At 38.6% G+C, this 72,089-nt stretch overlaps 1 protein-coding gene across 1 annotated transcript; it reads right to left on the reverse strand.

The window, feature by feature from the left end:
- Positions 1-17,770: 17,770 nt before the first annotated feature.
- On the reverse strand, positions 17,771-35,224 carry MAP9 (microtubule associated protein 9). Its single transcript, XM_040064690.1, has 11 exons — positions 35,038-35,224; positions 34,044-34,149; positions 32,402-32,800; positions 29,754-29,950; positions 28,855-28,913; positions 28,239-28,404; positions 27,518-27,607; positions 26,691-26,852; positions 26,095-26,240; positions 25,238-25,370; positions 17,771-19,423 (listed from the first exon to the last, which is right to left on the reverse strand). The coding sequence occupies exons 1-11, from the start codon at positions 35,071-35,073 to the stop codon at positions 19,301-19,303; spliced, it is 1,617 nt and encodes a 538-aa protein (XP_039920624.1). The 5' UTR covers positions 35,074-35,224; the 3' UTR covers positions 17,771-19,300.
- Between the last annotated feature and the right edge of the window lie 36,865 nt (positions 35,225-72,089).

Raw genomic sequence — 72,089 nt, forward strand, 5'->3', positions numbered from 1 at the left:
TTACTTATGGACTGCAGAGATCTTGTCATGCTATTTGCATTTTTATTAGTGTGTTGTGTAATACAGGAATGAGGCAGAAATATATGTCATCTCTGACTTACTTTCCTAACTGTGGTTGAGTGTAAAACAACAAATCTGGACTGTTCCAAACTGTTCCAAACATCTGACAGTTCTGCTGAATCTCTGTTTGATGGAGCGACAGTCACTGTATGTCTCTAGCAATGAATGTAAAATTGGAATTTAAAATGTTATTCCAGACATCAAAAGACAACATTATGTCATCTTCTCCATCAAAGCTTTAAAAGCTCTGCTGGAGAAATTAAGGGATACATCCTATTTAATTTAATACCTCCTATGATCACACAGCTGTGTGATACGATACCACCAAAATAAGTTCTCAAGCAATGAAAACACTCCACCATGTTGGAACTCAGCAGCAATAAATGTTAATGATTCATCTTGCTACATACGTTGGATATTACAGCAACCTAGAGTGCAACTCTGCATAACGTCAGAAAAAGAGGACACGTGACAAAAATGCAATTTGTAGTTTCTAAACAGTTCTGATTAACTTTTTTTAAAAGGTGAAAAAGCTACAGTGGACAGTAACCTTGTGTTCTCTTTAATCCTAAAATTTCTCTCTCATAAGACCCCTCTAGATCTTTTGTTCAGGTCATGCTTCAGGCTGCAATAAACCTGATTGCTATTACAAATCTAGCAAATAATTTAGAGGCTGCCACAATCCATCCCCTTTCACCTTTCTCAGTCACATCAGGTACTAGCCACTAGTGCAAGTGGAATACAGGTCCTTAGACTCAATGTACTATGGAAGATCCTTTGTTTAGGATTATTCCTCAAAACAAATCTGAGCAACCAGATAATACAGCTGTATTCTTGTCACAGAACATATGCCTACCAACAGTTAGTGATGCCTCCCCTGCATCATCCTTCTGCATTCAGGAAGTGTGGTGCTAGATTTGTATTTAAAGGAAACAAAGGTGTCAGGCAAGTATAAAGAACTAGTGTAAACAAAAAATGGATTGATGGTTCAGTGCCAACTGATCCGTATGAAGGAGAATATTTTCCTTACATTAACGTAATTGTGTGTTTATAAGCTGTTAGGTATCAAGGCATAAGAAAGCTCTGTTTTCCTTCTTGAAAGAACGTGGTTATGTCTACTTATGTCAAATAGCATAATAAAGCCTTTTTAATCACTGTTTCTGGAGTTTAAAAGTTAAAATCACAGGTGGTTAAATTATGAAAATTCAGGCCATCTTGTGAACAGAAAGGCAAGGAAAAAAAAGAGTTTCAGAGGTCAGATACCTAACTCAGTGTTTTGGAAATATATTAATGGCAAAGGCAGACCAGAAAAAACATTGCCCTTTTACTTGATGAGGATGGTCGTCTCACAAACAGGGACACAGAGCAGAGATATAAAATTCTTTCTCTGCCTCAGTCATCAACACTGTTGACAGGCTCAGGGGCAGCTGCTCAAGCAGCAGGACCACGACTGCACGAATGCTAAACACCCAGTCAACCCTGAACTTGTGGGATTTGCTACTCCAGCTCGATCTCTGAGTTTATGGGGCCTGATTGGATTCATCCCAGGGTACTTACTCAAAGACCTGTCTGAGTCATTGCCATACCTCTCTCAATGATTTTTGAACAGTTTTGGGAATCTGGAAAGCTCCCTGCTGACTGGAAGCTGGCAAACATGGTCACAATTTTCGAGAAGGGCAAGAAAGTTGAGCCTGGTAACTGCAGGCCTGTCAGTCTCACTTCAGTGTCTTGTAAAATCATGGAGAAGATTGTTCTGTTCAATTCTGTTCAATTGTTATTGAAAAACACCTGGAAGACAACACAGTCACTGGTCAAAGTCAGCACACAGTGTGATCCTTGAGGCTGTCCTGTGCAAGGCCAAAAGGACATGATGATCCTTCTGGGTCCCTTCTGACTCAAGATATTCCATAATTCTATGATTCATCAGCTAAAGCTCTAACCAGAATGGGAGTGTTGCCTAAGTACCTAACGTTCTGCAGATCTCTGTATATATCTGGATAAATGAGGATAGACATTTCTCGGAACTGATATGAAATATATACAGATTTAGACCTGCTGATATTTTTATATCTTCCTGCAAACCTAGGGAATGTGTTGCTCTGCTGCTGAAAATAGATTTGCTTAAGTATACAAAACTGTTTTCTATTGAATGAAAGAAGATGTATCTATAATCTGGATATGCCATTATAATGGATTGTCTTAATATAGATTATGCATGTTATGCATAATGGATTATGCATAATATAGATCATAAGTAACTATTTATTACATATTATGTGTAATATAGAGTATACATATTCTGCTTTGTTACTGAAGGCTGAATGTAGAAGACTCATTTAATGTTTTACAGCCAATTAAGCAAGAAATCACTTGACAGCAGTGATTGAATGATCGCTCATTTAAATGATGCATATAATTTAAATCCTAATTCCTTGCAAATAAATGTTATCTTTCTAGATTTCTATTTAAAAACTTCAAAGAATTCAATTTTTTATTAATGGATAGTTCAATCTTTTTATATTTGTGACTGTGAAATATGACAAACATGGCATATGACTAATTGTTCACATTGCTACAGAAAACACACAGGAGTAATTATTTAAAACCACTTCTCCTGTTCACTCCAATCTATACCCCAGAAGCATTAAGTTTTATGTGAGCACAGAATTTTAGTAACTCATGTCCAACTGTAGCGTAGTTTAGTAACTAATGTCCAATGGCAGTACAGAAGAGAATTTGTCTGGATGGGAAAAGTTCAGTCTCAGGGCACAGTCAGGGGTTCAGCCCTTTACCAAAAAACACAGTAAAACCATCCAGCCATCACAATAAGCACCCCAATAAGCATCTGGAAACCACTCTGAAAGAGATGAGACTGAGGAAAACAAAACTGACCGTGCATATACCACTAAATGTTGCCAGTATGAAGAAATCAAGCCAGAAAGAATATGGGCACCTAGGAGTTAGTCACTATAACATCTGATGCTTGGGCTCACAATTAATGCAGTGGGATTTGCAAGCTCTTTAAGAAGCCTAGGTCAACACACTCAATGGCAAGCTGGTGTCTCACCATCCAGGGATTTTTATACAGACATCATGCTGAGAAAATTGTCATCTGGATACAAGGAAATCTATAGGTTATGGGAAATAAAGATTTTGCAGCCACTCCAGCACACTCTAATGTTCAACAACAGTGCTGGAATTTTGTGCCTGCTTGTTTAACAGTAAGTAAACAGAGCTGAGGTATGAGATGCTGATAGGAAAAACCTGGCCAGTATTCAGCCTACTCCCACTATACTCCTAACACCCAGAACTCTGATGGCACATTGCTGCCTATGGTTCCACAGAACTAGCAACTTCAGCATCGCCTCCTGGAGCTGCAACTGCCAGTTTTGAGCTCAGCATCCCACACTAACAGATTATTTTTTCTCTAGAGGCACTACACTTTAACAGAGGAATCAATATTGATGACTGTGGGCTTTTTTTTTTAATTCCCTCACTTATACATGTGAATTCTTTCTGGAGCTGCCTGCCTCTAGTACAGAATTTAACTACCCAAAGGAGCCAAAAGACTCATTAACTAGAAAGAAAGTTTTAGGCAGCATAACAGAAAAATGTTGATGCTTAGTAGTTAAGACACGTACTTGGGTAAGACCTGGTTTCTGTCTAGAATTTGTTTAAAGTCTTTTGGTATCTGGCTGAATGCAGCCTGTTTCAATTTCAACTGAATTTGTAATAAAAATGTAGTCCCATTATCAGTGCACTGAGCCATTTACTTACTCCCACACACAAGTCAGATGCATGGCAAATCAGTTTACAGAGATCATTTAATCACTCATGAGTGCACCTTGGGCAATATATCCTAATTCTCATAAATTATCTACAGTTTCTAATGTTTATTCAGAAGAGAAACATTTCAGAAGGTCAGAAAGGATCATTCATCAGAGGCTTAGAAATTGGTCCTCTGTCAGTTTCACATACAGTAAAGGAACACATAGTAATTTTCAGACTCGCATTGGGTTTTATTACTTTTCTGATAATGGGTTTTCTTTTTTTCTCCACAGAAAGAATAAATACTTATTTAAAGGATTTGTCATCTAGTACTTTCTTTCATATTTAATCTACTACCAACCATAATTTTATGGTACCAAATATAATTTTCTTATTGTCCTAGGACTATGAATAAGAATATTTTTTACCTATCCTGACACTCGGAATTTGATTGCTTTTGTATGGCTACATTTTATTGCAATGTACATAATGTGCCTCCCCCCTAAACATGAGAAAGAAAAATAAACCACATTAAATTTTGGATGCTCATGAAGCATCACACAATTACCCTGAATATAAAGAGATTCTAATTTTTAGCATTTTACTACAGAAAATTTAGAATGGTTCTATTTACAAGGATAGAGATGTTTCCATATGAAGGAGAAAAGTGAGGTAGAGCTCTTTGCCTTGCCTCTCCATCCAGGTATGCCACACAGGAAGGAAAGTCACACAGCGCGCTGAGGAGCAGCCCCACAACCTGGGGCCCATGGACAAAGCATCCAGTCACTCCAGTAAAATAGACTAGGAGCAGCACTGCAGCCACAGGGAAACTCTTGAGATCCTGCCCTTCTACAGCCTCCTCCTTCTCCTTTCACTTCCCTGCTACAGCTCTGCAAAGCCCCAGGGAGCACATGAAGCTCCCGGCCAGACACAGAAGAAAGAGGGGGAGAGGTAGGAGTTGTGGCTGCCCCAGCATGGTCTGCAGGAGAAAATTAGACTCTGCTACAGCTTACACCTTACACAGGGCAAGATCTGCCTAAAGGCCTCCTTTGTATAACTGGTAGGCATCAATTTTAATGTCATGACGCTTATTGTGTCTCCCTCTATAACTAAAAGATGTAATAATAATGATTGCAGTCCATTCAGCAGCCAAATTCAGAGCTGTGGTGTTCTAAAAAGCTGTCACAAAGACTCTTTGGCCTGGAACATTTCAAATCTTCCCATCTCCCAGGAAACGTTTATGACCTGCTTAACACACACTAGTGCAAATGCAAGTATTTCTAAAGTCAAAATTATAGATACAGATAGGGTATAACTTACCATATCTCTACTTTTCTACAAATAGGTTGAAAAATTTGCTGAGTTAAAAAAAAATTCTGAAACTCAAGATAAACATGAATGTGAGCCTCAACTACTCAGATTGCTGGCATTTCAGTGGCTGGTAACTGAAAAAAACAATACAAAACAAAACAAAAAACAAAACAAAAAAAAATCAACAAAAAACCCAAAACCCTTGGTGAAATATGAATTCCCAACAATAAAAAAGTATTTGGAAAAGAGAGAATGAAGATGAATTAAAAATTGAAACGGGAGCACCAAAACCAGGACAGAAACCATTGCGGCTCTTCCCAACCACAGCACTAACAAGTGTGAGAGGACAGCCTGAATATCTGCGTATCTCCATAATTCTGTGCCACGTGAAAGCCTGTGAAAGCTCTGAGAAGCTGCCTGCTCTATGGATTGCTTGTCAGAGCTGATCAGTACTGCTGAGTGCATATCTGCAGGTGCCAGGGATATCAAATGACCTGAACCTAACAGCAACGGGCTCTAATCTGCAGACAAATTTAAAGACCCCAACTCCCTGCCGATTTAAAAGGGGATTCAAGAATCTCTCCAGCTTTGGATATTCACTAGTAAGAAACACCAAGGCAGAGGAATTAGGGAATATTCCTTGCAGGAAGCACAAGCTCACTGTAACCTTCTATTATCAGAAGATCCTGGGCAGACCTTAACATCTTGCAGAAATAGACAGCTTTGTGGTACAATGGCATTTGCATTTGCACGAAACATACTTAAGCAGCTAGACACCAGCATCTCAGTTTCTGATTTATTCTTCTCTTCAAATCAATCAAATAATATAGATATTATTTTCAAGGGTAAAAGAATTTAAAGTTGCCCTTCAGAGCGAGCTTCCCCATTTTTTCATATTCTTACTCCTTTCTCTAGACTCACATTCTTTATAATTTCTACTACTGCAGCTTGAACAGCTTTCCATAAAATTAATGACTGTACTCCAGGACTTTAATCTTGTCTTTTTTTGATTAATTAGAAACAAATAGAACATGAACCACAAAGGAAATACTTTTCTTCTTCAGCTGACAGAAGGCAAGTTACTCTCAAACTCCCAAATATGAACCTGCTGGTTTATAAATAATTTCCAGTCAGTCAGTTCATCTAAGCCTCCTTAAAACAGAACTGAGGGGAAGAGTCATGTTTGGACAAAATTCCTGTTCTGGGTCATTTAATCATTAAATTGAGCCAGGAATACAATTATTTGGCTACACTGTATAGAAATACTTGGGCAATATCTTTTCTATCAGAAATCTGGAAACAATTACACCTCTTGCATATTTTTAATCACAGAATCACAGAATTTCTTGCATTGGAAGGGACCTTAAAGAAGATCATCTAGTTCCACCCCCCACACCCTCACCTGGGGCACCAACCACTAGATCAAGTTGCTCAGGGCCACATCCAACCTGATCTTGAACATTTCCAGGGATGGAGCATCCCTTGGCATTGCCTACAGTTCAGCCAGATTGGAAATACCTTTAATATTTTACTCGCACACTCCTGGTGCCTTTAATATCAAACAAGCAGCGTAACAGGTAGGAAGGTGTGAGGAACGTACCTTGGTGCCCTTGCAGGGCGACATCACGTATCCACCTGTGCTGCACTGAGAATTGAGACTTGCATTAATTTGGCCTCCTGCTGCTTTAACACAGAAAATGCAAGCACCAACAAGTTGTTGTGCTGCGATATTCAAAGAGGTAGATGTTATTTCGTGCTAAGCATCAGGACCAGTGACCTTACCAGCCTGAACTGTGCTCAGCAGGAGGGTGATGGGCAGGGAAGATGATAACAAAGTCAAGAACAACACGAACATAGCTGACTGAAGATGCTGGCAGAGACTGGCAGAAAATTTACTTGAACTGCTCGAAATGAAAAGCATGACTTAAATCAGCATCTTTCACATCAGAAAGGAATGTGCCAAGGTGCACTAAGCCTTAGTAATTTCCACCTGAAAACCATCCTGCTCAGTTTTTTGCTAGTGAATAACTCTGATAATATATAGGGCAAGAGGGAGAAAGGCACCTTGAAAAGTGCAGGTTCTCAGTTTGGATCCCCATGCCCACACATCATCATTTCTAATCTTGCTCCCATACCTTGTTTACATGCAGGAGCCACACAGCAGAAGATGCCCATAGAATTATGACTGATGTGATTCCACATTTAAAGACCAGTGTGCAGCTTCCAATTTGCTTTGAAGAGCTGAAGGAAAAAGGAGAGCAGAGATGCTTGTTTCCACAGGGCTCTGCTCAGGCCTCTTCACTGATGTAACCAGAACTTACTCCTCAGTCCATTTTAGAACTAAGGTCCAGAGCACATCTCCAGCAAAGATCTTGTGGCTTTCCATTTTCTCACAGGATACCCCTGTTTTGTAAGGTACCCAGTGGAGTGAAAAAAGAAAGAGGACCACTTCAAAAGAGGACACTGTCTCTTGGGCCATGTTTTACAAAATACTTTACACAGATGCACGTAACTTCCCGACTGAAAATTTTAACCTTTCTGATATTAAATATTTCTACTAAACAACACTTCAGTTAGTGAGAATCTATTTGCAAGTGTCAGTGCCAGTTTCTAGAGTGCCATGTTGTAATTTAACAGTGCCAAGTACTAGCTTGAATTTTAAAGCATGCTTTTGGCAGTTTGAACTGCATTTTGCACAAGACTATTTCACCACAGATGCTCTGAGCTTGCTGTTACAGAGTGGAATAGCCATGCTTTTGAGAACATTTAAACATCACAATCAAATCATGACTGCCTGATATCATCACAGTTTCTGTACCATGTCTAGCAAAAACGGATTATGGAATGTCATATGATTAGCAAAATAATCTTACAATAATACTGTTTCTGGAGAGCAGACATAAACATACAGAGCCACTATCTACAGCTCCTCCAGCAAGCATAAGCAAGCCAAATTTCCCCCAAGACTTTTTGTTCTTGAGTGGATAACTCCTTTTCTTAGCTATGTTTAGTCCCTTTTCTGTCACCTTTCAATTACAGTGATTTTTTATCTTAATTTTTTCTTCATGCTCTTGTTTAGGTGCCAAATTTCAGCTTTTCTTTTACTTGCTCTGTATTTTCATTTAATTAAATCTTCCTTTGTTGCTACATATTTGTTTTTAACTTTTATGTTTTCATGGCAACTACTCCCTCTGGCAAGGTTTACTGCAAGAGTAACTGCACCATCTTTCTTTCCCAGCACTTGCAAGGTATTTACCATGGATTGTCTGTCCCTTCCCCATCTGTGTGCTTCCTTTTTTGAAATATAGGAATTACACTGAAATTGCATTGAATAGATAATAAATGATAACAACAGTAATAATAATCATTATATTTATTCAGGGGCAATCTGAGTCTCATTTCCTTTCTGCAATAATATATAAACAACTTGGAAACCTATGTAGAAATACAAGGCTGTTGCTAATTACAATGGCCAAATACACAGCCTTAATGCTGGCAAAAGAATCTAGAAGAAAAGAATACAGACGGGAGGGGATAGAAAGGACTTGTGACTGCCACTCCACTCTTTCATGGATGCTGCCTATCCCACTCCTTAGCAGCCTCTCCTGTCAGCCTCCATTCTCATTCCCTGTGTGCAGCACCGGCATCACACACACTTCCCTGGGCATTGTCCATTCAGATTTCCTCCTCTCCCACTGCCTTCCACATCAGGCAACATCTCAGACACAACCCAGGAGTGATCAGGATCTGCACCACAAAACTCCAAGCATGAAGAACTCAGGATTAGAGTACACCTGAAAATACAGTTGAAACGCTCCTGTTATTCCTCAGTTCCCACAGCTGGGATATTGGTCAGGAAGCTGTCATAGGTTCCCCATCTTCTGAATTTTCTTTCTAGGGACACCCTCCTTTCCAAAGTCCTTCTCCTCCTTTACATACGTGAATCCTCCACCTGCAGCTGAGTGCACATGACCCCATAAAGCACATCTGGGTGATCTCCCCCATCTGTGCCATTGCCAGGCTGTGAGGGTCCCACGGGAGAGGCAGCTGGTAGAGCAGCTGCGGGCTTGGCCTGAGGGATTTGCCAGGGTGATGTTGAGCATCAGCAGCAGCTCACACAGGGCAGCTCCAGACCTCCCAAGTGCTGCTCTGTAAGTCACACGTGGGCCTGCCTGACAGCCCTTCTTGCCCGCTTAGAGAAGCGCTTTCAACCAGCTTGGTACTTGCTGGCATTTTAGCAAGGATGCAGGGCATATTAATACAACAGATGAATTATACTACACCACAAGCCTGTAAGGTGCAGGAGTCAGCATTCTGGACACACATCTAGAATATTTTCAGTGCAGTAATAAAAGATCTGTCTCTAGTTTCCCTACTGTTTTCAGCAGGTTTCTTTGCTGTAAGATTACAGCAACACCTATTTTTTCAACTGATCAATATAAAGCGTGAATGAAGAAAAATAAGCAGCTCCTGATGCCCTGCACAAACTCTGTGACAAATATATGTGTGTATTTGTCCTCAAGGGAGATTAGGTTTCTAGAGGTCTACCCATAGCAAAGCTCCTTTGGTAAAACATTCATGGCAACTTCTCTGTGTGTTAACTGCTGTCAAGGATGAGAGCTGAATATAAGTGAGCCGGGTGTCCCTGTGGGATCATGCTGATAAAAGGAGACCCTCAGGGCAGAGAGCAATTCTCTGCTGGCTGGGTGCAGATGAGACTGAGTGGGATCCCTCCTGGCTGCTCTCCAGGGGCATAGCAATGCACCATCTGTGTCCTGTTGTTGCTACTGCCATTTAATGCAGCCTCCTTCATTAGCTGGCAAAGTGAATCTCAGCTGAAAATCAGATTCCCAAGGGCAGCGAAGGGAGAAGAGGAGCATTTATCCCAGGCTGTAAGGCAACAAAAATAACACATTTCCAAAGCTTTCTCACTTAGAAAAATAAACTAAGTTATTTTGAGAGTTTCAGTCAAAACAGACATTCTCTACCCATAATTGAATGTGGGATTTGGGTTTACTGAGCTGCCCAAAGTGCTCTTTGTTCCTCGCTGTCTGAGCACCAGCCGGCAGCAGCATTTAGCCGTTTGAGCAGTCGCCTGGGAGAGCTGCCGGCCCTATCTGCCCTGTCAGCCCTGGTCCCTGGTCACGCAAGGTTTTGTGTAATGGGCCGCATGCCATACAACTGAAATATTTATCGTAATCATATTTACAAGAGGCTTGGCTCCCAGGAGAAACCGAAGGCCTGAATACCATACCAGAAGTGAAATAATGTCTAGTGTAGTTTGTTGGGGCTCTTTTTTTTTCCGATTGCCTTCAAAAAGTTTGGAGCCAGACAAAAAACCTGGTTTGTTGGGGTCAGTGGCCACAAGAAATACTCAAACATGTCTGAAGGTAGTCATGAAAAAAAAGTAACTGAGCAGAACGAATGCTTATCAGCAGAAAGCCTCTCTGCTGGCAGCTGGCTCCACAAAGCCCTGTGCCACCTCTCCCCACTGCAATATTGTTTGCTCTATCCCCATCCATCCCAGAGGTGCAGCCACACCAGCAGCTGCAGCAGGGCAGAGTTATAAATGTGTAATAAATGCTTTTAAGGCTCTCCAGCAGGTGTGCAGCTTGTGAGACCATCCTGTGATCTTATGTGGCTGGTAGGCTACGGGAGAGACAAAAGGGCTATGGAGAGTGGAAGTGGGGAGATGTAGGGAGCCGGGCCAGGCAGGAACACAGCTGGTGGCACAGCTGTGGCAGGGCATGCAGCAGCCTGAACTCCAAAAGAAGGCAGATGAAAGTTCCTACCCTGTCTGGAACTTAAAAGCTATAGAACAGGTGAAAAGGTAATGTGTTTTGCTAAAGCTTTTGCCCATGTGCAGCACTGGGGGCAGGTCAGGTGTGGGTCACAGGAGGCCCCCTGATGTCCATCCTGCAGTTGGGGTAAGGGATTGTGCTTGTTGGCTTTGTGAATCACCGACTGTAGAAGGCGGTGTGTTCTCATGATTAGGTGGAGGGGAACTTCAGGCTATGACTTCGTGGCTATATCTTGTTGCCTCTTCCCCTAAAACGCTTTAATACATACTTTACTCAAGCACAGTATCTATTCACAGTAGTTCAACAGTCTCCTCTACTCATGTCCAGATACTTTCTCAACTTTTCCCTCAAGTCTCAATGTGTGTCTGTCTAGCCAGTCACACTGGCAACAGTCCTTTGGAATGAAGAGTTTTGGGGTTTCTGTACTTGCTCTGTTTGAGGTTTGTCTCTACACTTCCATGAAAACTCCCATGAATTGGTGTTGTGATCCATAGTAGAGCATGACATGGTCACCTTCATCTAGTCTGGTGGATATGCAACACATTAAGTGCTAATGTTCAGGCACTGAATTATCTCCTAAACATGGGTGATAGAGGGTACTGGTAACTCTACTAGAATTTGGGGCTTAGAGCATCTTTCAAGGCACAATGGGATGTTTGCTGAGCTTTGCTCAATGCCTACATGTAGCTCTTCAATATATTGCACTATATTTATCTAAAATGTTAGTTCCCATTTTCCTCAACAACGAAAGAGCATGTGTGGTAGACAGAGTGGGAGAGTGACACAGTCTAATGTGGTAGAGGCTGAAGCCTTTACAAGGACCTTTGCACAGCTAAAACTTTATAAGAAAAGCAGCAACATCTGCAGGGGATGATACAAGTCTGGGAGTTAAGAAAGTTTGTTTTCTGACCCCTGATTTGGTCGTGACTTGGGGTTGAGATGTCACATTTGTCTAACATGTGAGATCAAGTCCAACCTCTTCCCACAGGACACTGGGGAGAATCTCTTTAATGATTACCTAACCGCACTAGCTGTGTGCTCTAATTTATCCCAGGTATGGCTGGACCTGAACACAAGTGAAATCTCTGGGAAGTTCAGATGCTTTGCACCTGAAAATCTTACTTTTTTTGTACAGCTCTAGAGTTCAGTATTCATGTAGCAAAATAGATCTGTCCTTCAGCTACCAAGATTCTAAGTAAGGCGAAAACAGAAACCCTTGCTTTTCCCCTTAAATATTCTTCTTTGCATTCCAGTGCAATCTAGGCTTCATACAAAAGACACAAATAAGTGTGTGCTTATGCTTAGCTGCCAATTTTGCTTAAGATGAGTAAGACTCACTTATTGCCCACTGAGTATTTTATTGTGGCAACAGCTTATTCATTTTTTAAAGGAATTATGTATTTAAACTGATGAAAACAGAGCCTTGCCAGCCATGACTATAATACATTCTGCTCATAATAAATCCTGCTCTGGCACGCGTGGGCAGAAGCTTGTTCAGGGAATTTTTCCAAACATTGTCAGGTCAGAACAGGAACATTCAGACTCTATGAGAAATCTGTACACCACCACTGGCCAGTCTTGTCCTTGCCCTGTTTTACCCATCAGTGGCTAGACAGTGCAAGAGGTTGGGACGTCGTTGCAGCCCTGTGGCATGGCCCCACAAACCTGGTAGTTTTTTGGTACCAACCTGATGGCAAAGATGTGCAGAAAATGGCAGCTGGGAACCACGCCCAGTGGCATCCAGGGCAGAGGTTCTGAGAGTGAACTGCAGGCTAGCAGACTTCACTTCCTTCCCTCATGGCGGTACTTTTGAGTGGTACAGTCTTGCTAGTCCAATTTTATTAAGCAACTTATGTTTTGCATCCATTCCCACTTCATAATTGTACTTGTCCATGTACCTCTGACTGGGAGCAGGAATTTTATATAGACAAAAGACTCTCCCCACTTTTTTTTTCTTTTTTTTTTTTTTTTTTTTTTGGTGAGTGCTCTAAATGGTGCAGCGGATTATTAAAAAAAACCCAAAAAACTATGTGAGAAACTATGAAAGAATCACAAAGAAAAACTGTAAAGGATATTTGAGTTGCAAATCAGTAGAAAGTCTTTGTGAAGCACTTAATGTGCACTTGCTATGCTGAGTCTTCGGCCATAAATCCTGTTTGTTTCCTCCTGTAATCATCCTTTTGTGATTTATTTACACATAACCTTTCTTTCTAGTGATACTTCATGATCTAAACTCTTGAAAATTGGGAGTCATTATCAAGAGCCCTTGCTTGGATAAGTTACAAATGCATAGCCATTTGCAAAGAATATTCCTCCAATGCAGCATTCCTACATTTCATTGATTCAAATGAGGAATAGAAACTTTAAACAGAATGTCAATTTTTTGCAGTGAAATTTAACAGCTCAATACACTACCATCTGTTTAAGGGGAAATAAGAATCAAGCTGATGTTAGGGTTTAATGCCATAATAATTCTTTAAATTGTACAGCAATACTCATGGCAGATCCATCTGTTGGGGAGGAAGAAGCCAAAAAACCCTATAAATATGATTGCCTATATTCTGAGAATGAGAAACCTGTAAGTGAGATAGAATTGATCCGCCAAAAGCAGCCCAAGAAAAGACTGAAGTTTTATTGTTTGCATGTTACTTTTGTTCTTTTGTTTTAGTTTTTGTAGTGAAGCTTTACCTAAGTCAACCAAAGATGAATGTCTGAGTTGTTTTAGCTAAGTCTGCAGGCTCTGATACCATCTGTCTATCCGACAGAAGCCCTGAAAAACCTGTTTAGTTAGAGTAACTTTTCCAAAAGATTTTGAAGGTTTGTGCTGCATGAATTTATCCGATCACTCTGTTTCCATTCACAAACAATTGCAAGAATTGAAAGATTTAGCTAGCCAAATTACAATAGATGACCCATCCTGGTTAGACAATTTTTTTGATGGTTTGAGCTTTGCACCTTGGCTAAAGGAACTTTGTAAGATAGGTTTGATCATTCTAATAGTAGTAGTTGTAGTTTTAGTAGCGGTTCCCTGCATACTTCAGTGTGTGAAAAAAGTAATGAGTAAGACAGTGTCTAGTGTTTTAGTTGTTAATAAGAACGGGGGAGATGTTGGGGAGGAAGAAGCCAAAAAACCCTATAAATATGATTGCCTATATTCTGAGAATGAGAAACCTGTAAGTGAGATAGAATTGAAAGTAAGTTTTGATGTTTGAGATGTATTAGATACTGGATCTCTGGGAAAACAGTTATGTGACCATCTGAAAGTTACCTGCAGCCAGACCCAGAGGTCAAATGGGATGTTCTGTCTCACCCCTCAATGTATGGTTCATCCCACACCTGTACCCCTCCCCTGAAGTATCAGGTATCTGTAACCCCATTGGCCCAAGGCTTGTTCCAGCCCACCTTGAAGACCCCTGATAAGGGGTCCCAAGGGGGCTGGACGGTCTCTTTGCTCTTTGCTCTCTTTCTGCTTGCACCCTTCCCTGAGGACTTTCCTCTCTTGGAATTTCCTCTCCCTACTTCTCCCTTCCCCCACTTTCCTAGGCCTTGCCACGAGCTGCAGCCTGGCAGCTCCGAGCAAGGCCTCACATCCCTTACAATAAACCTCATCTTCTAAAACCTAACTTCAGAGATCTCTCGTCTACATTCATCTACACCGTCCTGGAGTCCTCAGCAGCAGGAGGAAGCTATTTCTACATCCATCCTTTGAGCAGATTGATCTCTTTTGGAGGTGCTGTATAACAGCAAGAATGGACAGAATTATTTGGTCTCTTAAGCAGGAAAGACAGGAGGTTTGGTACATGAGAATAAAGGAAGACAGAGAGAGGATGCTTAACCACATAGTCAGCAGAAGAGTCAAGGGGAAAATTAGCACATTGGCTTTCCTGCTGAAGGCAAGATAGCATGCAAGGACAGTAGCTGATGGACTGTGAAACCAAACTGCCAGGAGCTGTTGGTACAATTGTACCACAGTTGCTGTTCAGCAAGTGATGCTACCTTATTTTCTTATGCTTTTGACTAAATCTCTTTGCATATTTTCTGGGATGGGGAGCTTTTTATGGCAAGTCATCTTATCACGTTCATAACCACTAATGTTTCTACAAATGATAAATTTCATAATGACAATAATGTTTGCTTTTATTTTCTCACTGCGATTCATTTTGCTTGCTGATCTTTTGCAACACTAATCTTTTCGGCTCCCATTTCAACCAAGAACATAGTCCAGCAGTTAGGCTCAGTGCTAAATCACCTCCGTATATCCTCATTATACTTCAGTATAAGGAGTGCTAAGAAGCTTAGCTAAGGGTAGCTAAGAAAGTTTATTCCCAAAGTGCCATTTATTTGTGATGATTCTCCAGATGCTTCTTTAAGAAAGTGAAGTAGATAGCAGACAACTAAAACATTTTCCCTTTCTCTATATTTTTTCCTTGTTGTTTTTCCTTCATTGATTGGTTGGAAATAAGCATATGGGAATGGGTGCTCAATGTATTACAGCATGTTAAAAGGTGCAAAGAAAAATAAAAGTTAAGCAGGGTATTGTTAATACGATGCTCCACCTGGGCGTTAAAAACATTAAATGCTGAAAGTTACTGATGGTATCCTCCTATCATTTGCTGTTATCAAGGACCAGACAAGCCATTGTATTTAATGAACATGAGTATATATTCATTTTTTATTCCTATTAATGAAAAATGATTAACATATAATGGAAGTTCTTGCTATTTCCTTAAATGAAAAATTATATGAAAAAACTTTCAATTGTTCTAGTCTGAAGCTATCCAGAAATAAAAGCATCACAGACAAAAGGAAATAGTAGTAAAAGAGAAAAATACCTTGCAGTACTGAAGACTTCTAGAAGAACTTTGCTCTGAAGTGCAGGTGCTAAAATTACATACAGTGTTGGAAACAGCTCAACAGCCTTAATGCAATCTGCTAATAAGAGCAGACTTCTCCATGCCCCAGGTTGAACAATCAGGTAAGAATTTTGCAATTACTTTAATATCCATTAGGGGAAAATCTAACTAATAAATGCTATTAAAATCTCAGAAATTGTTCTTTAAAAACCAACAGGTCAGTAGCAATCTGAAGGTGGAAGTGCTGATGCCCTAAGAGGTGCTTCGGACTTGACCTTAGGTAATGGATGAACTATTCTGAGTTGTGAAAGCTGCTGACCTCCTGGCTGCCCTAAGTCTGAGAATGTGAAACTTTTAATCATGTAAGAAGCAGTAAAGGAAATAGCACTACAACCTTGGCTTGAGGAGGGAAGATGACCGCTTATTTAGGGATCTGTTTGGCAGGATCTCACAGGAGACTGCCCTGGGAAGCCAAGGGACCCATGAGTGCTGGTTGACCTTCACTGACATCTCCTTCAAAGAACAGGAAAAGTCCACTCTAACATGCATGTAGTCAAGCAAGCGGGGCAGGCAACCAGCGTGCAGGAGCAGGCTCTCCTGCTGGAGTTCAGAGAGTAGACAAGCACAGAGACAGTGGAGAGTACTTGCACCATGGAGCAAAAGAAAGACATTACTCTACATTCATTGAAACATGGAAGCATTTAAGAAAGCCAGAGCTCAGCAAGAGTTAAAGCTTATATGGGACTCAAAGAGCAACAAAAGGTGCCTCTGGAAGTACACGGGCAGAGGGAAAAATGGGATCCTGCTCCTTAGAGGCCAGGTGACCTAGTGACACAGAAAAAGCTGAGGTGCTTAATGTCCTTTTATGCCTTTTTTTATTTTTTTTTTTTTAATTGATGAGGTCTAGCCTCAGACACTGAAGCACTGGAGAAATACAGAACAGGGGAGCACTTCAGTTACTTGCACACATCTAAATCCATGGAGCCAAGCAAGCTGTTTCCCAGGAAGTGGGAGGATGGGGTGGTGGGAACCTTTAAAGTCAACAAAGGTAAAGTCCTGCATCTGGGGCGAAGTTACTTCATGCCAGCAGTACAGCCTGAGCCCCAGTGGTCAGAAAGCAGCTTTGCAGGAAAGTACCAGGGGTACCAGAAGAGAAGCAGCAGAGCTGGGCTCTCAGAGCAGGGAATGCCAATGGCTTTGTAGGCTGTATTAGTAAGAGTGTGCTCAGCAAGTTGATGGAAAGGATTGTTCCCCTCTGTTTGGCATGTGTGACACTGCAGCTGGGAGAGAGATAGTACCTGGAGCATTGTGTTCAGTTTTGGGCTTCCCAGCGCAAGAAAGATACGGACAAATTGGAGCAAGTCCAGGTTTTGATGTGCAGCCAAGACTACCATTGGTGTTCACTGCTCAGAGAAGTTTATCCCTGTTAGTTTGAAGCAAGTAACTCAGTTAAACACATAATTAACTAAGTGAAACACAGCAGTCCATGAAATACAGACCAGGTAAGATAATCTCATATTTAGTGAATATAAATGAAAAAAAAAAAAGATACAACGGAACACAGCATACAATTTTTCTTACCCAGAATGAGAGACTTGAAACAGAAAATCATTTATCATCATCCCCTGCCTTCAGTGCACCAGTGGAGCAACTTAACGCCTAAACACTTTTGGAAAAAAATCAGAGATACTAGCCACCTTCTAGGTTATTGTTCCTTAAATGAATGTTTGCATTGGTGTGTCAGGAAGCATCAGCGAGCTGGAGGAGACAACTGGAATGCTCTAGAAGTTCACCTTCAGTGGGATACAGTTCCCTACCTACTTGTCATTATGAAAGAATTGCTTGTACTTAGAGACACTGCCTAGTTGATTTCTATGTATTAAAGCTTTAAATAAAGATTTGTATCCTAAAATCTGATGAAAACATTGAGGCCATTGTACTAAAATAGACTTTATTAAATACAAAACATTTTTCCTCTGCCATCAATAACATATAGATAGGATCTATACAGATATATATATATTCTTATACACTAATGTACATATGTTTATATTTCTCAGTTCTAATACTTCTATGACATTTGTATTACACCGTAACATGTCCAAATTTTTACAATATAACAATAAATAAAGCTCACAAAATTTTACTGTGAAAGTTAAACATATCAGCTGTTTTCCCTTGTCTACAGACTTCAGCATCTTTTCCTAATTGAGAAGTTGTGAATTTGTGAGCTACTCCTCATTCTTCTGAAAGGTGTCACCAGCATCTTCTCCCTTCTGTCTTCTGTCAAAACCTTCTATCCATTTATAGAAAGGCTTAAAGTCAGTAAGGACACAGCATTTAGTTCAGGAACAGGCACCTGACAAACTCTTTTCTATCTCTGCCACTAATTCTACCACATTTCTCATTTCCATCCCTCAAGTACAGCCTGTCAGCATAGGGACCTTCCTTGCTTCCTCTAGCTGGACAATGCAAAAATAAAGATCTAGATGATCCCTTCCGTACAGGCTGCCTTGTCTCAGACTCTCCAGGTCTGCTCTAAACTCTGTGCGTGTTACAATTTTCATCTTCTCATGATACTACACTTGGAGTTTCTTAACGAACTAAACCCAAATTCAAGGCTCCAAGTGCTAAAAGCCCAGAGCACCAATGATGCATACCACCACCCCAATCTGAAGCCCGGAAGCAGTTCAGTATTTTCTCATAAAATCCAGGTGGGCCACTTTTGAATTGGCAATTCTGTTGCATTCTGCTGGGGCTGCACTTCCTCATCTCTCCTGCTGCTGCCTGTAATTTTACTCTACCTCTTATGTAGGCTACTGAAGCTGCTCTGGCTGGGCATCTTCTCAGCTTCTTGAAAAGTTTCTGCTGGCAGTAAATTTTCTCTTTTCTCCTCAACTTTGGAAAAAATGCCTGGTCTGTTATGAGGGAACAGCCAGAACCAGACCTGGAGCTTATGAAAACCCTGTATTCACATATCTGCAAATATGCATTACATATTTTCTCTGTATCTTGTATATCAATGTATGAAAATCACATTCTGCTTCCATACTCCTTAGTCTTTTGTCATCTACCACTACAAGACAGCCAACATTTCCTTACCCATCATCCTTACACCACAGCCTCCTCATATAATTTCTTCAAGAATTAACTCCTCAAGAGTGTGGTCTAGTAACTTAAAAAATAACCATTCTGCTACTTACTTAGTGAAAAAAAAATACCAGAGTCCAGCTTTATGTATCCTGGATATAAATTTTCACCAAAAAGGTACGACGTAACATGGAATTTAGCAAAACTAAATTAAATGTAGAATTAGAAAAGTTATTACATTTTCTAAAGCAATGCAAATGAGTAACAGGCTTATTTAAACTGCACTGATCAAATAAACTACAAAGAACGAACGAAACACCTATAATGTTTCAGTAAAAATCAGCTGATAACAAGAGAGTTACTGGCCATTGACAGAACTTTGTAGACTATCTGTTCTTCTGGAAAGCAATAAACTGCTCAGTAATTACTAGAATATGTGACTTTGCCAGGTGGCCTCCAGGGAGGACTCACTTCATTCCCACGGACAGCCTGCAACTTCTTTTGGTTCTTCTCAAGCTGTTCTCTCCTCATTTTGTTTTCCTGAGAATAAAAAGATGTGTGAAAAAAGCCCAAATCAAAACCACTCCCCTGCCCCCCAACAATTCTATTAACAGAAAAGTTACAATTATTGTAATGCCTTTCTTGTGTAAAATGAAAAGACAACATGCAATGGAAATTTGCTTTTTGGAACCCTGCACATCCCTTTTAGAGGTTCAGTAATAGGCATTGCATAATGCAACACAAGAGGCTACACATTTGGTGTCATTTCAAGGATAGGCTGGGTTTGTGCACTGTCTAAACAAAAGGCCTAGTAGACTAGGTAGTGTATTGGCCTTGCATGTAATTAGACTCATATTAATTACTTCTTGTCTTTAAGAGGATACCTAAATCACAATGCATAATATGTTGTTCTCATATAATGAGAACATTGATGCATCATTGTACCTTTCTGTACTTATTAAATCACACTTGCCATGTCCTAGAACAAACTAGTAATCAAACAATTTCATTTTAAACAAAGATCTATCTAACTTATGCTGTAAGCACTGCAAGGTTCTAATTCCATTTTCTATTGTTACAAACAGCAATGGGGCAATTAGAACGATGAGAGATAAGCAAGGTACTTGCAACACTTTTTGTGTCACATTAACTAATGATTTTCAAGAGACTTGTCATTCAAAAATTAAGTTGCAATTATTTATAATTATTTTTGAATTTCAGATCAGTTCTATTCTACATAAAATATTAATTCTTTGCAACGATGACTGCCATTTCACTCTCAAGAGGACCAGCATCTAAAGCTACATCTGCATTAGCAGTTTAATCCACTGGTGAGCACTCTATGGGTGCAAGTTTTACTTGCAGGTTTGTGGTGCACATTTCCTACTGACTTAAAAGTAGTTTTTCCCTTGGCAGAACCAAAGTTGACCATGTAGACCAGAACACAATTTACAGTGCCCCCTGTGATGGGTGGATAAGAGTTCCTTGAGCAGCTGGCTTTCCCTCACATGAACAGCACATTCATTTCTAAGATCAACAACTGGCAAACACATCCCTGGTACTTAAGATGCAATGTGGATATGTCCACTTAAAAACATCATCAGCTGTGCCACATCCAACCTTGGTTCCTTCATGATTTGCAGCCCACCAGCCAGTATTTCAAAGCACCCATAGAAGTTTTGTATTTTCACATGTATGAAGTGCACTGGAGTGAAGTACTGCTCCTTGAGGACAGCTGTAAGACAGCTGGCACTCTCACATAACCCACGATCCTAATCCTCTGCTGGACACCGTATATCCACAAATTCCCAAGATGTTGGCAGTGTTTGCCTGTTATTCATATGTGAGCAGGGAAATAGTGAGGTAACTGTGGCTGAGGGAATAGACCGGAAAATGGATGCAGAAGCATTATTGTAAAAAAGGGAGCTTGACTGAAGTTTTCTCCTATTTTACACATATATAGCAGTCAAACTACTAATGTGTCCAAAAATTGTAAAAAGAAAAGCAACACACTGAAATATCAACCCTATCAATATGATTTTAATCTGTGCCCTTCAGGTCTTTGACAACATAAATCTAAAGATCCAATTCAGTTAAGAACATCTGGTCTGGCTAAACAAACACAATAATTTCATGGTGTTATTAGTAAGGCTGATTAAAAGCAAGGCAAGGTTTGCACAGAGAAGGAATGCGCTTTGCTAAAATAAGCAGTACAAAAGTTCATCACAAATATTATCTCTCTGTACAAACTGTATCTTTCTGGATCTCATGGAGTAATTGAGACAAACTAGGCCTGCAGCAGTGACATTCTGATTCTTCTCATCCTCCACTTTTGCCTTCTTTCTCCTTCCACAGAGATTTCATCAGATGAACATAACTAGTGGCTTTGGGTCTTTAGAATAAATTTAAGATATTCTAAAATTCTTGAAGGGAACTGTTTACTACCCTAAGAAAAAAGTAGTCTGCATTATCGGTGATATTTTTCAAAAAAGACATCAAGGTATGTCAAGCAGTACAGATGAGGTTGGGAAAAATATGCTCTAATGGAATACATATATAATACATGCCCCTGTATCTACAATCATAGAATTATATTGTACAAAGATATCCATACCATCAGGACAGGTAAGTGAAAACTCGTTAAGAGTAAGACTTAATGCAGCAGTATTGCAAGCATTAGAGAAATGGCATGCTACAAAGAAATGTGCATTTTTCACATTTATCAAGCACTCTCTACTGAATACATGTTGCACAACAGACTCAAGTATGAAAAACCACTATCAAAAATAAAGCATACGCTTGATGCCTTAAGGCACCACACCCACCCAGGAAAGGAAAAAAAGCTGCTTTGGATTTTTTTAACTATGCTTCAGTTTTGAATGTTTGGGTTTGAAGATCCAATTTTCATTAATGAATCCCAGTGGCAGGAAAAGAGTCAAGTTAATTTAACTTTTTTTTAAGAAGGTTAAATTCGAAGTGAAGATCTACTGGCTTCCTCCCTGTCTTCAACACACACAAAGCTTTTATGTTCTTGTTGTAACTACAGTGCATATTCTCACAAGATGTAATTGATACAGATATTTCACAGAATAAAAGTGTTGATGTTATTTGCACTAGTTGAAGACTAAAGGAAACAGTGAAAGATTAAATCAGTAACTGTTGCTTGTCTTACACTAGATCAGCTTGATTTCTGTGGAAGTTTCCTACTCAACAGCCTATTAAGACGAACACATTTTTCACTTATCAAATTCTGGGAAGAGCATATTCTTTAGCAGTATGACTGCCACAGAGAAATTGAATTTTAGATATTACGGAAGACCGACAACATTTAAGACGAGTAACAATAGCAGCCTTATTTCTAACCTATTGCAATGACAGGTCGTGAAAATTGCAATGCAGACAGTATTTTCAGAGAGATCTTGTTAAACTACATGAAATTAGTAACCCACTTCAGCTACTTCTAACCCAGAAAAGCAACAGATCCACAGGAATTTTTCTTTCTTGATGTTTTTAAACGGCTTTAGAATGCCAAAAATAGATATTGCACATGTTCAAATTCAAGGTAAAATGTCAAACTTTTTCTAAGGCTTTCAACATTAGTATGCTGGTCTTTGAGAACTATTTGAGAGCAGTCTTACTTCTCAGCAGATCATGGTAGGTTGATGTTTATCACAGAAAACTGTCAACATAACTTATCTATTCACTTCTATCCACAGTAAACAGGTGTCAAGATTAGTATTTCAGAAATAATAGAAACTAAACTGATCTGTCATTATAAACTTTCTACGTGATTCTTGTCCACATTCCACTCCTCAGAATCGGTGCATGTCAATGACAATGACAGCGCAAGTGTCAGACACTTGTATTATGCAGTAAGTAAAAAATGATCATTTATCAAGCTAGATTGGCTTGAAGAGTTCTTGGTGACTAGCAAGAAGCAAATGATAGAAAAGAAACAAAATAATCAGAAGTTTGAATTTCCAGGCAATACTAAAGCATCTCACCTCAAGATTAGCCTTTTCATGTCAGTATTTTACAAGTGTTAATAGCCTTTTCCAGGGCATTTATTTCCAGGCTTAAAAAGTAATCTTCTCTATGCATTTATGCTATCAAACATTCACACAATGACCTCTAAAAGCAGAAGTAACAGAATTTCAATTAACATAAAACCAGAATTTTTCTTCTTTTTTAGAAGAACTACAATGAGATTTTTATGTCTGTTTTATCTATGCATTATAGTCAACACCCGTTTCAGGAAAACTGAGGAGAAATTTACACATATTTCTGTTGAATTTTAATGAAAACATATTAGAATACTTCCCACTGCATCAGTCCTATTTTATTTCCCTTAAAAAATATCCTGTTAGTTGAAAGAATACTTTTAAAAGGCTTCCAAATTCTGCCCTCAGATCTGATGCCTATCTACCTGCAGGCAGATGTCATCTGAGTTCCCTTGGTAATACAATGACAACTTTACAGTGTTTCTCTCCTGCAGTTCACTAATGGTCTGTTTTTTTTCTGTAAATGTACAAAGTGAGACAATATTCTGGCCAAAAATTACGATAGAGACATTTCTCAATATACTTTCTCAAATAAATGTGTGTAAGTTGCAAAAAGACAGCACAAATTCTGAAAGTAAAAATGTGAAGTCTGGGCAAGAGACACATCAGTCAACACTTGCACACAGACACTGAAAATGATCATTTTAGAGGTACCTCTGCCAATCAGTTCAGTACTTATCCTATCCTACACTTGCTTATTTCTCATGTAGGCACATGTATACCCAGTTAGATCTGGTCATTCCTCCAACTACTAAAATTTTTATTAATAATCCCACTGAAGTGATCATCTCAGGAATTCAGACACAATTTCTATGGGAGAGCCTGCACTAGGTAGCATCCTTCATTTCAAAAAAAAGGGATAATTTTTTTACCTTCATACAGAGTCCAGGACAACAAGGAAGTCAAATGTACAATGAGAAGTAACATTTTTGCTTTGGTACAACTAAGCTGATTAGGATAGTCTCAGTAATCAGAGCATACCAGGGTAATGCCTTATTTACTGCTCAAAGCATAGTATTCCCTTACCATGGCAATCAGGAATATTGACCAAGCAAGAAATAACCTAAGATCAGACATTATTCATTTGCTTAACTGAGCTGAAAATCTCTTGAAAATGGGGCTCAGAAAAAAACCCTTCTTATCAGTGATTACAGAAATGAGAGGTATTTCAACAGGGGACCAGGTCAAACATCTTAAAAGATCTAAATCTAAGACTAAAAGGTTTGGAAACAGAGAGAAGGGAAAACATGCAGGCTCTTGCTGTTTTGTGCAACTGCATCTGATTTAGCCAAGTAAAGGATGATTGTCCTCTCTAAATCTGACCCACACCTGTACAGCTGCCTGACTCAGTTCTCATCTGCCTCTCCCCCCTGGAAAAAAAAAAAAAAAAAAAAAAAAATTAAGCTATTGACAGTAAAGAGGAATTCCTCTAAGGACCTTAATCCAGCTGGGTTGCAAGACCCTATTCTTAAAAATGGCAACAGAGACCATATGTACAAGACATGCCAGAAATCACATCAAGAGAGACAAAAGAAACACTTTCTAACTAAAAAACCTCAACAGTCAGTATGAAGAAGGACTGTGTAGGACTGTGTCACAGGACAGGGAATTAAAACAAGTTTGTCTTTAACTGGCAAGTCACATACCTTTAAGAAAACAACATGCTAAGAATATGAATGATCTCTCTTCTAGTTTGTCTTTCTGCAGCAAGGAAAAAAACCTGCCTTATTGTTGGGACTAGAGTGGATTAATTTACTGCTTTACAACTGGGATACTGCTGTGAGAAAAATATAATTGGAAGCATCAGAGTTCCTCCTTTCTGGCAAATGGAAATCATCTTGAACCTCATTACAAGTGCTTTTATCAGTTGTGTGGTATCCAAGTCTCCATTTTCGACACTCCCTTGAATGTACACACACTGACTGTTGCAGCTGGCAATGCTGTTTAGCTTTTGCAGGTTTTGTGCTCTGGCTAATTGGCCCTTCAGAGATGGCTGCTCCTGATATGAAATGATAAAAAATGAAGACTAATGGAAATTGGAAACTCTATGACATGTAGATAGGGAGAATATATTTTCCACGTATGCCAGAGATCAAGCGCACCATACTTAATCAACATTTTGCTCCCAAATTCTGGGGGACAAGCAATGTAATGTTGCCACCATCCGGCCTCTCTCATAACAGCACAACACCCCACAAGTATTACAATACTCAAGTACTCACAGTCATTACCACATCAGATGTTTTGATTCTGACAAAATGCAAAAAAATCTCTCAAACCCAACCGAACATACCAGCCATTTTTCATATTCCTCCAGAGCCTTTTCACTTTTTTCTTCCTCCTTGGCCTGCTGCATTTCTCGCTTTCTTTTCTCTCGGAATTTTTCCACTTTCTTCTTTTTTATGTATTCTTCCTTCTTTTCATTCCTGCGTAGTGAGAGGGGAGAGGGAGAGGTCATCATGTACAGACTAAAAGCTGCATCTGTGACCAATTAAGTAAATTAGTCAAAATATGTATTTTACACTTTTAATAAAAGATTGAGAATTTGTATTTAAAATCTTCCATGTCCGTATGTCACCAAGGTAGAAATGAATCTACTACTCTATGTATTACAGCATCACCTTTTCTGTACTTTGTTCTCCCTTATTAAGTATCATTTAAAAAAAAAAACATTCGGAACTTCCGTAGGTAACTGTAAGTTGTCACTGTCTGTGAAAACTCTTGGCTTGTAAAACTAATACATAGTATCTCCAGCAGATATGTCTCATTTCCTTCTTCCTGCATCTGCATTCCTACATTGTATTCCATGAAACTTTAAAGATTTACCTTCCTTCCTATGGCCTAGTAATGAAGCATGAAAATAACCAGGTAAGACACAATATTACTCAATGAATTTCCTCATTTGCTGTAACTCTGCCCAGGCTTAGCTAATATCCTCTTGGGGAGGAAAGCAACTAAATTAATAAACTGAAGACAGCTGCACGGCTTGTTTTCATTGTTAGACTTTGTCTCCATTGAGAATGAAGAGTGTGATCCCAAGCATTCCACTGTCTTCCAACTACAAGCACATCAAGCATTTACAGAAGACCTGTTACATTTATAAGCAAGGATTTTGGAAGCTATGATACAGGAAACAGAGCGGAGAAATACCATTTTTCAACTGCTGATACACTGACTCTCCTCTTCTCTGCAACTAGATCCTCTTCTCTCATCTTCCTCATTCTTTCAGAATGTTTTTCCTTCCTGCTTTGCTCTCTTAAATATTCCACTTTTCTTTCTTTCCATTTTTTGAATGCCTAAAGACAACCATAGATCATGAGAAATCTTACCTCTCACCTTTCCATCAATAGTCCAACAGTAGTCTGTTCTGCGTTATTATTTTTTGTAATTTCTACACATTCTAATTTTAGAATATTTGATTGCAGAATTGCTCAGAAGTGGGTATCACTATACCTAAAAAGAATCTTATTTTTCTAGCAGGTAATAATTAATTGCTAATGTATTTGTATGAAGTTTATTTTATGCTCAGTTAATAGACTCCATATATAGAAGCCTGTTTATCTGCAAGGGTAAATATTACGTATTTCTGATAGAGCAAAACCTAATACAAGCTTCCTTGAAAAACTAAGCATGTCTAGATTTAAGATTATAGTTCATTTCCACCTCTTTCTGTATTAATCCAAATTATTTTTTATCATCTCCTGAACCACATTCAAACACACATTTATGTACAAATTTCACATCACCGCTTCTGCTGCTTCTGTTTTTTCCTTATTCTGTTCTTCTGGTTTCTTTTCCTCAAGTTCCTCAAGCTTTTTTTTTTCTCTTAACTTCTTTGCTTCTTTCTCTTTCTTTTTTTTCCAGGCTTCATAACATGCAATTGACTCTTCTCTTTTAAGTGCTTCTTTCTAGATTGAAAATAAAATTTAAATCAATTTCAGTATAAAATTCTAAGTGAAATAGTATGCTTTAAACTCATTGCTAAATGGAGCAATAAAGAAAGAGAAATTGATTTGCTGACAACATTGCAAGTATCACAATTACAATTACAATTAAAAGAGTGGTATTTTTCTAGGCCCATTTTTAATTTAATTGAATGAGACGGACTACTCCTGCCAAGTATATGTAGAAGGATATGAAATACATGTTAAGTACTTAGAAGTGAAACATATTAAATGCTTAAAAGCCAAACGTGCATGATACTATTCAAGACAGAGTCCTCTGTAGGTCAGCAACTCCTGAGGCAGGGAGTAAATGCCTCATGTTCTTACGCACAAAACAGAACTTAGCACCTTAAGAACTGAGCATCCCAAGGTCTTTGTAAACGAACCTGATAATTAATCTAGGAAGCACACTTCTAACACATCTTATGTAAATATGTAGGGAAGCACTGGACAGACACTGTTTACACAAACTTAATAAGCAGAACATGCCATTTATTGTCTCACATCATCTCGTGCTCTTTGGAGAAAACTAGATACCTCAAAACAGCAGAGGGATGCACTTATGCAGGAAGCACACTTCAAAGAATCACAGTTTGTCAACTTCTTTTTAAACAACAATGTAAACTAACCTTTTCAGTATTGTTCCTTAGAATTTCAGCTTTCTCTTTTTCACTTCTCTTTAATTCCAGTACAAGGAGCTTTTTCTTTTCCAACCAGCTCTGTAAGAACCATTAAAATATTTTTAAAGTCTTTTTAACGCATCAGTAAAGAGCAAAACCAATATAATGACCACGAAAATTACTCTTAGTTCTTTCATGTGCTAGTTAAATAAGCATCCCATCTGGAAAATGAACCCATTTTTAAAACATGAACATTGTGATTAAAAAAATCTAAAGTTCTAAAATCACAGCTACAGGATCTAAAAAAGCTTAAAGATCTTTTAATAAGCACCTGCCTAGAAACACCAACAAGTATGTAAGCATTAATCAAAATTAAACGGAAGAATGGAATAAAGATTCTTATCACTTGGTATACAAGAATATTATTTACATTTGTTGTCTCTCTTGAAAATACCTATAATTAAAGAGAATAAAATCCTACTGGGAAAATGAGACTTCAGGCAGCTATAAAAGGTTATGAGCCATCTGCAGAATCAGGTTTAGATTTTCAAGAAATAACTGTATGTACATATAAACAACATAATAAAAGGATTACTGTATCTGTAAACCAATGAAAGGAATATATTAAAAAATATTGCTTTCAAGAAAATCTGAGATGTTGACTCCTATACCAGGACCTTTGCACATATTCACAATATTGTTTGTTGGTTTGTTCATTTTTAAAATCTACCTGAAAAACAGCTGCTCTTAAATTATCTACTTTGTCGAATTCTGGACTTTTCTTCTGCACGCTTTTATCCTCCAACATCTTAAATGATCCGAGATACTGAGATGAAACAGGTGAAGTTGGTGGAACAGCTTTCCCCCTTCTCTTTAAATGAACAAAAGTTGTAGACCTAGGAAAATACCAGGACACAAACACATTAATGACCTTTCCATTTACTGTAGCTCATACCAAGTATTATTCCTCTTATTTCTGTGCATACCAAATGTTACTGTGATTCTTTTTTTATATGCACTTGACTGGGAAAGGGAAAGGAGAAAGAACTTACCTCTTTTAAGTTTATAAATTACGTACACTTTCATCTTAAAAAAGCTTAAGAGCCTGTAAGACTCCAGTAACACACTAATCAGAGACACTGGCAAAAGATTTGGGAATCTGATCCACCATAAATCTGAGCACAGGTCATAACAACATGCCACATGCACTAAACTGTTTCCACAGATAGTCAGAGGCTGCCAGCAGCAAAGACAATGCTGACAGAAAATGAGAGGGGAGCAGCATTGTTGGGGCGCTTACAGGCATCCTAAATGGCTCAGAACAATACTTGGCATTCTTCTCTTACCTGTCAGATAAAGACGCTTTTGGGTTTTGTAGAACACTCTCCTTTGTTTCACTTAGTTTCTGAGAAACACAGAGGAAAAGTAAAGTTACAGGTCTCTTAAGCAACAGATCAGGATGAAACAGGACACTGAGAACTGGACTGAGCCCTTATGAGTCCCTTCCAAGTCAAGACATTCCAAGATGTTATAAAAACAGGCAAGAAAAACACCCTAATGAAGAGAGGGTATAGTACAGGGTAAGAAAGTAAGGAAAGGAAAAACAAAAAACAAAACAAAACAAAAACCAAGCAAGCAAGCAAGCAACTAATCAACCAACCAACCAATCAACCAAACAAACTTTCAGAATGCCTGTATCATTTTGGAATGGCAGCTAGGAATGTTCATTTGTATTATGTAAAAATACAGTCAATAGTTTAGAAATAATAAAAAGTAAAAAGACCACAGTTGGTTTACTCTATAAGCAGTCTTTTCAGTCTTTTGTATACTTTAATAATTACATGTATCTATATATTTTCTTTTTAGGATAAAGCATAGAGCACTTTGCATCTTCTCCATTATTCAGGCCACACATGGATTCTACCCTCTGCCAACACACACTGCTCACTGCTATTCCGCTATCCTCACAACAGAGGTTTGACATTTTCACTTTGAGAAGGGTACTTTTTTAAGGCTAGAAAACGCATTTCAATACCTTTATCTGACTTAAATAACTTGTGGAAAAGGTATTCCTTACATCTTTCATAAGATATACAGAATTTATAAGAGCCTTGGTTCTAGAACCCAGATACAAATTTTCAGCTTTCCAGACAGTGTTCTCAAGATACCAACAGCAACTTTGCAAAACTCTCCATTGTGCTTCTAGGACATTGTTCCAAACAATGGTAAACTGTATGAGCAATACCTTGACAGAGTTCTTGGACATGTTCTTTGCCTCCCCATGATCAGATTCATCATTCACTGACACTTCCTGCATTGTATCAGTTATTATTTGCTCTTCTGCTATTTTCATCATTCCATCTGAACTGTCAACAGAAGGGGATTTCCTACCATTGTCCTCCAGTTTCAGGTCACTGGTGCTGACAGTATTCTGATTTTGATCTAAAGGGAGAAAAAAGGTTGAGAGGACACATTAACAAGAACTTCACTGTTTTTGAGTATTGCTTTTCTACACAAAATATATTTCTAGAAACACCATCCATCTGTGAAAGTTCTTACTAAATTTTATATAGTATAATGTATTTTCTGTATGCCTCCTTCTAAGAACTATATACTAATAAGAACAGTATTCACTCGTGTTTTCATGTAAGACTGGAGTGGCAACTGAATCTCAAACTAATGTTAGAGAATGTGAGAGCAAGACAAAGGCAAAATTTTCCATCTGCCTGTCCTGGGGTGACTTTGTATCCCCAATCGTCTGTTGGGTGCAGGGGGGAGGGCAAGCGCGGTTTGTTTTTCCCCAGGAAAACTCTGCTCATCGGAGTGACCTTGAAGCGGGGGAGTTGGAACACGGCAAGACGAAAGAAGCTCTGTTGTTTTTTCCCCGGCAGTTAGTTAGTTTAGTGCTAGCATAGTTAGATGCTGTAGAATAGCTGAAGCTTTTTGCCCTTTTTTTTCTTTTTCTTTTTTTGTCCTTTTTTCCTTCCTTTTTGCTTTTTTTTCCCTCTCCTCAGAACTGTTCCAACCTCTCCGGACTAAGGACCTGGGGAAGCACCGGGGGCCTCCACAGGGGACCCACCCCACCAAGACCAGCCCTGCACATCTCCTTTTCTCCCAGCGTCAGCAGAGACGGAGCGGTGGAGCACAGTGACGACCCTCGAGGAGACTTTCTTTAAGTTTGTTATCCCTCCGTAAGCGGCACGAAGCTCTTGTCATCGGGTATTGTGCTGGGAGTGCTTTGCCTGTTTAATAAACAGGTTTTTTCCACTTCTCTCTGAGGAAATCTTTTTTCCCCGAACTGGTTGGAGGAGGGGCGGGGGGGCCCCGTGAGAGGGTTTCTCCCAAAATCTGCCTAAAACCACCACACTGCCTTATCTGGGTCTGCTGCAGAAACCAAAAGCAAGAGTCACTGCAGTCACACCAAGAGCTCTTCTGACATCTCGCAAACTTCTAATGAAGTGTGCCAGTTAACATTCTGGGTAACAAATACTGCTTTCATTGTGTGGTGCTCTTCAGGGGTATGGGACACAAGAGTGAATAACTGAAAAATTCTGCAGTGGGGATTTAAAGAAAACATCACCTCAATCTGAATGTATGCCTAAGTGGTGAAATTGTTATTTATGAAACACATTAGTAGACTTAATAAGACTTAAAAAAAATTTAATCAGATTTCAACTGCCAGTAATGCAGCATTCTAAACTTGTAAAACAATTCAGACACAAGCCAAAAATGCCTCAGTAAAACCAAATTAGAAATCTTCCACAAATTTCCAATAGAATTCTTCAGAAAAACAGAAATTTTGGATGACAAATTAACTCCAAATTACCTGAAGAATGGAACATTAATGCCCATAATCTAAGAAATTTACCCTAAATTTACAGTGATGAAGGTAAGTTCAAGGTGACAAGAATTCTGAATTTATTGAATTTTAACCAATATCGCACTGTGTCACTGTGCTACTTTGATTCACATGAAGGAAAGAAGTAGCTCTGTTTCTTTTCTGCCAGTCTAAAACTACATGGGTACAACAGCCAGGAATGAGAGGAATGAGAGGAATGAGAGAATCTGCACATTCAGATACCTAGCATTTTGGTGCCACCATGTGGAACGGAAAAACAAAGCTGATACCTTTAATCATGCTCTACCAATTGCAAAGTTGTAATCTTCCATCACAAGTCATAAACTTATCTCAACATCAAACAGGATAAATTCCTCTCATATTAGGAATTACATAAAAAATATTAAGTCTTTTGGCATATACAGTCAATTAGCAGAATTCCAAATTCTGCTTTGTATATTAAAAATAAATTAGCTATTTCTGTAATTAAACATTCAGGTTTGGGGGCTTTATGTGTTTGACTATACATTCAAAGTGTGTCAGTGTCTTCAAAGCAAAAGATCATTTAAGTTTTAACTTCGAAATAATGAGACATCTACCATTCATAAATGTTTGGGTATGGCTCGTTTTCTGAGGTTTTGTTACATTACAGCTTCACCTGGTCATAGACTATGAATTTCATGACCTTTCCGTTAAAGGGTACATGGATGCTGTGGATATTATGTCATTCCAGCTTTCCGTGTCATGCACACATTGAGGAGGCATCTTGGCAGCCCCCTCATGCCTTCCATGTACATGCACTGATGGAGAGCTGGACTTTAGGCACCTCAACAGCTGTTTTTCCATCTTCTGAAAGGAAAAGGCAAACAGGAACCTCCTGCTCTTGGCCCACGCTGGTTCAGTTTACACCCTGGCATACAGAGGTTATGTATTTTTAGAAGCTTCGGCTACAAGCCAAAGCAGATAATTGCTAACACAAAAAATAACCCAAACTGAAACACTAAAATACTGTAACATGGCTAAGCAGCAAAAACATAAAAATATTTTCTTTTCACCTGATGCTGAAGCATTTCCGTTTTCGTGCATCCTAGGCTTTGATTTTGGTTGGTTTTCCTCTTGATTTCTTTTTTGATGTTGTTCATTAATAGGCAAGTCATCACTTTCACTATTATCACACAGTACTTCTTCATTATTTTTTCTGAAATTATCCTCATTTTGACCTTGCACACATCCTTCTTTGCCATCTTTTCTGTCATTCTGTATGTTTTCACCATCTAAAACCATTATTTGCTGAAGCTTCTTTACATGAAAGGATAAATTCAAGTCATCAGCAGCTTCATTTTCCAAATCTACTGCTTCTTGTGAAGCATCGTCATTCAAGAGAGGACTCCCAGCTACAGATCTCTCAGTGCCAGTAGAACCTGAATTACTTTCAGCAAGTTCTTTCCCAATATCTGCAAAGAAGACATTACCAACTTGCATTTGATACACGTGGAAAAAAAAAAAAATGCAACACAGAACCTGTATCCTCTATAACTTAACACTATTTTTCATGTAACACCCTCCTGACTTTAGTTTCTGAGCGTTTCTCTTTCTGTCCCTTTGATCTCTGCAAAGCCACCAAACTACAGCCTTATTCTACTTCCTTTCCTGTCATCTCTTTTCATGGACCCAATCCACAGAAAAATATTCACTCATTGTTTTCTGCCATGCAATTTAAAGCCCTTCTAAAAAACAATGCCTCAATGCAATAGGAAGTTGAAGCAAGTCATCAACAACAAAACTTGGTATGTTTGGTATTAGAACTCATCCTCCCATCTCTTCACTTCTGCTCCATTTAAAGTCTAAAGATACTCAAAGGAAGTATCTTCTATAATGCTAAGGTTCACATGTTTAACAAAAATATTTATCTTCCTCTAGCCTGGTACTGCTAATTGACCTAATTTCAAAGTTCAAATGCTTGAAGAAGGGGACAAAAGAATGCCATGATAGTAGAGTAACACTTTTACTGCTGGAGAGCTTCTTTTCCTAAATTTTGTCAGCAAAGGAAGTCAAAGCATCCCACAAACTGTTAAAAGATGTTTCAGATGTGAAGGAAAAACAGACAGAGGAAGTCCTTTTAAAAACACAAGATCACATTTAACATTCCTATTTTTCTTAAAATTTAGTGCCATGCCAGTAGGAAGAAGTCATTTGGCCAAACACAAACACTAGCAAAAATCAAATGCATCCTGCTGAAAAAAAACCAGACAGATCAAACTTGTTCTTGGTTTACTACACTACCAGGCAAGCGAGCTCTGCAGCGTGACCTGCAGCCCTCATTCACTGATTGTTCACACTGGGAAACCAGGAAGAAAAAAACATTGCCTTTCTCTTTGCCCATGTCCACTTTCATTTACAGTACTGTGTACTACTGTCTCATCCAGGTGTCAAGTAAACAAGATGGCTAAGGAGGAGAACTGGGCACCACAGTGGTAGGAACCAGCACAGCCTGTCTGGGTCTAGCAGGTTGGCACCTCTGCTGATTTCATTGGAAATTCTCCTGCTAAATTGGCAGAGGAGGACTCAGTGCTTTAAAAGTTGTTAAAATATGAAATCTTGGAACACTAAATCATATCGACACATAAAGATTGTCTAGTATCTAGTAATGAGTTAAGAAACGAAGAACACGAGGAAAAATATTTAGTTTTGTTTTACCATTTAACATGCCATCTTCATCACTTTCAAAGTCGTCTGAATATTGATCTCTTTCCTTGCTTGTTGCATAATCAGAAATTGCTTCCTGCAGCCCCTCCTGAAACGGCTTCACAAATAACTTTTACATAAAATTTTTCACTTGTTCAAGTTCAGCACTCCCCTCCCACACATATGTAAGTAAAAGTGAACAACAGAGATAAGCCCATTTAATTGACACTTATTGTGCAGCATAGTGCTTCCATCCTATCTCCATTCCCCTAACATATCTACATCAAAAAATCCCCCAAATCTCCATGTACTTATTTATAATTCTTCCTCATAAGAAATGTATTTTGCAAAACACTTTTCCATTTTTTTTGGCACTTATGATGTATCATCACATGCCACTTCACTCTTTTGTATGTTTTGATCGGCAAGAGCACAGGAGGAGGGTCCGTGAGTGCACGGACGAGCCCTTCAATGCCGCAGGACAGGTACCTGAAGCAGGTGGCAGGTCCAAACCAATGGAAGAACTTCGCATATTTTGGACTCTCTGCTGCAGGACATCGTGGACACATGATTCTGAAGGGACTGGCCTTAATTATAGATTGTAAACACATAAAGAAATGCACCAGTATCTCCAGATTCCAGACCTGACCCACAAACCACGAGGAGCAGTGGCTCGTCATGGGCCTTGGGCGCCTCCCAGGCACCGGCTGGTGGCCGGGCTGCCCCTTCAGCCTGGCTGTCACGGACGGGACAGCTGGGCTGCTCCCAGCCTGTGCACGGGGAGCAGCTCCTGGTGTCCTCACCGCGGGCAGCCTGCTTGCCCGCTTTCATTTCGAAAGCAACGCGGATTTTTGTGGGTGTGCTGCCTGTAACAACGATTTAACTTATTCCCAACAGCAGAAACCTGCTCGCAGGGCCCGCTCCCCAGCGCCGGCTTTACCCTGCCCCTGCCCCTGCCCCTGCCCCTGCCCCTGCCCCTGCCCCTGCTCTGGCCGCCGCCGCTCACCTGCAGCCCGCAGTCGGCGGTGCCTCCCCCGGACATGGCGGAGGTGTCTCGCCGCCGCCTCGCAGCGCCCGCGGCCGCCGCCAAGCCCTCCGAGAGCCCTGGCAAAGAGCCTCGGCAAAAATCCCCGGCGGAGGGCCCTGGGATAGAGCCCCGGGAAAGAGTCCCAGGATAGAGCGCCGGGCAAGAGCCCCGGGATAGAGCCCCTGGCCGGGCCCGGCCGCGCCGCCCGCCCGGTCCCCGCCCGTCGCCCGGCAACGGCCGCGCCGGCGATCGCCTTCATTAGTCGGGAATCGCCTCATGTCGCCGCTGCGCCGCTTCCTCAGCCGGGCTAAAGCCGCGCTGCCAGGATTTATTATCGATGTCCCTACTGTGCAAATAACACCGTTCCCACAAGGAGCACATCCGTACATCCATGACACTCGTAACAGGGCTGACACACATTCGTCAACACCACTCCTGTAGTCAGTTGTCAGTAATTGTCCAAAATCTTCCTACTTGGGATGTGAGCACTTTCCCTAAGAAACACACTCATATTAGGGCTTTCTGGAATACAGGTCTCATAGCACCTGTTTGTTAGTTTAAATCAGATTTTAGGCATGGAGAAATTAAGAGTGGCATAGAAGTAAATCGCTTGGTGCTTGCACCTCCTAATACTTCAATTTTTATTTCCGCAAAGAGTGTTTGTGCAATCCACCTGGCGAGTACCAGCTCCAGTGACCAGACACTTTGCCAAGCAGCACACGTTCCTGCAGAACTGGTGTCCTAGAGGTCATCTGTCCCCTGTATGGGCCACAATGACGGCACCTGAATCCCAGGGTGCTCTTGGAATGCCAGTCTTTTCCTTGCATCAAAGGAAGGCTGTCCACGTCAGGACCATTTACAGGTACAGACATTTCTATTCTTCCTCCAGTGCTTCTGATCTCACCTTTGTAAAATAAGACTAGTGCTCCAGTTGTCTCAGTGATAACAAAAAAAACCTTCTGACATGTTCTCTAAACTGGTGTTGCATTTGTATCTATTAATCTTGCCCAAAATGCATTGCATTTTTGTAAGTTGTGCAGAAGAAAATCTCTCTGACAGAGACAGGGAAAGAATATGTAGGACAGAGCCCAGAGCCTTAGGACTTGTTTTCCTCTTGTTTATTTATGTAGAGTTGTATTTTAAAAGCAGTGCAGTTATGCAAGGGCTACAACGCACCTGGGGGGAAAGAGGCCCTGAGTTCTAACAAGCAACCTTGGATTTAACTAACAAATTTTTGCCAGTGATTAATTGATATTTTGGTATCATCTGTAACCAGCTCTTTGCTTTGTTTATCTGTGTTTATTTATAGCCAAATAGTGCTTGATCTGCTGATTAATCATGGCATTTATTGAGAGTTATGATTAATGCACAATTTTTTCCTGTATTTTCTTCACATCTAAAAGCCTTAAATTTGAATCTGTGCTATTCTGTCTCTCTGTGAAGATGAAAGGTGAAACTTGATATACTTGTTAAGAATTTAAAAAGGAAGAAAGAAGAAATGCACATATTCTTTCTCTAATAATGTTAGTGATTGCTGTTGAGGGCTAAATTATATATCCCTGTTACAAACGCTGAGATGCACATTTTATTATATTCCAAAAGGTGGCAGCAAAATATTCTAAAATTAAACAATTGGTTCTTCTTTTTTGAAAAGTCCAGATTATCCTAGTTTATTTTATATTACTGACAATGTTTATGGGGTTTTTTTGAGGGACACTGTATTCATTTAGCATTGCATACACTGTAGAGAAGGATGATTCGGTTTAAATTGTTGTGTTATTTACATGAGTCAGACAACAGGTCCTCATATCACCTGTATTATTAAATATTCAATACACTGGGTTGGTTGGATGCAGGAAAAAAATACCAATACTCTCAGCACTGAAGAACTCAAAATGTATGAAGATGTTTTTTGTCAAAACACATGAACATCAGGTCTGCATCTTCTTGTCTTACCTGAGGCAAAACTCCTATCAAAACCCACTGAGGTGCATGGGACTTAAGCCTAAATATGAATCTACTGCTCTGGGTATAAGAGACTTACTTAAAAATACTCCCAGACAACAAAAAACCAACAAAACCCCACTAACCAACCAACCAGCCAAAAAAGAGCCCCAACCAAAACCCCTCAAAACTGAAGACCCCAAACATGAAGGTTTATTGAGGGCAAAACCCAGAGATTTTATGGTATGAAAATGAGCATTAACATCTGCTTTTTAATTAGTAACTGACTAATGTATCACAAATGTAAATTGTACAAGGAATGTATATTTGAAGGTGAAGTTGCTCTTTCTCTCTTGAGTAGACATGGAGCATTGAGAATAAGAATCGCAGCAGTTATATTTGTTTGGATAAAATCAACTTTGAGGTAGCGTTTTATTCTGCTGATCAAATGTACGTGAGTCTCCTCCATGCCCAGAACCTTAAAAAGCACTTTTTAAAACAAGCATCACGATGCAGTGTGATTACCATCTGCAGAAATGATGTTATATTCAGAAAGCAGTAAAGTAGGATGGGATTTTTGGATGGCTAGCTTATATGCATATAAACAACTTTCATAAGTGGTTCATTTTATCAGTGTGTCTAGAGTTTGTAAGACTGGTTTTGAGATTCTTTCTGAACATGACACATAGATTAAAAATTCTAAAATCATATATAATAAGTCACATTAAGTCAAAATATATAAAAGCCCTTGAGGGAGGGAAATGTTGTGCTTGCTTTGGTATTCTTTCCCAAAGTCAAAAGTTACACTTGAAAGAAAATTTAATGCCATGACAAAATCTCTGAGTTGGTGTATATTCCTGTAGAAAGTGATTTTTGTTTTGGTTGCCAGGGGCTTGGCTCATAAATGACTATTTCTGTTCTTGACATCAGTGGGAGTTAGACGTCAGCTACAAGTGCATCTGGCTCTTGGACACTGCACATGTGTTTGTTCAGCAGAATAACAAGTAGGTCCAATCCTAAACAACAGAGAGCTCTTCTATCTAGGGGTCACCATCACTGATATTCTTAAGCACAAACATTAGAAATCATTGTTCTCACATTTTCTTCCCAGTTCATATGAAAGAGTCTATTACATTGTACCATATTTTGCAGGGTTATGCCTGTCGTGCCAAAATGTACTGTTCTTCTTATTCTTGTCTTGAAATAAAACAGAAATATAATCAACTTTGAGCATCAGATGGAAATCCCCCTTGTCATCAAATTAAACCTCTCACTTTTACATCTTGAACTGATTTGTAAGTAGTTAGAGAAGATGCTGTCAGGGTAAGAAGGTATGCAACCCTGACTTAGTAAAATGTTCTTCTCAGGCATTCAACCAGCAAAGTTGAATTTGATAAAATGAATGCATACAAAAACATAGATATTGAAGGAACAGACTGAAAAACTGGAGCAAAAGAAAGAAGAAACTAGGATGAATAAACTCACAACTACATCATTTACATGGCAGTTTATGAATACATGTGTTCTTGACTGGTTAATTTATTCCTGAGCATTAGACTTAGAAGTAGCAGATGGAGGTAGATATCCCAAAAGAAAAAAAAAAATCCGTGACTTTTTAAAGTTATTTTAGGCTTTATTTTTTTTAAGCTGTCTCTTTTTTTTTTTTGTAAATAGTACTTGATGTAATTTTAAGGAAAAGCATTGGAACACAGAGGAATGCGACAGCTGTCTCGGTGTTGTGCCTGGTCATAGTAACAACGCAGTGAACTTTTCAAACAGACAAAGCTTGTTTGTGTTTGTGGCAGCAGATTAGACTTCCTGTAAGGGGAGTACAGAAAATGCAAACCTTTTCATGTCAAGTGGAGTCATTTTGTGTGCAAATGACTCAAGCTACTGCTGTCGCTTGTATATGGATACATTCTTTTAAAGTCTTGCAGCTGTGAGCTCCAGTTAAATAAACACCTTTGAGAGAAACCTCGCAGACCTCCAATTGCTTAAAAACATCTCTCACCCTTAAAATACCTCTGCGTCTAATGTTGTATTAATGCTGTCAAGAGAAGCCAACAGCTGTTAAGTGCTGAGTAGTAACTCACTTTAATGCTATGGCACATTTCACAGAGAGAGGAACCACACTTGTCAGATTATCACCTGCACATTTGAGAAGTGTAAGGTCTCCAAGGTGCTGGCAACTGAAGGATCACCAGAGAGCCAGACACAGGACCTTGGGTTAAAGACTTGAATAATGTCCTGCAAATTTCCAACCCCAAGGGATGAGAAGTCTGACATCATAAAAAATAATCAGAGAAAATGGATGCAGTAAAAGGCCAAGTTAAATTGCTTTGTGGTTGGAAAGATTGGCTGGCTAATTCTCACTGACAATAAAAACGTCTTCTGCTGCTCTTTACATCTATATTCCTCCCTTGTCTCTTTTTAATTTTTGATGCTATTCTAGTTGCACTACAGCAGGAAGATTTAAAGGAGAATAAAGCTGCCTGGTCTGATTTTTCTACCATTATCTTAATGAAGATAGAGCTTTACAGTGCAAGTAGCTTCAGCGAGTAAAGATGAATGATTACCCTACTCCAGTGTAGCAAAACAAAGGCCCATTGGAAGCACATTGAATGTATCACTTAATCTTTTTAGATTTATAACTGACCATATAAGATGGTCAGATGGTCTATCTTTTTGGATCTTTTGAATGTATTAATTTGTCTATCAGTACACCTATAAGAACCTTCCATATCCAAGCACTTCCCAGTCTTGAATGGAGTTATCAGCTTTCCCTGCTAGACTGCTGAGATAGAATTATTATTCCCATTAGGTATATGTACAGGTACATGTACATGTATGTATATGTATATGTATATGTATATGTATATGTATATGTATATGTATATGTATATGTACATGTATATAGAAGACTCAGAAGCTGTGGTAGTGACACAAAGGCATGCAAAAATTCAATGGTGGTGTAACCATCATGCCTGTTTTGCACTAACTTATACCCTTAACCAGTGAAGAAAATTCTGATATCACATGATAATTTGTACCCATTAGAGGCAGTGATGCAGAAGAAGCAGAAGAATCTCAAGAACATCTGTGGTATTTCAGTGCTTGATAAAAGGTTTAGGCATTTGCTAACAGCTGCCCTTTGTGGTTCTCTTTTTTTAATAAAAGCTGTTAGAGAGCAATTTCTTTTCATCTTACACTAGAGACAAGGTATGATTCTAAGATAACATAGCAGAAAAAGCCATAATATCAGACCCACACCTGAACAAATATACAGACAAGTGTAGCATCTAGTTGGACATTTTCTATTTTTTCTTTAGCTCATAAATGGGTAGGTCACTATTATCTTGGAGATTGGAGCCCTGGTTTCCTTAGCTTCAGATGCACTGTACTCAGCTGCTCCTTTAAAGAGAGTGGCATTAAGGGAGCACACTTAGATACCCTTTTTCCCTCTCTGGGCCATCCAACATGTCCACTGTTCAGGGCCAGGGCTGCAGGTTGAGCTCTACACTGGTAACACCAGAGAAACATGCAAACTAAAAGCTCCAGATTTTGTGAAGTTCCTATGGAGACCATGATAAATTAGGATATTTTTATTGTGGATTAAAAATTATATTGACTTTCCCATTATTAATATTTCTATGTACTCATATTATCTCTGCAAGGGCTATGGAAAGAACATTTCATTCAGACTTGTGAATGGAAAGCGTTGATTAATCCCAGCACTTCGAAACAAATAATCCAAGTTAGTAATCTGGAACATTAAATCAAACCCTGTATTTGCAAAGGAAGCTTAACAGTTCATCTTTTCTTGTTCTCCATGTTTCCTTCCTTCCGTCTTGTGACTTAGTTTATAGCCCCTGCAACTGATTTGAAATTTTGCAGCTGCTGAGATGACTTGGCTTCAGTTTAACAGCAAATGTCATCAGCCCAAATCTGCGCTTCATGTGATCCTTCTTTCCATTTTCTATTTCTTTTTGAATTGATTTGTCACCAGTTTATGGGATTATCTAAAGCTATCCTAAGACTAGTTCTCTGTGCCAGGGCCCTTTGGCCTGTTTTATCAGAGGAAAATCCTGAACAAAAGCTAATGGGCGTGCCAGAAACGTGTGAAGGGTGGAAGAGGGTCTGAGTGTCAAAACTCTCTCTCGGGGGATTCTTGTGTAGTGCAGGAGGGAGTCAGAGAGAAAAGAGGCATCATCCTAGTGCAGAAAGCAGCTGGGCTGGACATGGTGAGGAGAAGACAGTGCAGAGGGGTGAAAAGCTTCAGGACTGTAGGATCACGCTAAGAGCCGTGCTGTTTCCATTCCTGAACTAAACTCAGCCATAGTGCTGGTACGTATCCCTTGCCACCAATACCTCATGCCATTGAGATATGTTCTAAATGTCTGAGGTGAAGGCAAACATTTCAGATACAAACTCAACACACTGAAGCACTGCAGAAAAAGATTAATGCTTGAAAATGTTATTTTAAAACTGATTCTGGAAGATCATTTGTAACATGAACTTTCATCACCTATTTAATTTCTTTCATAGTTCCAATGCTTGAAACTTTAAAGGGATGGTGGCTGATGTTAAATCACAGAATGCTGTAATGGTTTGGATTGGAAAGGACCTGAAAGATCATCTCGTTCCAATGCCCTGTCTGTGAGCAAGGACATCTTCCACTAGGCAACTCAAAGGCCCATCCAACTCAGCCTTGAACACTTCTGAGCATGGGGCTTTCTCAACTTCTCCAGGCAAACCTTTCCTGAAGTTAAAACTTGCTATTTAAATCAAGATGTTTAAAAATTACTTGCAACCTCACAAGCATCCCATACATATGTGCACATATGTTCATACTACAAAATCTACCTGAGCACCTCATGGCCTACCTGTCTTCTTAGTCACTGTCTATGTTGAAAACAGGAATGCTTCATGAGAGGAACCAGCATGATCCTTTTCATCTACTGCCTATGAATTATCCATGGCACAGCAATTGCACTTCCCATCAATGGTATTTTCTGAAGCTTTATAGTTCCATAACATTGGCAAGCTTTAGATGCAAAATTAACAGTCAGCATCAACAAAGCAAAATGTATTTACCCAGCTGCTGAGAATCTTTTCCTGATAATAGAGTTGTGAGCTATGAAAGCCATTTAATGACAAAATACAGCTGGGAACTGCATTTTGTCTTGTATCAAAACTTTTTTTTATGTGTAGATGAATAATGGAAAGCAGATAAGAAAGTGATCACATGCTGATCTTTTTATGCAGTGTTTCAAAGTTGAAATGTTTCATAAAAACTATTTTTGCTAATGACGTGAGAGACCCATTTACATTACAGCAAATTGATAAATGGATTGTGCACTGCTTTCCTTAGATGTAATTATTGTCTCCTTTTCTCTTCTGTTTGGTTGGGATTTTTTCAAACACACGGTTATTTACCTCATAATTTGTGCTAAATATGTCAAATGTTTATCTAAATCATCTATGGAAACACCATGCAACTCATTCACTCACTGCTAAGAAGCAGCACATTTCACTTCACGCTGACAGATGCTGATGGTTTACTGCACAGGAATACCTAGTATAGATCTAGTGGGATTTTCTCTAGGATTACCTACGTAGTTTTGTTTCTCATTTTCTCCTTAAAATCACAAAGGGATCCTTGGAAATCAGTGGAGATATGCCAAAAACAATCTGTATTCTTCTTGTTCTAATTTGTGTGATCTGCCCTTATAAAAGTCCTGGGATTTTTTTGTAGTTTTGGTGCAATCCAGTCAGTGTTCAGGTTACTGGAGAAAGGAAAAAAGGAACACCAAAACAAAAAACAAACAAACAAACAAAAAACCCAACAAAACAAAAAAAAACCAACAAAACCCCCAACAGCAACAAAAAAGAAAAAGTCTTCACCAATAGTGTCCATTATACATGCTTAAGCAAAGTGGATTCAGTGCCATAGCAGGCAGTTCTTTCATATTTTGCTAATCCATGCACTCAAGATATTCAGTGGATATTCACAGTGTGATATTCACTTGAGATGTGCACTGTTGGCCTAATTCTGCACCACTCGTATTAGCAGCAGGACTATAATGATCTGTGAAGGAGCAACACTGAGTTTTTTTTCTAATTCTTTGCTGGTGCATTATCTCAGTGAGAACACTCTTCTGGTACTGAGCTCCTGTATTTTATCTGTGCCTTAGTGCTGTGTAATGAATGGATTTAGCCAGGTCTGGATTTAGCACAGCAAAGTTGTTAAGTGAGCGCAGAAAGGTGCTAAGTGAGCCTCCAGAAAGGAGTCAAACAGCGCCCTTGCACAATTCAGCACCTCCTCTGCATGCTATCATAGCTGGCTCTAATCTTACCTAATACGGATAAAAACACTGATGGGAATCTGGGCTGGGAGACTTCCCTTTCCCTTCGTGTTGTACAAATCCTGTTGATACTGCATACGCATTTACAGCTGACCTCTGGTAAATGGGAAGCTGGCTGTCTAGTGAAAGCTACTCTCTGCTGCAGTTAAATGAAACACATAGAGAAAAAAAATCCAGAAAGGTACTTAAACCTCTAAATCAATGGACTAAAGCACCTGAGTATTTCAAGTGGGAGAATGGGGTGTTTGTGTTTAGTTTTTTCAAACTGAGGCTCACTGCATTCATTGGTATAAAGCTGGGGCAATCCTGCAATGCCTTGTAATGAGAATCCTCCCTCAAAGTTATGATGCCACCCTACTTACTCTGGAGAGATAATAGCCAAGTAGAGAGAAACAAAGCTAAACAACAAAGTAGAGTTAAAATTAGGTGTGAGTTCCCCATCTTTGCAGCGGGGAAAGAAGTCAGGGTCCCGATTTTATTTTCAGGTGATGCCTTTCTCTCCCCATAATAATAGTGCTGGTGTCATTATCGAGGATTTCACTTGTTCCAAGTGTTGCCATTAATAAGTGATTCTTACAAACCCCAAAGTGAAGTAGCAGCAAGTAAATAGTACCTGCCTTTTAAATAAGGGAAAATGAAACTTGCAGCAGAATCATGTGATAAACATTTAAATATCAACTGTCTAGTACAGTACTTAGCCTCAGAAACACTCTCCACGCAGTTGTGATGTTTCTTTGTTGTTGTAGTGGTTTCTTTCACTTCTGCTTGAACATGCTTACTGCTGGCCAACAGAAGAAAATTTGGTGTGACACCCATTTTTGCAAGTGGATGAACCATAAAAGCTAGTGATCACTGTGATTATTGAAACTAAGCTTTTTCAGTATGAATGTTCAATCAGCCTAGCTTGCACATATGGAAGTGACTTAACCATTTCTATGCTACAGGTTCTTGGATGTGCATTGGGTCTATAGGCTTTTGTCATACCTTCTGTTTATGGAAATTTTAATGTTATCTTCTGGAGAAGTTTTTCTTTGGAAGATTGTTTGCATGTTTTTCCCTCTGTCTTTGTTTCTCTCTCTCTCTCTCACACACACACACACACATATACTTAATCATGTGTACAGTTATGTATTATTTTTTGTTAGATTCCTATGTCTATAGGCTACCAAATGCCCATTATATTACACATATAAAATACAGGACACAATGCATACACCACCCTCTGTAAGTGAAATTGAATGTGCAGCACTGCTATGCTGCTGTATCATGCTGTATGTGCTGGTTTTGCACAGATACTGTGGGTGGGATTTTGCAGTATTATGTATTGAGCTAATGCTCACATTCTAATACACAGTTCTGTGTGTGCTGATTTAGTTCCATGTCTATGAATTTATCTGAAATTGACACTTTTTTTTATTACACCTTCTTATCCTATGATAAACAACATTTAGTATCTTTTTGTTGTAGCAGAAGAGTCTACACTAACAGACCCATAGCTGTTAATTTGCAGATGTGAGAATTCAGACGTGCAAAGGTTGATTTATTTGCTTGCCCAGTGCTATGTTCTATAATTACCTTTGGCTTCCTTTCACATGGGACAAAAAACATAATATGTTCCATGGGGAATCATCCAAGTGTGTCAGATTTAATACTTAAGTCTCTTTTAATTTATTTTTTCTCCTACACCCTTTATTACTTAGCATCTCTCACTTAGAAAGATTTTCCAAGGTAGAATATATTTTTCAAGAGTAGAGATATGTACTTAGAAACCAAGTTTCAGGTATACAGATTCTTTCTCCTGTCTTTTCATGGAGTGAGAAAAGATATAATGCTGTGCTAAAGGTTCTTGTGATTATCACAGCCTCTATTTGGGGGTGATGACAAAATGTACAGCCTATTGTTAATGAGGACTGGTGGAATATGTATGCTATTCAAAGGTCAGATAAAAGTGCTGTCTTGGGCTGAGGATAATCAAGTCTAAATTATGTGGATCCTGCTGTCCTTAATTTTTTATCAAATGCTTATGTAAACATTCTGTCAGAATCTGGGATGAAGTCTTTGAACAAGGTATAATACTTTTCTAGGTTAGAGGTGGTAATCAGATTGAGAAAGGAACTAAACTGCAAAAACTTGGTCCTGCACATGAAAGGGACTACTCAGGTTTACACAATTGCTATAAAAACATACTCAAGGTCTAAACATTTCTTTCTTCATTAACTGTGATGACAAGTGTTTACCAAGTTACCCCCAGACAACCGAGAGCCCAGTTACTAGAGGAAGTCTCTAAGTAGTTTTTCTGAGAGATTTAGAAAAGGTTTTCTTTGAAAAAAACAAAAATTTTGGAGCTCGTTAGCTCTTAAAACAAAATGGAGGGGTTATTTAATCAATTTCTCAACCTGTAATTAAAGAAATATTCTGACAAGTACATTTTTGCTGCTGACTATCACATTACTGGTAATTGGCTGTGGTCCACAGAGAAACCAAGTTTATGCAAGTCATAATTGCTTCAGTGTCTTTTGTTCTGAACTGAAATGATGGACCAGAACTGCTTTTCCTCCAGATGACAAGGTGCAGCTGATGCATCTTGAACTTTACCTGTATGAAATAATAACACTGTTTTTATTCATCAGCAAAGTCCAGAAAGTCCAAATTTGCCAAAGTCTTACTGCCCTTTGGCAAATTTAGGTATCTGCCCCTACACCACAGGATATCAGAGCATATTACTGAGATCATGTGAACCTAAGAACAGATCACTTACTGTTACAGGCAGATGTTTCCACTGTTGCCTTCTTCCATGCAGGGTTTTAGATCATTCAACCAGCATTGTCCTTCCTTTTTTTCTTATTAAGATTGGCTTTTGTCCCGGGAACTGAACTTCGGAGAGAGTAAAGAAGTCATGCCTTTGTAGAATTAATCAGACACTTTTGATTAGATGCTGCTGCCTTTCCAAATTCTTGACAAGTTTTGAATTTGTATTTTGTTTTAAAAATCAAGTCCCTCAACACACTTTACAACTCTTTCATTAATGAAACACACACATACATACACAGTAATGCTTCTCAAATCTTAACGGTGAATTTTTCTTACTTGAGTTTCTGTCCACCTGTCACACAAGATTGCTGTGCAGTATATTCATAACTTGTATTTCTTTGCAGAATGGCCTTCTTTAGAAATACATGCAGCGATTGGAAGGAAAGAATACATCATTCTTTAAAAACATCCTCAGAGGCAAAACAACTGAGTTTCTCAATTTGGAGTGTGAGGAATGGAACCACTTATTCTATCTCTTTAACAATAAAAGTTTTGTTTAATTCCATTCTATTTATACTGGCAAAACCTAATATTGGATCTTGGTCTGATTTTCCATTTTGGTCTTTATTGTGGACTTAAGTGGGTAACAAGGAACTACAGACATAAGTTGTGATCCAGGTACTCCTGTGAATTTTAATATTTCACTAGTTGAACACTTTTCACCACTGCTTGTGTCACTTACTACAGTTGAGGTAAAAAAAAATTTATGATTATCCATCTCTATATCAAAGGTCCGTCTACTTCAACATCCCATGACAACACCAAAAGAACATGGCAAGCCTATTGTGGTATTTCCATGGACAGTTTTCTCACCTGTAGCTGTGTGTTGCTGAGAAGGTTCCTGAGTTATGAATAACAGCTTTCTATTTATGTTTAATAGCCCTCAGTGGATTCTTGTGCTAATGATCTGTGTGTGGAGTGACTCTTGACCTTCAACTCCACACAATCTTTTGGATGTTCCTGTATACACTGAGTTCATTTACACTAGGAAGGGAGCAAGTTGCTGTGGAAGTTTTGGAGAACAGAAACACTTCTTGCTGACTACCCTCAAAAAAAATAGGGAAAGTTTAGCCCTTAAAATTATTATTAAATACACTGTGACTTAAGCACATTTCCTATTAATTCTCTGCTACCTCTAGAAGTTCATTTTGGTATTTCAATGTTAAAAATACATTATTGAATTTCAGCAGCTATCTAGCAAAGTAGTTGCAAACAGAAGAAGATCCCAAACAGGACTGAAAACTCAGGATGCAAAAATCAATACCTTTCTTTTTCAAGTCCTTTTGAATTTTTTTCCTATAAAGGATTTTTATTTCAATGTAACCACAAAGAAAATTGAAATAGAAGACATATATGAGCATGAGAAACAGAAGTTAGTTTTTTCCAGACATAAATTCCTCTACTTACTCCAGATACAGACAATTCCATATTTATCTTCCTCTGTTGTGATCTGTCCTTACACATTTTGCTTTAATCCAAGAATTATACCATCTAAACGTTCTCACGTGGAATGCAGTGAGGCAAAGCTCTAATGGCAATGAGATTCTTACTGAGCATTTCTGATTCCTGTTCAGATGGAAATCACTAAACTGCACTTGTGACAAATGCTGATATTTTATTTTTAGCCACTAGAAACTCTTTTAGTTTGTGGGGTTTGTTTTGGGGATTTTTTTTGGTGGTTTGGTTTTTTGTGGGTTTTTGTTTATTTGGGGGTTTTTTTTTGCTCATTGTAAACATGCAAACCTTTTGTCTATTCTGAACACTAAAGAGTTAAAGATGCATGACTCAGCTTTGTTGTATCATTCATTCTGGTGAAACAACCTTTGAAACTTCAGGTGAAGGAGAAGCTTGTCATCCTACCCAAAGTCCTCTTCTAAGAGCTAAATGCTATCACTTGCAAACACCAGTCACCCAGACTGCTTTTCATCAATTTGCAATTAAGCAATAGCAATCAGTATGGTGTTGGTATCCCAGCCTAAGACCAGCTAGGGAAGACTATTCCTGCCTCTCAGCTGCTTCAGGAAAGCCCACCTACTGCACTGTATTTCTCCCAGGAGTTGTTGCTCTACCTCAGAGGTACTGCAAGGAGGAAAATTCGTGTTGCACTCAGTCTCAAACTGTGTTGTGTCCTACTGTGCGTCTGTGCTGGGGACCTGCAGCAAACCTGCAGAGCCCTTTTCCTCGATGTGCAGCAAACAATTGCATAAATGGCTGATAAGGCAGGAATCCCTTTGTGGCCTAATCTGTTAGTTAGAATCATTAATAGTAGGGCTACTGATTAATTAATTGAGCGTGATCTGGCACAGCAGAATTCAGTCTCCAGCAAAGATTTTATGGCAAAGATTCTGATTGATGAAATCAGAATAATCTCTTACAATTCACAAAGCATCAATTCTCTCAGTTAATAAAATACATATAAATACATATAAACATATTTGCATATCACTGCAAATATAAAGTGTTGTCTGTATTATCATTTATAAAGTGTTGTATTAGAAAGTTTTTCATGTTAGTTGTTTCACGAACAGTCATCCTGGGTTATTTATACTAATGCCACTACCACTTTTTATTAGCTGGTGTGTTTTACTGTAATTCCCTGACTTCTAGAGTTCCGTCTTTCATATAAGCTATACACAAAATACAGCTCCAGTCGACACCGGTATCAGGCTGCTATTACTATTATGATGCTACATTTATACAGGGAGTATCTCCTTTTGTTTTTATTTTCATGCTACTCCCAGATTTTAGTTTCATTTTACTCCTGAAATTCTGGCAAGTCTGGATTTTTCAAGCACATGGAGCCTGAAAGTTCAGTGCTAAGAGTCCTAGACATTGCCCTTGTGTCTACACAAAGCTTTTAAGTCTTATCTTATATCAGTCAATGCTTTTGTTAAGCTGCTTGGCCTTGTCCATACTGGAGCCCTCTTGAACACATTCAGCAGTCAAACTTTGAGGGTTTTTAAGTGTTAACTGTTGGGGACTAATACTAAATATAATCTCTCCTCTGTGAGAAAGGACCATGGTTAATCGATCTTAAAAAAGGTGATAAAAGCTAGCTGGAAAACTCAGAATCATTCAAGAAAACTCTATTGTGTGCTTTAGAAGGTTAAAGAGTGTTTAGTAATTGATATAACTTCAGAGTATCAGAGGGCAATCATGATTGTGATCTATTTTCTATTTCAATCTGATCTAACATCAACCCGGTCTAACCTGGATGCTGGATCCTTTTTTTAAGTGGCTGTTCTGAATAGATTGCTTCTGAGAGTCCCTTCTAATCTTAATTATAGCATTATGCTACTCATTTTGATTTTGCATTAATATGATAGCATTAATTGCATTACACCTATTTGTGATGCAGAGTAGTCTGAGCTCAAAATTGAAGATAGAAGCAAGTATTATTGCTACAACAAAAGATGATTTTGTTGTAGCAATCCTTTTGCTCCACTAAATATTTTCTTTTTTTTTCTGCTAAAAATAGGGCAGTTTCTATTATCTGTTCGCTTTGAAGGTTATCCCATGAATGTGAGCAGAAAATCTGTGGAAGAAATTAACACTGACATGAACAAGGATGACAGGGCAATGTGGCCTGACATATTTTTGCAGTTGTAGTTCTTTTTTTGTGGATAAGTATGTGCAAACCAACTATTTTTTCTACAAGTATGGCCATTATTTGAAAGTATTTGATATTTCTTTTCCCGAAAAAATCAGATTGCTTATGGTTAGCAAAAGATTCATATTGAATGCTCACTGTTTATAGCATGTTAGTGGTCAGTCAAATAAGAGGGGCAGATTCTGCTCCCAGAAGAATGCGTCTTTATTTGCTCTGTACTGAGGTTACTGGTTCCTTTTTGATCTATTTAACCAGCTCTTTAGACATTCTTAAAAGCATTTTCTACAAAATATTATCAACACTTCTTTGTATATTTAGGCTCAGCCCTATGAGCTTAACATCTGCAGCTCTTTGCAGTAAAATTCTTTAATACCATTGTCCTCCAGAAAGATACACAATTTATGTCTTGACTGCAATGGGTGTCTGTAGTTTAATCTTCTTGTTGGGTTTATGGTTCACATAGAATAAGTAATAGACAAATATAAGCATATCAGACATGAAGAGTTTATGAGAAACAGAAAACCTTTAAGAACATTGCACTCACTTGAGAGAACATCATAAAAGAAAAAAAAAATCTAGTATATAGAATACTGTTAATAGAATTGCAAACAGAAATGTTTAAAGCGCATTTAAGTGCCAGTTTCCAAGATCTGTTTATATCAACATTACCCATGCCTTTTTTTGTCTGGTATTTCACTTGAATCTTCTTTACAGATTTTGCTACTTGCTGCAGATCACACTAAGAAGGCACTGAGGGTCAAAGTTTAAAAACTTCCTCAGCTGCTTTCTTTCCTCCTAACATTTTGCATGTAATATGATTGGGAAGTTTGATGTCTTTGTACTTGAACTGAGAGACCCATTTTTTTTTCCCCAAGACCCTTATTTTCAGAGCTCTGCTACAGTTTTATTTGTTTTTTTTCAAGGGTACTATTTATGATTCTCCTTTTAATGGAGAAAATACAAGAGTAAAGAGGTGACTTTCTGAGTACAGAAATAATATTGGAATCGCTTCTCCAATGGCTAAGGGTGAGTCAAATTCACGAAGTGTTAGTCTATGTACCTTTGTAGGTTTTGGAGGGGAAGAGGAGAATTTCAGGGAAGGGACCAGGGCTGGAGATGGACTTTTTTGCTCACGACAAAATAAGAGTGCAGAAAGGATACATGCTCAATAGTAAAAGCATGGAAATACCCTTTGCTCCAATGCTCTACATATTAAAGAAACCTAATGAAAGCTCAAATCTGAACCTCAAAGGACAAATGACATACTATGATATTTACTTTTTGAATGCTCAGCTGCTTACAGATTTGCTTGTTAATATTTTTGAGAGTGTATCTAAGAGCCGTGGGTGTAGAAGACAATCCAAGGAAACATCATTTTTGGCAGAGCTCATTGTGGTCTGATGTGTGCACAAAATATTAAATCTTAGTTACTTGCAGTAATAAATAGACTATGTGCTTGATTCCTAAAAGTTGCATGATAAATTAAATAGCATTCTTTGATTTGGAATAGCTCCTGATCTGTGACAGGTGGCATTAGTGTACAGGTGCTTGGGCTTTTTTTTATACTGGGTTTTTGTCCTGAAAGGTTTCTACAGACATTTTCAGAAAAAAAAAAAAATAGAGAATAGAGGAGAAGAAAATCAATTTATTTTCAATAAAAAATTGGGAGTACAGGTGTGCAATGATTGGTTTAATGGCAAAAGTATCTGTTTCAGAACATCTGTATCAACTTAAGTGAAAATGGACCAGCTGGAAAAAATTAAATCAGCATGAATCATAAATCCAAAAGGTCACTGATCTAAAAATATACATCCCAAGAAAAAGATAAAAAAGTGTGTATGCAATCTAAAATTGTCAAGTAAAAATTAAAATACTTCTAAACATTCTAAACTTAGGACATTAATTAATTTGGAAGTAATTTGAGAAGAGGCAAAAAGCCACCCTGTGATGTCACTTTCATTATATGGAACACAGCTAAGGAGATAAAAGAAGATCATGCAGAGCCCAAGAGAAGATTAAGCCTCTTTATCTCTCTGTGGGAGGGGGGAGAGCATAAATACAGGTAGTATTTTGTGTTCAGAGAAGACGCAGGAACTCTGAATAACTGAGTTTTAATGTGCACTTCTATCACTGAAGTGCACTGAATCATAACAGGAGACACACACAGGTGCCAAGGATCATTAAGTCACCCCAGTCTATCAAAATTAGAAAGCTAACAAGTAAAACCAAGTCCCTCAATAAAGTTCCAAATACAAATTTTCAAAGGAGGAGGAAGAAAACAAAGTTCTGTTGGGTGCTGTACCTTCTTGCCACAACTTATTAACAAGGGAAAAATAAAGCATAAAAGCCTAAGTGTGTGTGGTAGGAAAGAAAATCTTGTGCAGATACTTTTGAAGTCAAAGCCTTACTAGCAAAGCCTAGAGATGTTCCAAAAGCAGATTGTACAGCATTTTGTCAAAAGTGTCTTGTATGTATGTGCATACCAGAAATTTTGAAAGGACACTAATTTGCCTTTCTTTTTCCTGTGGTAAAATATCATGACGCGTCAAGCACTGGCAGAAGCAAAGTCTGACATGCCACTTGCTGGCCGAACAAAGACTGGACACAAGGCTCACAGGGAAATGACACGTGCACTGTCCCGTAGAACTTTTCCTAGAAAATATGGCTCTTGTTTAATTTCATCAGTAAGCAGCCCCTTATTTTCTTAGCCATCCAATTACAGCAAAAGGAGCGGATGGGCTCACACTAAACTGTTGTCAATAATCTGCCATTTAATTCAAGAGAATATGACTGATTTGCACCAAGACCTTTAGCAGGCCCAGAATATTTACAGAAAGGCTTGATAATTTTTTTCCTGTCTTCCAGTTGTCTTGGGTCTGTTTTAAAATCTCGTGTACATACATCTCCCAGTCCTCTACTTCTCCTTTCTTTGCATTTTATAATATCACGTTGTGGGGGCACCTTCTGTGTAATACCACTTCTTAGTTGCAAAAGTCCTTAATGGGTTTAATGAGTTTCTCTTATTTCTTAGAGTGTCCATTTCTGCTTAATGTTAGGGAGTATCCTTTTTCTTCTGGTAAGTTTATTGACTTCATTATTTTGCTTGTATTTATTTTTAGTTTTTATCAAAGAGAGATAGGAGAGCACATAGAAGGAAGAAATACTGCCATGAAAACTCTTTGGGGTGAGAGATTAAGGGACTTTGCACCGCTTTCTAAAGATGGATTAATTCCAAGTTTATTTAATTTCCCCTGGAAGTCCTTTTCACTGCCTCATCTCCTTGACTGTGGGCTATCAACACAGTTGTAAATCTGAGATTAGACTGGGTGGTGAATCACTGCACCAGCAAGCAGGAAGCAAAATAGAAGCAGAAGGTCAAGCAGAGGACAACTGCTTTGCAAAGAGGGAGGGTGGTGATGAAGTACACCAGAAAACTGAATGGAGGAGCTATAGAAGGGAAGTTGAAAATAACATTATTTTGAGATTATCAAAAACTCAACTTAGCAGCTCCTCCAGAGAGGTTGTGGTAGACATTTACATACTTGGTGAAGACTGAGGAGATACATGCAGATTAATAAAGGTTAAGTAATAATTATATGTAATGGATGTTTGCCCTGTCAATTAATCCCTAAGAAGGAAACTGTTTTAAGAAACAAAGCAAATTATCCTAATTACGTACAAGCCTATGTATTATTGTTTCTGTTTGTTGACACAGCTATCATTGGCAGGATTCCTCCCTCAAGTGACTTTCTGAACAACATTCCCAAACTGGCACATTTTGTTGTGGGCATTATCATGTAAAACAAATAAAATGTGGATTTCCTAATTGTTTAGAGTATTTACTGCATTGTTTCTAAAGCACGAGAGACCAGTGTGATGTGATTGTTTTTCTATTATTTCTAGTTTTTTAAAAAAAGAAAAACCAAAACCACTTGTATTATTCGTGTCTTCATAACACAAAATGTCTTTCCAATACAAAGTACAGCATTAGAGGATCTGTCATGATCTGCAGCACAGCAAACAATTCCTTTTTCTGCTTTTACTTTTGAACTTTTTTTTCTGTAATTTTTATAGCAATGTCTCAAACCTAGCTTGCACTGTAAAGTTTTTGTCCAAAGTTCTTGCTGAACCAGCAACCAAAAAGAGCCACCTTTCTGTCTCCAAAGCAAAACTGTGCCTGCAAATGACAAAATTCTTCATTCAACAAGGGCAAGAAACAAACACTTTCCGCCGAAGATGTTAAATGAAGAAAAACAAAGGATAATCTAGTGCTTCTCTCCAAAATGTATCTGTTCTGTTTATCAAAATTTCAGCCTTGTTTGGATTGCTGCTGCCAAAAGTGAGAGAGGACATAATTTCAGTCTGAAAAGAAGGATGGTGGCAGCACACAGTAATGATGAATTTATTCAGGACAGGAAAAGGGACCCTTCAGATAACCAGGAGGACTTAAAATCAAAGAAAACTGGGCTGGTGGTTAGAATCCATGGCAAGAAGTCACATTCGAGTCATGAGCAGGCGACAACAGTCAGCAGCCAGTGTTCGTCTCCACATACTTCTTTTCAGTAATTTGGTGCCACTCTGACAGTCCTTTCTTTTCTCACAAACACCTCTCCAGAGAGACTCATGAGTGCCTTCATGTTTCTGATGTCTCAAATTGTAGAACAGCCCCAAAGCAAATATAACCCATTTCAAATTTTCACCAAGATCATTTTATTTTTCCTCCCTTGATATTTTATTCAATGTGCATATTTGCCTTTTTCAAAGTCAGAATCCCCTACTAATAGACCTTGATTAAAAATCAGAAGAATCAGGGTAGCTTACATCCTCCTTTCTTATCAAGTGTAATTAGAAGGAAGTAGGTGTGCATGAAATTATGTCTGAGAGTGCTTAAGTCCAAGAAGAAGCACAAAGGGTTAATGCCCAACATGGCTGAAAAAAGGCAGAAAGTACAAGACAAATATTAGAAGAATGGTGAAAACTGTAGGAGGTCTAGGGAATGTGTAACAGGCCTTTCATGAATAAGACAAATAACTAGAAGGAAACATACACTGGCCTGTGGGACAAAATGCAAGCTGTGTCGGAAAACACTTCACACACATATTAGTCTTAAACGGAACTATTAATATTCAAGTGCATGAGCTCTGAAGGGTATTGCTGCTTGCACATTGTTTATCACAATTTCACTTTCAAATCATCAATGAGCTAATGAGTATGACATTCCTATTTATACATATTTACAGGCCCCTCTACCTTGTTCATGACTGGCATTTGAGAGTTACGAAGAATCCAAAGCCAAGCCAATTATGCAAACAACTGTGCAAGGAAGTGGTGAATCATCATCTGGAAGTGTTCAAAAAGCCTGTGGATGGGGCACTTGGGGACAAGTGAATATGGTGGTCCTGGATTAATGGTTGGCCTTGATGATCTTAGAGGTCTTTTACAACCTAAACAATTCTATGATTCTATGATTCTAAGACAATGAAGTCCCACATGGTCACAAAACAAGAAATACTGAGCAATTTCTTGCTGTTTCATCTGGTATAAAATACAATGAGCATCAGATTGAATTATTTAACTCTTCAAAGCAAGCTCATTAATTTCGTTCCTTGGAAACTTCCCCAAAATTTGCAGAACTTCTTACCACAGCACAAATAACTGGAAAAGCAATTAATCAAAGACAATGAAACACAATGTGAACGCCTCTGACTTAGGAAGTCCTGAGGCTGGAAGGATGTTCTGGAGAAGTACTAGCACTTGCCTGCCTTGCTCTGCTTTTCTCTCAGTGTCTGTTGCGGACCACTGTCAGAAAAGCATGAGGCTAGTTAGACCTTTTGTCTGGGCCAGCATAACTGTTCTTCTGTCCCTATGCGCTCAGAGGCACAATGTGGTGAGCTGGGCTGGGTTATGCAGCACATTTGCCTCTTCCAAAATTATTTCAAGTCTCCCTGTTCCTGTTGCCACAGTCCTTGCACACCTGACTGACAATCTGTTTCCATGCTGGGTTCATTCGCCCCAGTCTCAGCCTTTGGGAACTGTCTTGGACAGACAGAGCCAAAGTTTGGATAAGAAAGGAGGCTGTGCCTGCATATGGCTGTGAGAATTCTGTGCTATGCCAGAGCAGATTGAGCCCTTGTAGCAGTGCTGTGGGAGGATTACATTCACTGTACGCTTCCTAGCCTTTCTTGCCCCAAGTGAATCAACATCTGGACTGAGGGCTGCAAAATGTACAACCTCCATCTGCTGTCACCAGTGTCTCTGTGCCAGAGGACATTTCAACCTCCATAAAATTTGGGATCACTGGTGATTTTCCTGGGTGTGCAGAGCAGTATAACATGGCACATTCTTTAACACTAGCTTCCTGCTGCTCTGTTGTGCCATGCTGAGCATCAAATGTCTAGGACATCTTGGCCTTTTCATGCACTGCCATCATCAGCTACTCCACCTTGTATCCAGCACATCTCCACTGGCTATCTTGGGAGTAGAACCTGTGGGAGGTTTTGTATCTGACCAGGCTCTCCTATGCCTTTTGTGTCTCTGAGGCCCTATTTCTGGTCGAGAGATGGAAGAGAAACATGAAGAGGTATCATGGAAATCTACAACAGAAATGTGAATGCCAAAGAAGGGGTAAAACATGGTGGGCTAGAAGAAAGGGAATTATGAGAATTTGAACCTGAACTTCTTGTTGACATCTCAGAACATGCTTCAGGATGTCCCTGAGGAACTGGGCTCAGCAGAGTGGTTAGGGTCAATAGAAAGTGTGTATACCTCATGTTTTTTTTTCCAAAATGGACCTTTAAATGGAGGATATTTGGCACTGGAAAAGGCAGTTCAGCAAGTATGCATCTGTGCTTCCAGTGCAATGTGTACAAGTTGTTATCAGCTCAGATTTCTGCCAGAAGAACTTTCTGTTGTAGACATGACCTCAGTCCTTTACGACAAGAAACACAGGCTAATATTTGTGCAACAGAACTATGTGTGCAAAAATTTCTCCTGCTACCATACAGGCATATGAGGCTAAATAACCAGTTAGATGTGATCTGACTGTTCATACAATCACAATAACTGTGAATGTACAGAAACCATAATCTACTTAGAAAAGTTATAATCATGCTTTCTTGCACATAATATTATGACATTTTTGGAGGAAGCTACATTTACCTTTTTATTTCTATCTTACTTTTCCTCCTTACCTTTTTATTTCTCTCTTACTTTTCTCTCTTACTTTTGTCTACCTTCAGTAACACTCTGAAGAAAATACCATTTAATAAAAGGGTATCATGTGTTCATGCTGCTTTTATTATTTATGATAAATATATGATACTATTTCATTATGTAGTTTATTACAAAGCTTTCTGGTTTTCAAACATAATTTCTTCCTGTATTCAGCATTCTGTTAAGCAGCTGTACTGTGAGTTATAGGCACTGCCTCATGTACATGGTACAAAGTCTTTTTATCTGATTAAAAAAGATTGAAGTGGAAAACCGTTTAATCAACATGAGTACTAAATTTAAATGGAGAAAGTACTTTTTGATCAGAGGAGATATCATGTCCCTCCCTCCTATGATTAGAAGAAGTGACATGTCTTTGCCACTAGCTGACTTGTGTGTGTCACTTGTGTTGCCAGCAGCAATAGTTTCATGTGCTGATTTTAATGAGTCGCGACATGTATTGTTAATTATTCTGACATGAATTTTTCTTGTGGACAGACATTGTATGTAGCACTAATGAAGTAGCAGCCAAATACTTTGCTGTATTACTGTTTTCAAAGAAAGTTGTCCCACAGAAAATATGTTGAAAAGCAGCTCCACGTTAGGAATGCAGTTTCAACTCTGTATTAGGATGCACATGTCATAATTATTTTGGGGTAACTTGGGAACAATGTTATGTTCCCAATGTGCAATAGGGTGACATACACAGAAATGACACACTGAATATCCATTTATGAAAATAGAGGACTGGTATCAGAGTGATATAAATACATACCAGACAAATAACTTTGTTTTTTTATTACACGAAGCTACAGATGAAGTCAAAAAAATAAAGACATGCATTTGAGAAAGTGAGGGAGCAGTTTAAACATTAGGCATTAGGAGGCCTTCAGTCTGCTGGTGTACGATCAACAACTTTAATCAGCAGCCCATGTCCTTTGGTATGTAGAACTGAAATCCCACTTAAAAACAAACCAACCAACCAACAAAAACCTGAAAAAATACCATCAGCAAGGTTATTTAGGGAATTCAGTGTAAAATGATAACTTTTCATTTTCCCACTGAAAGAAACATATTGTGTCTTAAGTTTGTGTTGAGTCTCACTTTCCTACTACAATCTTTTAGAGTAGTGCTGGGAGCTGGTTTTCCTGACTGGAGTAATTTTCTTTTAAAAGTCAGAAGCCACTGCTTTTATGCTTTCAGTATTCTTGCTTGATACCATACAAAATGTGGCTGCCCTGGATAGCTGAAAGGAGAATGGAAGGTGAGAACATTTTCCTTTTATGTCAGCTGTAACATCAGGGAATACCCTTGCTGACATATACTATGGCCTTGTGGGTAGGCAGTGTACATCTCTGGTGAAAAGTAAAAGAATTCAATAGAAAGCAAACTGTAGTCTTTTTTAAAAACACATACCCTTTGCTTTGTTTCTGTAAACCTAGAAGTAATGGAATTTCAGTCTTGGGTTACATGTGAAGTCACAGAAGAATAGTCTGGCTTTATCCAACCACCAATTTTGGTATGACTGCTGCTGTTTTTCACAGTTGCTCTATGTTGATTTCTCTACGTAAAAGAGTTTCTCTTGCTGTCCTGCACAATAACATGGAATTACAGCCTCACTGAAAACATTTTGTAACGGAAGATGCTATGACTATAAATCCCAAAAATCAGATTTCTGCACACATGGTTATTTAGTTTTGCATGTCTTCTTTAGACCCAGGATCAGCCCTTCCCTGAGATACTATTCATGTCAGAGAGAGCTAATACATAAATAATAGATTCAAAAGAAAATATAAATAACTCTCCTCCCTAAGCAGACATAAAAATAAACACAAACCCTAGCTGGAATATGCCTAAATAAAATCTCTTTTCTAAATTCTTTAAGAAGTCCTTTAAATACACTAGTTATTTGCAAGACTTGCCTTTCTTAGGGATTAATGAATTTGTAAGTCAGCTGTTGGTATCAGATGGAAACAGAGGTACTCCTTTTTTTCTTCTTATTTGCATACTGCAGTTCATAATCTTTTAAAGAAGCACAATGAATGCTTTCAACAGGGAAATTAACATGACACAACTAATCCCAACAATGCAGGAACATCCTATTGCTCCCTGTTATAGTTAATGGTGGTTTTATTCTCCTTAAACATTTTAACATCAAATTAGTGGAAAACCAGTTTATATTTAATCTAGGAGTTTGCTCATGATATTCAAGGCTATAATTTACAGCTGCAGTCAGATCATTTAGAAAATATCAATTTCATAATGGAAAAAACTCTTATTTTTTAAAAATTTGGGGCCAATTCCATTTGTAGGCCATGGAGGAAGAGGGGAGAGCCCCAAACCATGCGACCAAGAGATGAGTAGGGCATTCAGCAGAGAAATGACACAGCATCAAACTATTCCTCTGTCTGACACAAATAAATAATTTGAACTTCATAGGAACATGAACTAAGTCTAAGGACTGGAATATGCTCTTATCAAAATTTGAACCTGGATGTGAGGAAGTGGATTCACTGTACAAATGAATTTTTTATGTGACTGATAGATTTCTGTAGAATGCTTTGAGATTGCTGGAACAGGAATTTTAACACTTCTTTTTTTTTTTTTTTTTCTTTTTTTTTGTTTCCCTAGGCACAGATTTTTTATGTTGGTTTTTTTTGGGGGGCTGAGTTGGGTTTGATTTTGCTTTGTTTTGTTTGTCTGTTTTTTAAAGAAAGTTTTTAGCTTATTTAAAACCTAAGTAATATCTCTTGGCTTGACTTTTGTTTTTGTTGCTCTTAGGTTTATAACATTAGCCAAAATGAATCAGATTATTTCTCACAGCTCTGTACCTCTTGATAAAGGTTAGTGTTTGGCTATTGAAAATGTTGGAAAGAAGATACATGTGGCATTTTGGGATATTGATCTGTTTATAATGTATCATAGTGGCCTCCAGTGCTTTAATTTCCTTAATAGCTCACATTTTTTAGGGCTGCTGTCAAGGTAGGAAAAAATGTTTTATGTCTTTCCTGAGTTTGTCTGTCCTTATCTTTTGCCTACATTTCAACACCTGACAAAGTCTTTTTATCTTTGGACTTGGGCTTTCTGTATTCAGCAGTAGTTAGTCTGTAGCCCTTTTCATCTCTTGTGCCTCGAAGAATTTAGCACCACATCAACTATGTTGTTATCCAGTAAACACTTCCTGTAGAGAGATGGGATGCTGAAAATAATGTAAAGATTAAATATTCATTGACTTGAAGGTTAATTCGACTAGGAGTGCATGTGTGTAGGAGGAGTATGGTTTCAAGCTCTGTAGTAAGTAGGTTTTCAAATTATATAAGTGACAGGCTGATTTCAGAGCTATCATTTCATCTGACCGAGAATGGAAATGGAAATGAATATATGAAAAGAAAAAGTTCTTATGAATATACAGTCTCACTTATGCTAATAGAGAAGATCTGTACAATCCATGGAGCAAATCATAACAATGGACTTAATCCATATTAACATGCTGTAACTGGGATCAGGGTGTGGGTTCGACTGATTTGGTCCTTAGCACCTACATTTGGTATTTCTAAATGCCTCGGATGAAAGGTTGATTTTTGGGTTGTTTAACTTGCATGGTAAAGCTGAAAGTGCTGGCAGTAAGGAAGCATCCAAAAGTTACTCATATTGCCTCCCATTTGGAGGTGCTTATGTGGGAAATGTAGAACAATATTCTGAAGATGAATTAAAAATGAAAAACTGAGAGTTTTGCAATACATGGAGATTCTAGACACAGGAATGGGAGTGAAAAACAAAAAGAAATAATCAAAACACAGTATCGTGTATTGGCAGATGGATAAAAAGAGTGGCTTCCAAGGCAAAAAAATCTGAAAGCCCAGAGATCTAAAAGGATAGTAAACCTTTTTAAATTCTGGTCTCAGTTCTGCTGGAGACACTAGCAACTTAGAAGTTTGCAGCTTTCTCAGCCTGTACCTGGGGGCAATTCATAGTTGTTTTCAATTACATCACTGCTTTTGGTCTAAAGAATCTGGATTTTTTTTTTCCATTCCTCTGCACTAGCTTTTAGTGTATTTACAAAATGTGGTCAGAAAGAAGATTAGAAATAGATCTTCTAATACTGAAATGTCCTTGTTACTTTCAGTTTGGAGCTCCCACTTTTGTTTAGCATTCTGTCTAGGACAGAATTTGATTTGTTTTAAAAGACCATTGCATTTTATGGGCTGTGAGATCTAATGTTCATCTCACATCTGACACATAGTTCACTCCTTATTGGAAGTATTGCTTACTTTAAAGTACTGTGTTCTCCAGTACGTGTAAGGTGTTGGCCCCACTTCTCCCCAGAGGTTACCTAAGACCGCTGAATTCCTCTGTGCATTTCCCTGTTTTATGATGCTTGGCTTAATTAATGGCTGATGTTCTTTCACTAGATTGTTCTCTCATATTTTCTGTGTTGAGTGCTCCTACGCATGCATCTGAGGTGACCCATAAAAAAAAAAATCCTAGCAAAAATTCAGCTGCTTAAAAAATTATTTTCACTCATCATATAAGTTTAGTCTTTGTATTATGTTTCCTCTAAAATAAATATTTGAGTTGAACTTAATAAAATCTCATCTATTTTTTCTACCAAACTGTTTACAGTGAAGTTTGCTTCTGCCTTTCTCTCAGTGTCTGAATCTGTTTTCTTGTATGCAGACACATGCACAAGCCTTTACCTCTGGGTAGTGATTAAACATTCAGGGCATCCTTTCTTTTTTACAAGTGACTATTTAACAAGAATTTAGGAGTTAAAGGGAATTAACATTAACATAGAGAATTGAAATGAAAATTAACATGAAGAGCAAATATGCATCACTTGAACTAGAGAAGGACTCAGCATGGGGGTTTTTGGCCTCAGTGGTGTTGCTGTCAGGATAATTCCTTTTAACTCTTGTTTTACTGTTCAGTGCAGGAAGGCCCAATGTTAGTTTCAGGATTTAACATTCCTAGTCTGGAAAAAACATGAAAAAGCTGAGTATAACAGAGAAATCAAGATTGTTCTGAAGGGCCAAAGTCAAGGCAATAATCAGTTTTTAAGGAACTCAGACACAAGTACAGGGTTACAAGGCATATAATGATATGCCAGAGGCAATGGGTTTAAACTGAAGGACGGTAGGTGTAGATCTGATTTTAGGAAGAAATTCTTTGCTTTGAGGGTGGTGAGGCACAGGACTAGGTTGCCCTAGGTTGCCCAGAGAAGCTGTGGATGCCTCACAAGAAGTGAGGCTGCTGGCATCTGCCCCAAGCTCCATTGCAAGGATTGCATGTGTACCAACAATTGCAGTGTCTTGGCACAGACAGAGGGCAGTCAGTTCTCATTCCAGGGGTCCGAGTTATGTCTAAATTAATACACAAACGTGATGAAATACTAACACATTTATCACTTGCACTTTGAATTCATACTCAGCCTGTATAAGTACTGTATAAGTACAGAATATTACATGAATCTCCTTTAAAAGAGCAAAGGTGATGGAGGAAAAACATCACCTTTTGCTGCTTTTGGACAGAGATACAGCAATGGACTGTGAAGAAAAGTTAAAACTGACACAAATTAGGGCAGCATAAATGGAAGCTGCTATACAGCACAGTGTCTGTTTTTTCTTAGAAGGAGTATAAATAAGGGAAATGCAGACATTTAATAGTGCCCAAGCAAACAAGAGGACCACAGGTCATGCTTTAATGTTGGGGAACAGTGAAGGGAAAATGAGAGATTCTTAGGTTTTTAGCATCTGGTACTTCTGTGTTCTATTTGAATTTTCTAATAACTTTCTCCAGCATCAGAAAACAATATGTATCTGCTTCTTTTTTAGTTTAAATCTCTTAGACAAACCATTTAAAATGGTACATTACTTTTCCCTGTTTTTGTGTATTATTGTGACAGAACCAGTCCATGATAAATTCTCTTGCATTGCAGCAGTATTTACAGTCAAATAGTCTATTGTCTATGTTCCACTGAATGCAGAGATTAAAAAAAAAAGTTAGCCTTGTGTCTTCCACTGCCAATTATTTCAATATCAACCTAAACCAGATTTTTTTTGTCTCCATTATAAAACATTATTCTAGAGAAGAACATTGGTAATGCATTGAAAGCTTACAGATTTTGGTTTTTTTCCAAGTGGTAGAATAGAAATGAGGAATAATCTTTATCTCTGAGATGGAGATTAGGGACTTAATAGTTCTGCTTCCCGAACATACTGACAAGCAGATAAATACATCTGGAGAGGCTTTCTTCCTAAATGGTGAACAGTTCATTCTGTGCAAAACTGACACGCATTCAGCACTTTTCCTCATTAATTTTTGTTGTATGCACTTTTTCTGTTATAATTTTACTCCAAATTTCCTGGTTAATGACCAGGGTATAGTATATGAAACTGAACAAGAAAGGATCTCCTTTCTCATAGAAAGGTAATAGTATAGAATATAGGCTGTATTGTGCATTTGATAGGACACCAGAGATGTATATTTTCAAAGCTAGAAAGATGAATTTTCAGAGTAAGTATACCCCTAAAAAGAGGGATAGCTAGAGTGGCCTGTGAGGATACAGAAGAAATGGATGGAAAGGTTTTCAATGAGGGGAAATAAAAAGAGGGGGTTTTAAAATTTGTTTTGGGGGTTTTGGTGGGTTTTTTTTGTATGACTGTGAGAGAAATTCTGTGCTGGGGAGAAGAGGGAAAACTACAGCAGAGATTTTTTTCCTGCCAAATTCATGGTCTGGAGAGAAAATATGCCTTCTAAGAAGTAATTAATATCTTTTATTAACATCATGTCTCAGAATGAGACACTAATTTTATTTGAAATTCTCTGCCAGTAGCTAAATTATCATGATTGAACTGAGAGAGGTGAAAGCCATAATTTGAATGCTTTATTCAGATAATTATTTAAATTATAGAAAAGTGATAGAGGAGGGACTTAATTTTTTCTCTATTACAGAATAATCATGTGTCAGAAAAGTATGCAAAACTTGAAAAGAAATGCACATGAATTAACAATTTGGAGTTCTTTCCCTGGGGATAAAATATACTAGATATAATCTGTAGGCTACTACTCACACAGACAAATAAATACAGGCAAAAGGTGGTAAAAATTCCAATCCTTGCCATCTTTTTTATCTTCAATGATTAAGTTGTTTTTAAAAGCCTGAGTTAAAGTGCATAAAGGAACTTTCAAAGTATCTAAGAAAGGGGAAATTTACAAGCCCCACATTTATTTAAGAATTATTAATTTTTGTTTCAATAAACTGGAAATGAAGTTGAATGTGGAATTCTGAAGTTTACGGCTTGCTATATCCAGTTAGACTGATTTATTTATTTTACTTTTGCTTTGCAGAAATGCTCTTTTTAATATCTTTTTGAAGTGCTTAGAAAAAGAGAATTCAAATGAAAACTGAAATGGCAATTAAAACCAGGAATATGGATGGATGGCAAATTCAAGAAATTTATTGCTGAGGTTTTATGGAGTTGAATTAGTCTGGTTTAGACATAGAATTTTTCTGTACAACTTTGTATCATGCATAAAATGAGTGAGACTTTACCTAAATTTTTAAACCCCTGAAGAATTTCACACAACTATTATGCCTTGTTTATTTTTTTAAACATTAATATTTTCTTGTCTCTTGGAATATATAAATGAAACCCCTCAAACACCTGCAAGAATCAAGGCAGGTAAGTTTCCTTTGGTTGTTACTTGCTTGTGGCTGTGTTAAAAATTCAAGTTTAAAGTAGATTGAACAATATGGTGAAATTGTTTTATTTGCTCTTCCCGGGCAGTGCTACACACAAGAAATCAATTTTGCCACCAGAAGGACAGGACTGTTAAAGAAATCTTTTCTAATCCCTGCAGGGGCATAGCATGATATGGGTTTAACATTATCCTGACATTGCTTTACATAGATAATAATTTCATGGTAGAAGAGGGGACTGAGGAAAGCAGAGTGAACAGGGTGGAACCTTAAAATGAATCAACTTTGGGATACGAACTGGGGTTGAGGGTTTATGGGAGAAGTCTCTGGTAGCATGGGCAGTGCCACCAGAGCTAGGGAGCTGGGGAAGGCCTGTAGAATCAGGGACATTGAGGCTTGCCTGGCTACCCTGTGCAGTGTGGTTTGTTCTGCACGTCTCCCCTGGTGTGGGACAAGGGGTCTGGAAAGATGGGATAGGAGTAACTGGGGCAGAACTTGCTGGCTGTCTCTCAATTACCCCTTTTTCCATAAGGGTGAGCCAGATTAAGACAAACAAATGAATAAATTTGGACGCTGGGGTGTCCCCTAGATTCATTAAATCAGTCCATTTCAGTCCAACTCTGTTCCAAAGGGGAACAGAAGTGAGATCTGAAGAGGACACCAGGGGAAAATGTAGATGCAGCCAGTGCACAAATTTTTTTACCTGTCCCTTAGAAAAACATTTCCCCCCACCCTCCAGGATACCCACAAACTGGATATAGGTCCTCCTCTGCTGAACAGAGAGCTTGGCACCCATAATGTTGTTATAACTGTTCAGCCACTCCACCCACAACTGCAGTAAAAAGAAAGCTCAAAGAAAGAAAAGTAAGAGTCCGGAAAGCAAAATGGGAAGGGATATCCCTAACTGCACAGGGTCCCCCTGAATCACACACACACAGTCTCCCCACAGGAGATACTCATGCTTTTTGGACAGAAGTGCTGCAGCTGTGGTCCCAATCCTGAGGACAATCTCTTGTGCCAGAAAAGTTGTTTGTGGGGTCTCTGTCCTTGGGAAGAGGCGGGGGCCAAAACCACATTGGGCGCCAGTTGATAAGTTCCCCAAATCTCTTACGTCCCAGCTAGGTCCAAATGGGTCACCTCTGTGCCAGGTGTGGGGAGCTGCCTAGGCATCAGGCTAGCCTTAGGTAGGACCATTGGGGCTGCTGGTCCCAAGACATTGGAGTGGGGTGACATCAAGGACTGAGCAAAGGAGATGGAGAAGGCTCTCAGTCTGAGGTTCCACCAGGTTTATTGCTGTCCAGGGAGAGAGAACCCCGAACACATGAACTTTTAAGTGGGGAGACATGAACTTTTAAGTGGGGGTGGAACAAGGGTTGGACACAATGCTACAAGCAATCACAATCTGACAGGGAAGGATCATAAGGAGGAGTCCATGAAATCCTAGCCACTGGAGGAACAAGAGCGGAGGTTCAAAGGAAAAAACAGGGCGTCGAAGAACATGGAACTTTCTGGAATGGGGGAAGGAGTAAACATTGATTGGCAAGCAAGGGGCTGGGATAAACAGGGATTGGCATACAAGGATCTAGAAAAAGGGAGGGAATTGCCGTAGGGCCAAACCAATTGTGTGGGAGCTCAGGGACAAACCACTGCGAAAGAACTCACCGCAACATCAGATCGGTGTTGAGAGAAAGTTTTAACTATTCAGAATGCTGTAGGTGGTCCGTAAGAAGCAAAAAGTCATTCTTTTACTGACAGTGGGAGAGGGGAAAGGACCATGAGAATAAGATGTGTGGTGATGTGGGCTGAATCACACTTTATACTCCTAGAACACTACCCCATTTTCTTGTGGAAAGAAAAGAACAGGTTTGTAGGAGAAGATACATCATCAAACCCCATTAATAATGAGTCTTTTATGTAGAAAATAGGATGCAGAATATATAACCACAATAAAAGCTGAATTATTTTGAGCATACCTAACAGCAGTCTCGTTGTTTCATGGCCCTTACTCAGTAGGGAGGAGAATTCTGTGCACTAGGAGTCTGATAAGCATGCAAACAAGGAAATTGCTGGCAAGTAATAGACTATGGACTCTGATCCATTTTAATGACATATGCCATTACATAGGGTAAGATAAATGATATAATCAAAGCAATGATAGAGAGAAGAAAAGAGAGGGCATTTCTTATTTTTCTGATTCTGGGATTTATTAATGCTAAAATAAGGGAAACATACCAAACATCACAGGTAGACTTTTTTTGATAACATGCTTTTTTCCTCCAAGTGATGAATTTTTCAAAACCAATTCTTTTTCTGCTGAAACCATATAGACTGATTTTCTACTCACAGTAATATCTAATCCCGTGACTAGGGGATTCCATAGTCTACTGTTGCATATATGCCTACTGTTTAGTTGGCAGTGGCATTTTTGGATTTCCATTTGTCATAAGACAGTTGGCAGTTCTCAGTTTACTGCTTATACAGATCAATTAAAACCTTTGAGTTCCATGTCTCAAACTTTAAATGTGTTTTCAAAAGCTTCTTCATTATATCCTGGGCTTTGTCCTAGTGAAGTGAAGACCATGGACATTGTTCCTACTGCTGCTAGGTGCCAGTTTAAAATCAGGGAAAGCAGTAAAAAAAATAGTTAAAATATGTAATCCTATACACTGTGTGAGTGTAGCATCATAGTTACTGGATTACTTGACTTTAAATTTTTTGCTTTAAAAACGACTTTAAAATATTATCTGGAAGAATAATATTAAATAGAGAGATAAAATTCATTCTCTCATTTTTCTTAATGCATTCAGCCTTTTGTATAGCAAAAAGCCATGCTGATGCAATAATTAAAAAATGTAAGTACTTTCTCTAAATGCTAAGTCCACTGAAAATACATTTAAGAATTCAATCAAGATGGACCTGGCAAGGTTTGCAGTCCAGGAATCTGGAGAATTCACTGGGTGTTTATTTCATTCTCAAATTCAGACATATACACATCTCCTAATCACAAAATACTATTCAAATCTTCAGATGATGTTAACTTCAGATGGAATAAGTCTGGCCTTTATACAAAGCTGAAGATTTATCCTAGGGATGCCAGGCTGTGTCATACAGAACTGCTCAGCTTGGGAAGCAGCTGTCACACTGCTGGGTCTCTTTGCTCCTGCTAACACTCCTGGCGATTTAGCAGAGCTGGTTGGGTCAGAATCCCTGGCTGATGGTGTTCTAACCTTCCAAGGATGGATCTTTTGGGGTGGCATTGCAGGATATTCTATAAACGTAATCAGTATTTTCATAATGTTCTGTCGTAGAAAACAAAAAATTTTAGAGCTACACAGCAATACTTGTGCCAAGTCCTTTGCATTACCTGGGATCCCTTGATTAAAGAAGCATAATTTAAGCTATGATAGGAGGATACTTTTCTGCTGATCTGTCTGTGAAGTAGAAGATGTGGAGCAAATCTTTCACTTTGGAATTTCATTCACTTATCTGAACTGCATATAACCAGGAGGGATAGGTGAGATTATATTTTTACTTTGAAGGAGTGTTGGCTTCCTTTTATTTTTCAACTTTTCATCCCATCTGTCAGAATGTCTTTCAAATTGTTTAAATTAACTAGAATGACATGAAAACAATTCAATATATACAGGGATTTTTTTTTTTTTTAATTAGGCAAAACCACAAGTTTTCAATATGTCAAAAAAAATGGTCTAATCTTTTTCCAAAAATTCTATGTCAAACCAAAAGAGAAGGAAATTAATGTCAAGTAAACTCCTCCAACAATGTTTTTGGGTGATGTTTATTGAAAAAAATCAATAAAAATAAAAAGGAGGAATATTATCTAACCCTGGAACAGAAACAAAAAGAACTCAGAAGTAATCAATAACTTAATATATATATATATATGTATTGTATATGCATACAAATGTGTGTGCGTACACCCAGAATTTTTTTCTTGAAATCATTTTTGCATTTCTCTGAAAAATGCCGCCAAGATGCTCTATGGTAGCTTTGTGAGAGTAAGTCAACTTGGGGATTAGCACTATCAAATACAGAAAGTATATCAGTCACACTTCCTTTCTATAGAAAATGAAGATGCCAGTTTGACAAAAGGCAGAGCATGTTTTAGCAACTTACCCCTTTTAACCATCTCTGAATAGAGCACCTAACATGGCGGGCAACCTCATCAGCTGGTTCATTGTTCCTCATTCTGCTGCTGCAGGCTCTGCTGGAATTAACTGGGTGGGCCACAGTGCACAGATTTACCTGGATTTCGGCAGCTGTAATTCTGCTGCCAATTCAGAGAACACAGCAAGTGTGGGCTTTGAAGAGAGCCCACCAGACACCCGTGGGCTTGTTAATGTAGCTAAAACTGGGTTACGTGGGCTACGCCTATGCCAGTGCAGAACAAGCTGTGCCTTTGTGCTGCTCCTGAGGACAAGTGTCACAACACAGCTAACGTCTACACAGTCAGTTTTCTTCATTTCCCAAAATTGGGGGCGTGGACTTTAGTGCCAGCTTGGAGCCATCACTGGCCTTTGCTGTCCCCAGCCTATTCTCCGGGAGGGCAGTAATTGGCACTGGCTACAAGTGGGCTGAGCGGCGTGACCACAACAGGCAACCACACACCAGGGCTGGGGGCCACGGACTCATCTGCATCGAGTGATGTCTGCACACAGGGCCATGCATGGCAGTGCCCAAGCAAGCTGAACTAAAATGGCCCTAAATGTGCCTCACCTGACCTCTCTTCAGAGGCTGAACCTAGGTACAGCACGAGCAAGAAACTAGCTGAGGTTAAAATAGAATTCACACTGGATCCTGGCTTTAAACAATATGTTACCAGTTTTTTCACCTCTCCATCCTTCTGTGTTTGTTATACAAAGGAAGGAAAAGTCTAAATCATTTCTCTGTGTTTATGAATTCCCAATGTGCATTAACATTCAGTGCAATAAACTGGAAAATGCCAAGTACTATTTTAAAGCTTCTTTTTTGCAGAAACATGGGGCTCTTTTTTGGTCCTTTTCCTTTCAGGCACTATAGCCTCAAGAACAATGAAGACTACAAGTTCAATAATACATTTAATTTAGAATGATTTTGCAGGCTTTTGCAAGTAGATTTCTATAATCCTACTATGTTAAAGAGAGTTATTTCAGCTTTTTACTTTAAAGTAAAAGAAAGTGTCTTTATATTAAGGGAATGTTTTCTTTAGGTTTGTATTTTTTATTTTTTTTTTTTTCTACAAGGTAATGGAATGTTTAATGGTTTTAGTTTCTTGGAGTTGTAGAAAAGCAAAACTTTTTATTTACAGAGATCTATAAAGTGATCTGATTTATTATCCAGAAATCAATTATTTGATATAAATAATAGCATGTTCTTTACCTGCATCACTGAGAATTGTTAGACCACTTACATAGGAAGAGATTAGAGTTTATGCTAAAAATCTCCCAGAATCTGGGGATAAACAGGAATTTGGATGTAGTGACCAGTAACGTGACAACAGTGTGTGGATATTGAGTGGGAAGAATGTTGAAGGAGGAAAGTTGAGTGCCATGAATTCTTTGAAGCTGAGAATCTGATAAAAAACTCCCTTGGCATTTATCCTTAGGATCTCTGTGGATGCAAATTCACAGAGAAGTGGAACAAGTTCACACATTCTAGTGTTTGCCATGATTAGAGAGGGAAGTAGCAGGTTCAGAATGATTAGCATTTGAGGAGACAGTGGTTACTAGTAGTGCAGCATCCCAGGTAGGGGAGGAACAATGCTCCACCTGAACAGAGATCATGTTGTATCATGGCATCACAGTGCCAGTGGGCTCTCTCTTTCTATAAATAATATTAAAACTTCATTGGGAGGCAATGAACTAGTGGCCAAAACATTGGGCTGGAGTGGATTTGTACACCTCTCTTTATCCCCTGTTACCCAAGCTATATGCTATCCTGTTTGTTAGTTCCTTTATATGTCCATTCTGCCAAATTCTCCTACCATGTTTACACCCACCCGAGAACATTTAGTGCAGTCTATGCAGTTTCTCAGGCTTGACAGCAGGGTAACTGAGTCAGTCTGAATTATCTCAAAAATAACTTGACAGAGTCAAGAAAAAGCAAAAGCTCAGAAACACTGCTGCTGTTTTCTAGGAGAAACTGATAGAAAATTGAGAGGAAGAGGTAGAAAGAATTTGTTGTTCTTCCAGTATCATTGGATAACTTTCTCCACAAGTCCTCTGCTATCTTTACTTCTGTGTTATTCAAAGAGCCAAGAACTGGGGTAGAAACAAATAGTGAATTTGAATACTCTCACCCAATATGGGTTTTGTCTCATCAGTATGACTTAAAAAGCACTGAAAAGTTTTAACTTCTGTATTTTAGCAAGTGCTTTACAGAATGTGAAGCCTCACACACAGAGACACCTATACACATGAAGCGCCATTCCTGAGCTGATAAACTCTTTTGAGTTATTGGAAAGGGTTACATCTCAAGAACACAAATAATTGGAAGCTGCAAAGTGTTTCTGAAGCAATTTTCCATGGTTTCTGCTAATGGCACAGCCCAATACCCACTAAACTGGGAGAGAAAAGCAGAGATGCTCATGGCCCAGCCACAGACATGAACATATCATAGTCTGATTTATCATGTTTAGCAAAAATATTAATTTTCCACATTAGCAGCACTGACTAACCAGTAGGCAAGGCCCAGAGAACTATTTACATTACATCAACCACAGTTGCTAAAACACTTTGGAAATGTACTGCACCACTTTTCCTTAATGTCAGTAAATCCTTCAGAGTAAGTGATCCAGGTATCAAATATAATTTGAATGTGTCACTTACATACCAGTCCACACGGGTATGCCAGAAGCCAAACACCTCCAAAGATTTTCAATTTAGAGATTCTAAATGTACTCAGTGTAAACATTGCCTAAACTAATCTGAGACTGAAAAAACAAAATCGCCTGGGAAAAAAAAAATGAGCCTCCTATGAATAAAAGATAGAATTATCTAAAGGACCCAGGTCAATCTAAACTTTCAGTTACAGTTATAATGATGATTGCTTGCCATAATAGGGCAGCTGTGCCAAGAAAACTTCTGAGAGAGGATCAAATCTGATATGTGCAATAGCCACTTATATGTGGCTATTGCGTATATGCAATATGAAGTGGCGAGAATTTATGTTTAATAACAAAATTATCCTTGTGAAATTTGCAGGCTGTCCAAGCACACTGTGCTCCATAAACATATGAACAGAGAATAATTTAAAGGACAAAAAAAAAAAAAAAAATCATTTTCCATAGTCTGAGGAAGAAAAAATACTCCTTCTTACTGCTTTTCTCATAGTCAGAGACACAGCTATGTAAAAAATGCCCTCTCATTAAAAAAAAAAAAAAAAAAAAAAAAAAAAG

The sequence above is a fragment of the Hirundo rustica genome, chromosome 5 (genome assembly GCF_015227805.2).
Source record: "Hirundo rustica isolate bHirRus1 chromosome 5, bHirRus1.pri.v3, whole genome shotgun sequence".
In the NCBI taxonomy this organism is placed as follows: Eukaryota; Metazoa; Chordata; class Aves; order Passeriformes; family Hirundinidae; genus Hirundo; species Hirundo rustica.

What these genes read in the sequence shown, in the direction of transcription:
- MAP9 (XM_040064690.1), bottom strand. Translation starts at nt 35,073, where the DNA reads ATGTCCGGGGGAGGCACCGCCGACTGCGGGCTGCAG. An exon ending in TGAAGATGGCATGTTAAATG is followed by an intron (nt 32,801 to 34,043) that starts GTAAAACAAAAC and finishes TCTTCTTTGCAG; the next exon opens with ATATTGGGAAAGAACTTGCT. An exon ending in GTATCAGCAGTTGAAAAATG is followed by an intron (nt 25,371 to 26,094) that starts GTATTTCTCCGC and finishes CTCACTACGCAG; the next exon opens with GAATGAAAAGAAGGAAGAAT.